The sequence below is a fragment of the Phascolarctos cinereus genome, unplaced genomic scaffold, assembly GCF_003287225.1.
Source record: "Phascolarctos cinereus isolate Bilbo 61053 unplaced genomic scaffold, phaCin_HiC Scaffold_9;HRSCAF=440, whole genome shotgun sequence".
Classification (NCBI taxonomy): Eukaryota; Metazoa; Chordata; class Mammalia; order Diprotodontia; family Phascolarctidae; genus Phascolarctos; species Phascolarctos cinereus.
The window spans coordinates 251,541,468-251,602,612 of NW_027556402.1; the positions used below are offsets into that span (position 1 = coordinate 251,541,468).

Below are 61,145 nucleotides of genomic sequence, written 5' to 3' on the forward strand. Positions count from 1 at the left end.
AGTGGGATACTGAAGTCTCTTGTCACTATTGTGTTACTGTCTACATCTTCTCAAAGCTTAGATAATGTTTCCTTTACGAATTTGCATGCTGAGATATTTGGAACATCTAAGGTTATTATTGATACTGGTTTTTCTTTTATTCCTTTCAGCATAATATAGGTTCCTTGTTTATCCCTTTTTATTTTTTTAATGTTTGTTTTCCCTTTGCCTGATAATATGATGGTAACTTTTCCTCTTTTGGATGCACTTGGTGTCCAGCAATTTTTTTTTCTCCACCCTCTCAGTTTTATTTTTATTTGTATCTTTGTTTTAAAAATTGGTTCCTTGTAAGCACTAGATTGTAGGGCTTTGTTCTTTTACCTGTTCTGTCATTCTTTTTATCTTATTGAATTGTTTAATCCATTCACACTGAAAGTTATGAGATAGGTTTGTATTTTCCTCCATTTATCTCTAAAATTGGGCTTCTTTCAAGTTATGCTTTTTCTCTTCTTCTACTATAAACACAATATTAGCTTCCTTCAGTCACTTCACCTTAATCTTTTTGTTAAGGTAGCCCTATCATCACTGGTTCTCTTCCTGTCACCCCAATTCCCTTTTCTCACTTGTTATCCCTTTTCTTTTAAGGTTTTGTTTATTAGTTCTATCCTGCTTTTACCTGTTTATATATTTTTTTCCTCTCTTTTTTCTCTCAATTAGTCAGGTAGATTCCCCCTTCCTCCCCTCCCCTGCAGCTAGTCTTATTCGTTTTTTTATTTCATTTTTTTCACCTCTTTCCAAAAATGATTCCCCCCCTCATTATCTATCTTCTCTTTCTGCTTTCTCTAAACCAGACTCACAGCATAAGTAGAGCTGCTTGTGGCCACCAAAGGTCTTTAACCAGTGGGGGAGAAATGTAGGATTGTCACTGTGCACTATCTCCTGTTTGCCATGTGACCCACGGCAAGCAACCATTGTTAGTCTGTCTCTAATCTAACCTATCTATGGCTGGAAGTTTAGCCTGTTTTAATTTTGGCCCCTATCTACTGCCAATTTGTGCAGGTCTTCTCTAAACCTTTCTCTGAATTATGATTCCTTTAATCATATGATCTTTCTTTTTTCTCAGTGAAGCTTCCAAGGTCTCCATTCTAGTATCTGCCCTCTAGGTAGTTTCTGCCATTGCCCTGTAGGGCTCATCCCATGGATTTCCCTTTTCCATTGTGCCTCACTCTCAGAATAATGCCTATTATCAAAGATGTCAGAGTGGACATTGCCCTACAAAAAGTACCCTCGACCCCTAATGATCTGTATCTTCCCATAGTGACCTTTTCCCTCCTACATTTGCTTGGAAATCTGTTCCCTGTGTCTATGGTCTTCTACTCTTCCCAGTGCCAGTTTTCTTCAGGGATTGCAACTTCCCCATACCATTTACCAGAACAAGTAGACTTTTCTGGCACCTAACCCCCAGGCATCATTTAATGAAAGGTCTTTATTTCTCTTTAACTATGGGAGTGTTCATTACTGGAACCCTTCCTACTTCTAAAGTATGGCCCTCTTCCTTTCCTCTCCTTTCCAATCTTTTCCTGTTCCTACTACCCCACTTCCCTGTAGGCTATTCTCTTTCTGAGACCCTCAAAGTCATCTTCCCCTTGATGATAACCCTTGATTTGACCCTGTGACATCACTTATTCCTATCTATTCCCCTCATTCCCTCTCCCACTTCATGCATTTCTCATTTTATAATGTAGTCCCAAAAAAAGAAACATTCACCTATAGGTAGGTTATCACCAGGTTTTTTCCATACTGTCTTTGTCTGCCTATTCATTGTTACCTCAATCATATTTTTGTATTCATCCTTGACTCCTTGCATACATTTAGAAAGAATTATCTCACTTTTCTTTCTTTTGTTGTTGCTGCTGCTGGCAGTATTTAATCACTCATCCTACATTTCTTTTTTAATAATATCTTATTTTTCCCAATTACATGTAAAAACAATTTTTAATATTTATTTAAAAATTTTTTGAATTTCAAATTCTCTTCTTCCTTTCCCTTTCTCCTCCCCCCTTTGAGACAGTAAGAAATTTGATATAGGTTATACATGTGCAATCATGCAAAACACATTTCCATATTAGTCTTATGACAGAGAACACAGACCAAAAAACCCCCTAAGTTTTAATGAAGAAATTTAAAAAAAACCCATATGCTTATATCTGCATTCAGAATAGCTCAGTGTTCTTTCTCTTGAGGTGGACAGCATTTTTCATCATAAGTTCTTTGGAATTGTCTTGGATCATTGTGTTGCTGAGAACAGCTAAGTCATTCACAGTTCATCATTGTACAATATTACTGTTACTGTGTAAAATGTTCTTCTGTTTCTGCTTGCTTCATTTTACATCAATTCATTTAAGTCTTTCCATCATCTTGCATTTCTGTTGTTTGGGGGTGTTCAAGAAGGAAACCATCCTCAGTTTTGGTTTTCTTTCTAAAAAATATTTCAAACTTCTTTATTATTGAATTTCCATCTTTTGCCCTTCTACAATTTGAAGCTGGATCTTTATGACACTGTAAAGAGGGAGGGGGCACTGGGGTATAGGAATCAGTTTTAATGTAAGCCTGTGTTGTGTCTGGCATCTGCTAGTGCAGCCTCACTGCCAGTAGTGTTGGAGCTGGGGGAAGGGTGCTAAGTGAGCCTAGGGTCAGTGAGCATCATTTCCTGGGTTTGGGGTTGCTGTTATTTTTTAGGTTTCTTTTGGATTCTGGGTGTCCTAGGCAACAGAAAAGTAAGACTATGGTAAAGACTACCTTTATCACAAAATTTCTGTTTGAGAGGTCTTTAAGATGGGAGAAAATATTGATTCCACATCTTGTTACTCATATGATCTGGAAGTCCTTCAGTAGGTATTTAAAGAATGTTTGTTGGATTGAAGAAAATTATCTTTGCTTCCTGTGAGCATTTGCATCTGACTTCATAAAGCTCTTTGTTTTCATTTCTCCAATGAAATAATTCTGTACTATTGTGCATAAAAGTTCTCCAAGTGTGTCTTTTCCCAGAATTAGAACGTGAGCTTGATGAGTGAGAGCAATTTAATTTAATCCAAATGTGATATTTGACCCATGAGAGAATTGACTCAATTTCCTTATTGTCCTATTTCCTTTCTAAAGGAAATTTCCCTATCTGGCTAATCCTGAACCCAGCTTTTGATACCCAGTTACTCTATGACTGGCTGTTAGATATGACCTGTCCCTGGAATCAAACAGGTAAGGGAGTTTTTCCCCTACTATAATATGTATCAGGTCAGTCTGTGCCCTTGAGGGATGAGGCTTCACATTGTTATAACTATATCCATTCTTTTACTTTCATAGCAAATTTCTATAATCAGGGCAGGTGAGCAGTAGAAGTTTTGTAAGTATAATACTCCATATACTAATTAATGGATTAATGCTGGAACATCTCTGAGTTATTATAATAGGATGCAAGTATGATAAATCTTACAATTTTAGTCTGTATTGTGGTCAAACTAAAATATAGAGATGCCCTCCTCTTAAACGTAGAATGAGACAAAGTAATGAGAAAAAAGATGGTATGTTAAAGTTTTCTAATTAAATGGAGTAGTAAATTTTGAGAAAACATCAGGATTAGACTGTTTTCTCTAAGATCTACAAACCACACCGACCCCATCTTGTGACTCAATTCTGGAGCTAGCTCAGTTTCCTTTCTATTCAATTTTCTGTCTTGCGAGAAAACTTTATTTAATTGTGAGAATACTATATTGCATTGTTTGAACCTTGCCCTGAGTGGCTGGGAAGCTGGACTACCTCTCCCTGTTGCTTAGAGACCTTTAACTAAGGAAATTGGTTAGGCTGAAGAGAAATCCTGTCAGATCCAAAGATTCAAGGAGTTTTCTCACAATTATACATTTTAAGCAACCCATGTGTCTTTTATTTTTTTTTTAATTTAAGCTAGGCAATGGGGTTAAGTGACTTGCCCAGGGTCACACAGTTAGCAAGTGTTATGTGTCTGAGGCTGGATTTGAACTCAGGTCCTCCTGAATCCAGGGCCGGTGCTCTATCCACTGCACCACCTAGCTGCCCTGCAACCCATGTGTCTTACCTGAAAACTGGCCCTATACTAGTTAACCAGTTGTTTTCATGTTCCTTTGATAGAATATAGTCATTTGTAGGGAGTGGACCATCTCTTTTTCTGATTTCAGAGAATTATGCCTTTTCACTCTCCCCTTCCCAACTTGGAAAAGTCTCTAATATTTCCTACAATTAGAAATCAGATCACCTAATGTTGTACCCAGGTTAATTGTTTTCTTTTAATTAATTTGTCATATTTGACAGTTTTTAATGTATAAAAGTTTGTCTCCCCCTGTATTTTGGGTCCAGCCCTAAGCTAAGAAGGTCTGGTCCTAATTAGTTAGGCAATTGGCATGCATTGCTTAATAAATTGATATACTCAAACCTTTGTTTACTTGTCATTTTGATCTTTCACTCACCACAACCAGGACCTAAGATATGGTGCTGAACACATTTAGTAGATATTTTGTGAATGAATGTTGGGACTTGTTTTTTCATTTTTGAGGGGTTTCACTTTTTTTGGGGGGGGGGGGCAATGAGGTTAAGTGACTTCCCCAGGGTCACACAATTAATAAGTGTTATGTGTCTGAGGCCAGATTTGAACTCAGGTCCTCCTGACTACAGGGCTGGTGCTCTATCTGCTGCACAACCTAGCTGCCCCTGAGAGGTTTCACTTTGACTAGTTCTTTCACATCCCTTAATCAATCTACCAATCAGTATATATTTATTAAGTACCTGGTAAGTGCCAAGCCCTATACTAAGACATTTGTCATATGCAACTTTGCACATGGCTCAGGTAGCCATCTGTTCAGCCTAGACTTGTACCTTATGAACTCAGCCTCAAGTTGGTATTAGCTCCGACTTCCTCAAACCGGGGAGAAGATAATGGTCACAACTGCTCAGGAAAGGTCGCTAGTCATAAAGAGAGCCTCAAGAAAGTCTGGGATTTGGTAACGGGCAACTCCCTGCAGCAGAAAAGGAACATCGTTGTTGGAGCATTATGTTCATGTGATCAAAATAGTTTTAATCCATTACTTATTTTGTTTTGTTTTTCCTCATTTGTTGGTTTGTGATGTAATATTCCTTTTAATAGTTACTTATTTGTTGTTAGAATGATTATATGAAGTTCAGTAAAAGAATAATTTTGTTGGGTTTCTTTTCTAGACATTAATATTTATTTCCTGATAATGACTAAAACTAGTGTTATTGTGTAGAGGAGGGCAGTTTTTTTTAAACCATCCTTTCTATGTGAGAAATACCCAGTGTGCCACTATCTCATCTCATCTTATTTATAAAATATTACTTTGTGATTTTTCAAGTAGATCTATCATTTTGTTGTGAAAAGCACAGTTGAAAAAACTAAATTTAGTTGATCTTCATTTTGGATAAAAATGAAGATTGCCTGGAAGTCCCTCATGGACTCTCAGAGACCCAAATGACTAGGAACTGATGGACACTCTCTTAACAAGACTAATGGGAAACCTCAATTTCCTTGTTGCATGTGAAAGGCACCACTCCCCATCTAATTATTCTCAAGAGAAGGACCATAGAACTGATAACAGCTGTGGAGGTGATGTCCTCGTTGGCTATTCTGGATGCTGAAGGGACTAGTTTTTCAAAGATCTTTTAATAAGTGTATTTCTCCGGATGGTCACATAAGAAATACTAGCTATATTGCAGAAGCTAGCAGGGTAATGTGTAATAATCTTCATTCCTTCTCTGCAGTTAGTCTGAAAGGGAAGAATCTGTTAACTTAGAGAGGAGATAGTCTTTTGATAGTCATTAGCACTTCTGCCATAGTAAGGGCGAAAATAACACCCTGGGTAGAAAGCAAAAATTCCACAACTGCCAATTCACATTTTGTCATCTTTTATTTCCTCTCTGCACCACTGCTCGATAGGCTAGGTTGCTCATTTGTTATAAGTGTGAAACCAAGATCGTGGTTTGATAACTTACAAGTCACTGGTTTCTTAAGAGGCAGCATGTACGGATACGTGCTGGCTATCATTTGGATAATGGATCATGTGCTGGATATCATTTAAGATGATGAAAACAAACAAAAAAAATCTGTCTCCAGTAGTGATTCCCTATGTGAACTTGAGTAAGTCACAAATTATCCTTTCAAAAATAAGGAAAATACCTGTGGAATTTACCTTGAAGTGTTAATGTGAAGCTTTAAAGAGATGGTGTGTGAATCTCAAGATCAAATTAAATGCGTGCTATTATAGTAGTAGTAGTAGTAGTAGTTGTAGTTGCAGTTGTTGTAGTAGAGGAGTAATAATAGTAGCAGTAGTAGTAGTACTATCATTTTGTTCTACAAATATGCATCTACCTTTTAATTTTAATTAGTTGCAAATGTGCGATGTGTGCTAGAAGTCACAGGGAGAATTTGGTTGAAAAGCTAAATGTTGCAAAGCAATTAGAATGTATCTCAGTTGCCTAAATACCAGGATTCTGTGCTAAAAGAGAACTGGGGGAGGATTAAGGAGGTTTGGGTTTTATTTTGAAACCTTTCATTTTTCTGTGTTTCCATGTCCCCATCTGTTAAAGGGGATAATCAGATCTGTTCTTGCTACGTCAGAGGCCTTTGGTAATAGTCCAGCGATGCGAATTTCCCAGGGGAAATCTCTTTGAAAGACTGAATATTTTCTTAACATGCAAGCCTTATGCTTCTCATACATTTATCTCCATGGATCACAACATTTATATTCTGAAACCAAGAAGAATGGAGATTTCAAACATAAGGAATTATGTCCTGCAAACCCAATAATTCAATGTGAGTCAGGAGAATGATGTCAAAACTACACAAGGTAATGAGAGCTTGGGCTATATTAAGAGGCAAAGCTTCCAGGAATAAGGAAGAAACAGGCTAGCTCTCTGTCCTCTGCTCTACTCAGATCAGATCTGAGACATTTAGTTTAGTTTTGGGCGCTATAGTATATGAAGGCTATGCACGGGATGAACTGGAAAGGGTCAAGAAAAGGGTAATCAGGATGGTGAAGGGCTTCAAGTTTATTCATATGAAATGAAAAAATAGAAGTGGGAATAACTGTAGAGAAAAGCAAACCAAGGGAAAATGATAATGCCGTCCAAATATTTGAAGGTTTGACAAGTGAAGAAGGATTGGTCTGGCAATGTTTTGCTTCAGAGGGAAGAACCAAAGAAAAGTCATGAAAGTTGCAAAGAGGATGATTTAGATTCGGTATCAAATACAACAAGAGCAATAATAGCAGTAGCAGCCACAAAACTTCCTAACAATCTGTCATAAAAAATGGAATGAGCTGCCAAAAGCACTAGAGGATACCCTGTCACCAAAGGTCTTTGCTCAAAGAGTGGATGGCCACTTGTCAGGTGTGTACTGGACGGATTAGATGGCCGCTCCTTTCTCCTTCAGCTTTCTCTTTCAATTTTAAATTATGTTCTTGCTTCAGCAAGGTGTGTGTGTGTGTGTGTGTGTGTGTGTGTGTGTGTGTGCTCCCGTGCATGCATGCGTGCACATGCATACGCATGTGTGTGTGCATGTGGAGAGAGAGAGAGAATTAAAGAAACTAGCCTGGCAGCAGAGAAGAGCGTATTTATCAGAATTAATTGAATGATTCTATTATTTTGGACAATGGTGAAGTTGCAGTTAGTAATGAGAATTACGTTTTTGCAGTGAGACTGAGCTTGGTTGTTGTACGAGCTTAAATGCAGGTGCCTGAGGTAATTGGGAAAGTAGTTATTTCAGGATTTGTTGCATTTAAGTTTGTGCGGAAAATTCAGCAAGTTTCTGACATCTGGAGATGAGCTTTGATGTGAGGAGCTGAGCATTTATGCTGGAAGAAGGTGTCACAAAAGTGTAGCCATTTGAAGAGTGTGGTAGAAGAGTCACTTAGGAGAGGCAACCTCCATTCATTTTCTTCTGTCTCAATGTGTGTATGTGTATGTATCTGTATCTGCCACAAAAAAAAGAGCACAGACATCACATTTTAAGAAATTGTAAAAGACAGTTGCCCAGATCTCTTAGAATCAGAGAATAAAGTGGAGATAGAATCCACCAGTCACTTCCTGATAGAAACCTCAAAGTGAAAACTCCTAGGAATGTTATAGACAAAATCCAGAGCTTCCAGGTCAAAGGAAAAAATACTACAAGTAGCTACAAAGGAAGACTTGAAGTACCAAGGAGTCATAGTAGGGATCACACATGATTTAGTAGCCACCACTATAAAGGAACGGATCCACTACATAGCTTGGAAAATGGTATTCTGTGAGGCAAAGAGATAAATGTTGACAGTCAGGAATAACTTACTCATAAAAACTGAGCATAATCCTTCAGGGGAAAAATGGATATTTGGTGAAACTGAGGAATTCCAAGCTTTTCTGATTGGGGCAGGGGAACAGAGCTGTATTGAAACTTTTAAGTTCAAATTACAGTTAAGAGAAATGTAAACAGGTAAACATGAACGAACAATGATAAAGGAATAAACACAGATAAACTTTTTACATTCTAATGCGGGGACATGATACATGTTTCCCTTCTGAACCCTTTCATTTTTAAAGGTTATAGGGTGGAGTCTAATTAGAGGAGGTCTAGAAATAGTTCTATTATCTCTTGATGTGCTTAAGACAAGAATAGAAAAAAAAAAGAGAAAGAGGAATGTACTAGGTAGGAGAGGAAAGAAGATTGGGGAAAATTATCTCAGAAAACCAAAGAGTGTATGTAGGTATCTATACAAACAAAGGGGAGAGGCTGAGGGGAGTGACTGATTATGAACATCATCCTTATCTGAACTGCTCAGTGAGGGAAGAACAAACACATAGAATTATGCACACAAATATATTTCACTTAACAGGGAAAGAAGAGGGAAAGGAGAGAAAGAAGGGTGAATTAAGAGAGAGGTTAAATTAAAGAAAGGAATTTTTGTTGTATCATTTCAATCATGTCTGACTTTTCATGATCCCATTTGAGGTTTTCTTTGGCAAAGGTGCTGGAGTAGTTTGCCATGTCTTTCTGTAGCTTATTTTACTGATAATGAAACTGAGGCAAACATGGCTAAGTGACTTGCCTGGGTTCACACAGCTAGAGGACTTGTACTGAAGCATGCTACCAACCTTCTGGTAAAGAGGTGAAGGACTCATTGCACAATGGTACATTTTTTGGATATGGCTAATGTGGAATTTTCCCCCTTGATTATACATGTTTGTAATAGTGGTTTGATTTCTTTTCTTTTGCTCTGATTTGGGGTGGGGGATGAAGGTGAGTGAGAGAAAGAAGATTTTTGCTGATAAAAATGAATATATTTTTAAAAAGGAAGGAATTGGTATCATTTAGAAATTAGAGACCTTGAAATCTATGAAAAACTATCAAAAATGACAGAATTAGGTAAATAATGAAATTATTCAAATGCCATATCACCACTATTCTTTTTTTTAGAACTATATCATGATCATGGTCATTTTTCCCGTGTCACTTGGAAACTAATTGATAATCAAAGAATGCATCACCTTCCCTTGCACAGCCCGGACATTCATCTTCTCCTTCTTTGAGTTTGTCTTTCCTCACACTTGCCAGCTAGGACTTTCCTGCTGTCATCTACCCACCCATACCTTATAAAAATAATAATAACAAACACTTATATAGCATTTACTGTCAAGCACTGTGATAAGTGATTTACATATATTATTATTTCATTTCATCCTTGCAAGGAAGTAGGTGCTATGATTAACCCCATTTTGCCTACATGGAAACATATAAAGAAAGGTTGTGATTTGCTCAGGGTCATACAGCCAGAAAGTGTCTGAGGCTGGATTTGAACATACGTTTTTCTGATACTAGGCCCAGTGATCTATCCACTGCACTACCTAGCAGTAACACAACTGTCTTTACACTACAAAGACTCTATAGTATCTCCAGATGGTAGCTGAATAATGGCTCAGCTCTGGAACCAGCACCTCCCTTCTCAGCATCATCAGTTATTGTCTCAGCTCTAACACAAATGAGACATTTTTGTATTTGAATTTTTTTTTTAACGGAACAGATTTATTTTCGTGGCTCCCCTAGGCATTTTAGTTTTGTTCTTTGTCTCTGTTTCCTCTACTCATGTTGCATTTTCAGTTTTGATAATTTATAGGGCACCAGCAGATATGGCCAACTTCACCATTGTCACAGAATTTCTCCTATTCGAATTTGCTGACATCCGAGAGCTGCAGGTGTTACATGCAATATTCTTTCTCCTCATTTATTTAGCAACATTAATGGCGAATTTTCTCACCATCACTGCAGTAGTCACTGACCAGCACCTCCATGCTCCAATGTACTTTTTTCTAAGCAATTTATCCCTGTTGGACATCTGTTACATCTCAGTAACTCTTCCCAAATTCATTGTTAACACCTTGATGGGCATTCAATCCATTTCTCTCCTCGGATGTACTGTTCAGATCTTCTTCTTTCTCTTCTTTGGATCAACAGAATTTGCTTTCCTCATGACCATGTCCTATGACCGCTTTGTGGCCATCTGCCACCCCCTGCACTATGGGGTCATCATGAAACCAGCCCGGTGCCTTTGGGCAGCACTTGGCTCATGGCTCACTGGCATTATCTATTCTATTCTGCACATAGGAAACATGTTCCGCTCGCCCTTCTCAGGATCCAATGTGATCCACCAGTTTTTCTGTGATATACCACAGGTATTGCAGGTTGCAACGTCAGATGTTTACAATGCTGAATATCTACTCCTTGCCTTAAGTTCATGTTTTCTATTATTGTGTTTTGCCTTTTTAATTATATCATATGCTCGCATCTTCTCCAGTGTGCTCAAGATCCCCTCTGTGGAAGGACGCTACAAAGCCTTATCTACCTGTTCCCCTCACTTGATTGTCCTTCTCTTATTTCTCCTTTCTGCAATCATTGCGGTCCTGGGGCCAACATCGGACAAGACATCGGTTCAGAACCTTCTTATTGCAATGGCCTACACAGTCCTGCCCTCATTCATGAATCCATCATTTACAGCCTGAGAAACCAGAAGATTAAAGTTGCACTGATTAGGATAATCAGAATGGCATTCTTTCTCAGGAAGACTGTGTCTAACCCTAAGGAAATTAAGAAGACAAGGAATGTGTGGCTGGGGTGTTGAATATACAAGAAGGCACAACAGCTAGATTAAAAATGAACCTGTCAGTCATTTTGCCATTTTGATCCGCAAAATGATTGAAAGAATATACCAAAAAAATCAAAGCTAGGACAATTATTGCATAGAAATGAATGACTGAACCATTTAAAAAATCCTTACTATATAATAGGTGATGCTGCCTATAAACTGACTAATCCATCCAACCATGAGCCCATTTTGCCTTAATGCCAGAAGCAGAGACCTGGGGGGAATTTACTGGAAACAATGGATTCCCATCATATGGGGAATGAATGAATAAACTGGCATATTATATAATGGAATGTTATTGGACTCTAAAAATTGAAAGAGAGAATAACAGACACCTGGGATAGCTTGTGTGAGCTGGTATACAGCGAAATGAACAGAACTAGGAGAACCATTTAGCAAAGACTATAGCATTACAGAGGAAAATAATGTGAAAGATGACTGATGCAATGAGTAAGCATGACTCCAAATGACTGATGATGAAGCTCGCGGCCGGCGGCTGCCGATCGAAGCGGCCGTGGCCGCTGTCGATGTGGCCCAAGACGCCCACGTTCACGTTCACGTTCACTCGCTGCCCGGCCGTGGCGTTGTCCGCGCTGCCGGCGCTGCCCGGGAGATCGCCTGGACCCACCCGCAAAGCGGCCCGTAGCAGCGCCGCCCGGGCTCACCCGTTCTGGCCCGGCCTCAGCCCCGCCCGCCCGCCCGCGGCCCCGAGCCGCTGGCTCCGCGCTCAGACCCTCCCAGCCCTGAGTCTGGACATAAAACTTGCACTCAGTCTAAAGGCCTCACCCGAGGACCTAGAAGGCCACGTGTGGCCTGGAGGACCCAGGTTCCCCACCCCTGACTTAGTTGAAACAATGTAGCAAAACTGTAGGAAATAAAATTGTTGTTGTTCAACTATGACTTTTTGTGACCACATTTGGGGTTTTCTTGGCGGAGGTACTGGAATGGTTTGCCATTTACTTCTCCAGCTAATTTTACAGATGAGGAAACTAAGGCAAACCGGATTAAGTGACTTGCCCAAAGTTACATAGCTAATAATTGTCCTAGGCCAGATTTGAAATTAGGAAGATGTCTCCCTGACCCCACTGGCATTGTATCTACTGTACCATCTAGCTGCCCTATAGAGCGATTTTCCTTACTAATTTCTTCAAGTTCTTTGAAATCTTCGATATGCAGATCAGGAGACTCTTAAACATTTTTATTTAACATTCAGTTAGGGGAAAGGAAACGCTCACAGAGTGTCTATGAATGGTTTGGTGAAAGTCAAGACTGAGCCATTACACACCATCACATATTTTTGGTTCTCCAAGCTTCCTCATAGGTTGGCACCAGGCAGAGCAAATTGTATAAGCTTCATGGATTGGGCTACTCTCAACCAGTTCCTCATTACCTAAAATTTACCGAAAAAGATTGGTGGTAAATCTATCTATGTATCCATGTTTCTATCTGTCATCTATTTATATCTATCACGTATCTTTTTTCTCAGCATCCTTTTATTTGTACTTTTTGTTTGTCTTTCACTATTTATTTGCAAATTTATCAAAAATAATTTCCAGAATGATGAAATTTCAGGGATGTAAGGTACCTTAAAGGTTATCTAATACAACCAATACCTGAAAAGTAAATCTTGCTAAAATGTATGGTGAATTTCTGCCCAGGTGACCCATCTCATATAGTCATAACATAAATAGTTATGTAATTTTCCCAACTTCAAGGCTAAATTTGCATCTCCATAGGCTTCTTATATTGTTTCCATGTCAACCTCACAAGCCAATGTAACAAGTCAAATCACTTTTATCTGACAACAATTTAAATACTTGAAGCCAGACACCATTCTTCCTTCTCCTCATCCCTCCCTTTCCTTTTCAGGATTCTGCTCTTAAGGAAACATTCTCACTTCCTTAAATTAATCCTTATCTGTCTTGGATAAGATCTATTCACTATCCTGGTAGCCCTACGCTAGATGCTGTCCAAGTTATCAATATCCTTCTTATACTGGGGCACCCAGAATTTGTCATGGCACTCCAATTGTGGTCTGGACAGGGAAGATTATAGTGGAATTTTCACCTCTAGCTATCCTTTAGCTAAATATACTTTCTCTTTTCTTTTCCTTTCTTTTCTTTATTTTTTCTTCTTCTCATTGCTTCTGTTTTTTCTTAACTCAAATAAACTCCAGTGACTCCCTATTGGCTCCAGGATCAAAGGCAAAATGCTCTGTTTGACATTTAAAGGCTTTCATAACCTACCCCCCCCACTTTTCCAGTCTTCTTATACATTAGTCCCCAACACACACTTTTTACATACACCGGCCTCCTGGATGTTCCACAAATAAGACACTCCATCTATTGAGTCTGGGCATTTTCTTTGGCTGTTCTGCCCTCTCCTCTCCCCCCATGCCCAGAATGCTCTTCCTCTTCCACTACAGTTACTGATCTCCTTGGCTTCCTTTAAATCCCAAATAAAATCCCACCTTCTACAGAAAGCCTTCTCCAACCCTTCTTAATTCTAGTGCCTTCCCTCTGTTAATTATCCCCTACTTATTTCCTGTTAGATTGTAAGCTCCTTGAAGGCAAATACTGTCTTCTTTTTTTTTATATGTATCTTCTGTGCTTACCACAGTGCATGTTACATGGTAATTACTTAATACGTGTGTACTGACTGTTGACTCTGTATTTCCCAATGCAATGTTGAATATTTTCTAGTCTTTGTTTCTGAATTCCTAGATTAAAATGATGGTTCTTCTGCTTTCTAGTCATGTGGTCTTGGTGAAATCATGTAACTTTTATGATTATTATTTTCCTTTTATGTAAAATTATTATGAAAAGATGCCCATCCATACTTGTGTTGAGAGCATGAAATGATGAACATCAAGATGATTTATGATAATAAAATTTTATGCACATTGTTATTTTTTATTATGTTACATAAATAAGATCTTCATGTTAGCTTTTTTTTTTCTTTCAGGAATCATGATTCAGATTTATCGCCTGCAAGCTCTGGATCTTTTTGCAGACTGAAGAAATTAAGAGAACTGGCAGACTGTGCTCTTAATTGGTGGGCATAAATATTCCTCTCACCACAAAGTACAGTTTTAGCTATGGTATAGCCAAAGTGTGTATTGTTACCTTACATTCAAGACATGATTTTGAAGCTACTAGGCTAATTCACTGGTGGGCTGGACCCTGTTCAGGGTCCATATTTGTCATATCTAGTAGCTCTGATAAACTTTAGGCATTGACAAAGCCAAAGTGTGGGGCATTCTATTTTATTACTTGTTCACTTAGGTGATGGGAAGGACAAATGTAAAGAGGCAAAGAAACAATGTTCACAGCCTTGGCTCAGCCCCTGTCAGGGAGAGTAAGCCTTGAAGTCTTTTTCAGTCCAGAGGCTCACAGCATTTCTTCCTTTACTCATAATCAAGAAAGAGAGCTCAGGTTTCTCCTTTGGAATCTTTTGTATAGTCTCTCATTTCTAAGGAATTTTCAGCAGCCAACAAAAAACCTTTCTCCGCCATGTATTAAGTAGACCAGAAACAGACACAAGAAACCTATGCAGTTTCTGAATCTCGGATAGGTCAGTTCAATTACAAACAATCAAACACTTTGAGAAGCCAGTACAAAAAGCCCCCTACCCCCACCTTGCAGTGCTGAGAGCAGATGTAGCCCCGAAACATCCTTTTAAGACTAAACTTCATTTTAGGCAGTTTCTGTGATATCAATAAGCAAATTAAACAGATGCCCATAATTGATCTGCCTTGAAAGAAAGAGCCAATTTCTCTGGGGGAAATAGAATTTCCTTTAGTCTTTCAGGGTTGATGTGAGTCTGGCTTCTCTAATAGTGTTTTTACAAAAGTGCTCTAGATTTGGATTCTGAGGACCAGGATAAAGAAAACCCTGCTTTCAGCATTTTCTAATTGTATATTTTATTTCATTCAGAGCAAGCATGAAACAAGAGCTTAGGAGGATGGCTTGTGGGGTATAGTCCACATGATTTCTGTTGAAAATTTTTGTTGGAATGTCTTTGTGTGCATATAACGTGTGGGCATTTGCACAAGAGATATAGTATCATTCTTTTTTTTTGACATTTGCAACAAAATTAATTGAAAATGCTTGAATGTAAAATTAAAGAAATTACATGAAATTGAATTTGTAACAGAGAACTGATCAACATAAGCACGTCAAATAATAAAAATTTCTAGATACTAATGATGGTTAATAAAGAAAATATACAAATGGTATAACTTCTTATTGTTTGATATAACACAGTTTGAAGATGAGCACCTTTAGGGGAATTAAGGTTCCCTAGTCATTTTATTTTTGAGAGACCTAAATTGGAGCTTTATGGAAGCAGACATAGGAAGCAGCAAATTGGCATAGTCTGTAGACAAATGAGCCTTAAGTCAGGAAGACCTGAATTCAGATCCAGACTCAGATGCTTACTAGCTGAGTGACTATGGAGAGTCATTTAACCTTTGTTTGCCTCAGCTTCCTCAATTGTAAAATGGAGATAACAATAATAATTACCTCTCAAATTGTAAAAATCAAATGCGATAATATTTGTAAAGGATTTAGCTCTGTGCTTGGCATATAATTATGGCTTGCCTATTGAAGGAATTAATTTTTGATCTTATATTTTACATTTAATAATATTCTGTCAAACCTAAAGTCTCTTCTATGAGGTTTGAGTGGAGAAGCTTATGTGTGCTTAAGCTCAGCCTCTCCCTTTCTGAAGAGAGATGTCAAGGATACATTTGCTACTAGTTAAAGAAAAACTGTTTTCAATACTTTCATAAAACATTGTCCTAACATTTGCTGCAAGATTCTGTGAGGTATCCCTGAAAAGTTAGGACAACCTGACCTTGTTCCATCTTTAACAATTAAGGTACTCTTATCAAATTTCCTAGTCACCAGTCAGTTTGCTCTTATCAGGGACCTCAGGATGTAGCTGGGACTCATAAATTTACAAAGCATTTCTTAGAGGTAGAGAGAGGTGGTCCTCATAGCATGTGGGGGCTATGCCCCCTTCCTTTGATGCAGACAATAATGATCTTCCATCTCTGTGATACTGGCCAACTAGATAATTTCTGTTCCATTCTGGTCTTCTATGCTTACAAAAATATAGTGCACCATTAATTTAGGGTCTTTTGGCCAGAGATGGAGCCATTAGATCTATCCTTTATTATCTAATTGCATGCCTCTTATAATAAATGATATCTAGCTCAGAGATTTGCCTCAGTTTATCCTTCTGGTAAATTCCAATTGTGGCACTATCTTAGCTCCCAAGAAGCAAAGAACTTGGCCATTATCAATTGATCACAAAGCAACCTTTACAAACATCTTCATCATCAACCAATAAAATCTTCCTGGGGTGTCTGATTCTACTGGTTGTAGGCAAACAGCTAAATATTTAATATTGTAAATTTCATTTTAATTGTTTAAAATTGAGGTAATGGTAAATAATAATAATTTCTCATCCTAGAAGAATGGCATTGTAGATTTTACCCTGGTCAATTCTAGAACAGGAGTTCTTAAACTGAGGTACATGGCACTTTTAGAGGTCTTTTTGTAGAGTTCATGATGTTTTCAGCATGTTGTCAGATCCCTTCAACAAAGATGAAAATGGCATCAAGGTCAATTACCACACTGACAATAAATTATTTAACTTGAAAAGGTCACAAGCCAAGATTAAAGTAGAGGGAGAGTTAGTAAGTGATTCTCTGTTTGCAGAGAATGTGCTCAATGCAACCTCTGAAGCTGAGGTAAAATAAAATTGGGTAAATGGAAGCTAATGACTCCATGGGACATTAAGAAACAATTGAAGAAAACCAAAAGAATGAAAAAAAAATAGAAGAAACATTTCATTGATAAAAAAACAAAACGAAACAAACAGCTGACCTGGAAAATAGATCCAGGAGAGATAATTTAAGAATTATTGGACTCTATGAAAGCAATGATCAAAAAAGAGCCTAGACATCATGTTTCAAGAAACTAATGAAGAAAACTGCCCTCATATCATAGAACTGGAGGGTAAAATAGAAATGAAAGAATCCACTGACCATTTCCTGAAGGAGATCCCAAAATGAAACCCCCAGAAATATAGCCAAATTCAAGAACTCCCAGGTCAAGGAAAAAAATACTGCAAGTAGCCACAAAGAAACAATTCAAACATCATGAAGTTATAGTCAGGATTACACAGAATTTAGCAGTTTCTACATTAAAGAAATGGAGGGTTTAGAATATGATATTCCCTAAGGCAAAGGATCTAGGATTACCACTAAGAATCACTCATTCAATGAAACTGAATATAATCCTTTAGGGGGAAAATGTATATTCAATGAAATAGAGGGCTTTCAACATTCCTTGTGAAAAGATCAGAGCTGAAAAGAAAATTTGACTTTAAAAATATAAGACTTAAGAGAAGCATAAAAAGGTAAACAAGAAAGAGAAAGCATAAGGGATTCTAGAAGGTTAAACTATTTACATCCCTATATAGGAAGATGATACTTGTGATTCTTAAGAACTTTATCACTATTAGGGCAGTTAGAAGGAATATACATAGACAGAGAGTGCTACTACAAATTTACTTTGATGGGATGACATAAAAAAAAGAAACCAAAGTAAACCAAAACAAAGTTAAGGTGTGAGAAAGAGGATTGTACTTCGAGAAGAGGGAAAGTAGAGGCAGAATGGGGTAAAGTATTTCACATAAAGAGGTTCGAAAGACCTGTTACAGGAGACAGAAAGATGGCTGGGGTAGGAAATGCACTTTCACTGGAATTGGCTCACAGATGGAATAATAGACATATTAAGTTGGGTATAGAAATCTATCTTACCCTATAGGGATGTAGTAAGAAAGGGGAAGACAAGAAAAGGGTAACAGTGATAGAAGGTAGGAGAGATTGAGGGAGGCAGTGGTCAAAAGTAAAACACTTTTGAGAAGGGACAGGGTGAAAGTAGAGTGAGAGCAAAAGTGAGAGTGAGAGAGAGAATGAGTGAGAGAGAGAAGGATAAATGGGAAAAATAGGATGGAGAAATTCAAATTAGCAACCATGATTGTAAATGAGATGAACTCACTCATAAAACAAAAGCAGATAGCAGAGTGGATTAAAAATCATGATCCTATAATATATCCATTACAAGAAACACATTTGAAGCAGAGAGATGCACACACGTTGGTAAAGATAAGGAGATGGAGAAAAATCTATTCTGTTTCAGCTGAAGTATAAAAAAAGCAAAGATAGCAATCATGATCTTAAAACAAAAGCAAAAAATATATCTAACGCAAAGGGAAAAGGAAGCAAAATACATCTTGCCAAAAGTATCATAGACAATAAAGTAATATCAATATTAAACATATATGCACCAAAGGTATAGGATCCAAATTGTTAAAGGAGAAGCTAAATTAATTACAGGAGGAAGTAGACAGTACCATTGTACTAGTAGGGTACCTCAACTTTCTCCTCTCAGAACTAGGTAAACCTAAAAAAGAGATAAACCAGAAAAAAATTAAGGAGATGAATGGAATTTTGTAACAGTTAGATATGATAGACCTCTGGAGAAGTGGTACATGACACTTACACAAAAATGACCATGTATTATTGCATGAAAACCTCATGGTCACATGCAGATAGGCAGAAATGTTATATGCATCCTCTTCAGATCACCATACAATATAAATCACATTAGATAAATAGCCATGGAAAGATAGATTAAAATTAATTGGAAAATAAATAACTGAATCTTAAAGAATGAGTTGGTCAAAGAACAAATAACAGAAGCAATCAATAATTTTGTTAAAGAGAATGATAACAGTGGGATAACCTACCAAAACATGTGGAATGCAGCCAAAGCAGTAGTCAGGAGAGAATTTATATCTCTAAATGTTCACATCAATAAAATAGAAAAAGAGTAGATCAATGAATTGGGCATGCAATTAAAAAGGAATAGAAAAAGCAATAAGAAGATAAAAAAGAAATCAAAGAAATTAGAATAGGCAATGAGGAAACAAAACTATCACTGTTTGCCAATGATATGATGGCATACTTAGAGAATCAAATTTAAAAAAAAAACTAGTTGAAATAATTAACAACTTTAGCAAAGTTGCAGGATATAAAATAAACCCATATAAATCATCAACATTTCTATATATGACCACCAAAGACCAGCAGCAAGAGATAGAAAGAGAAATTACATTGAAAATAACTGTAAGCAATATAAAATACTTGGGAATGTACCTGTCAAGACAAACCCAGGAACTATATGAACACAATTACAAAACAATATTCATACAAATAAAGTTATACCTACATAACTGGGAAAATATCAATTTCTCATGGATAGGCTGAGCCAATATGATAAAATGACAATTCTACCTAAGCTAATTTATTCTGTGTCATAGCAATCAAACTATCGAAAATTATTCTGTAGAGCTAGAAAAAAATAACAAAATTTATCCAGAAACACAAAAGGTCAAGGTATTGAGGGAATTAATTAAAAAAAATGTGAAGGATGGTGGCCTTTCTATTCAGATTTCCAACTGTATTATAAAGTGGTAATCATGAAAACAATCTGGTACTGGCTAAGAAATAAAAGTGGTGGATCAGTGGAATAGATTAGGTACAAAATACATAGTAGTAAATAACTATAGTAATCTAATGTCTGATAAATCAGAGACCCAGACTTTTTGGACAAGAACTAAGTTTTATGACAAACACTACTGGGAAAACTGGAAAACAAGATAGCAGAAACTAGGTATTGACCAGTGTCTTATACTGTATACCAAGATAAGGTCAAGATGATTGCATGATTTAAACATAATTGACGATACCATAAACAAATTAGGAGAGTAAGGAATAGTTTACCTCAGATCTATGGAGAAGAGAAAAATATATGACCAAATGAGATAGACAGCATTACATGATATAAGATGGATAATTTTGATTATGCTAATTTAAAAAGGTTTTGCATAAACAAAACCAGTGTAGCCAAGTTTAGAAGGAAAACAAAAAGGATGGGAAGACATTTTTATAGCAAGTGTCTCTGATAAAGGCTTCATTTTTCAAATATATAGAACACTTAGCCAAATTTGTAAAAAATCAAGTTGTTCCCCAATTGATAAATGGTCAAACTATATGAACAGGCAGTTTTAGAAGATGAAATCAAGGCTATCTATAGTCACATGAAAAAGTTCTCTAAATCATTATTGATTAAAAAAATTTGAATTAAAACAACTTTGAGGTACCACTTCATACCTGTCAGATTGACTCATATAATGGTAATGGGAAATTATAACAGTTGGATAGGATGGGAGAAAGTTGGGACATGTACTGCTAGTAGAGTTGTGAACTGATGTGACAATTTTAAAGAGCAATTTTAAAGTATATCCAAAAGGTTATAAAACTGTGCATACTCTTTGATCTAGCAATGCCACTACTAATTCCATATCCCAAAGAAATGAAAAAAAAAGTAGAGAGGAGGAGAGGACCTATTTGTATAAAAATATTTATGCCAGTTCTTTGTGTCATGGCAAAAAATTGGAAATTGAGGGTATGTCCATCAGTTGGAAAATGTCCGGGCAAGTTGTGATATATAATTGTAAAAAATAAGAGTAGGATGATTTCACAAAAACCTGGAAATACATGAACTGATGCTGAGTGAAGTGAGCAGAACTAGGAGAACATTGTACATAATAATAGAAATATTGCAAGATGATCAACTGTGAATGACTTAGCTATTCTCAAAGATACAATGATTCAAGACAATTTCCAAAGGACTCATGATGAAGAATGCTGTCTACACCCAGAGAAAGAACGAATAGTGTCTGAATCCAGATGAAAGCATACTTTTTTCACTTTCTTTATTACTTTTGTGGGGTTTTTTACTTTCACAACATGACTAGTACTGAAATATGTTTTGCATGATTGCACATGTATGACCTACATTAAATTGCTAACCATCTCAGGGAGAGGGGGCAGAAGAGAGGGAGGAAGAGAATTGGGAACTCAACATTTTTGAAAAATGAGTGTTAAAATTGTTTTTACATGTAATTGGGAAAAATAAAATATTAAAGAAAAGAGATAAAATCTAAAGTCAGTTGTACATCCTCACAGGACCATGATAATTTTTGGACCATTATAGTGTGGTATAACTTAATGGCTCTGGTCTGAAAGGCAAGAACATTATTTTAACTCGTTGAAGCTAATTGAATATTTAAAATGGGTGACAGGCAAGAGAGGACAGCAACTTAGAGAAGATCACATCCTAACAGCCAACATTTCTTCCAGGAAAGAGGAAAAATCTGAGAAGGATTCATCTCTGCCCCTGTCTATCCAGGAGGATGGAGCAGAAAGGAGCAAGAACCAACTGGTGGTGGCCCATCAAAAGACCACCATTTGTTTAGCCCTTCCACAATCATTGGATTTCCAATGCCTTGCTGTTACAACTGTTGTTAAAATGGCTTAACTAAAATAATGGGATGCATGGAAAGCAGTACCGTGAAAACATTATATACATTGCCAAAATTCAAATGCAAATAAAAGTGTCAACAATGCTTTCATAATACTGAAATTGTTCTTGTTCAGTTGTTTTAGTCATGTCTGACTCTATGACCCCATTTGGGGTTTTCTTGGCAAAGATCCTGAAGTGGTTTGTCATTTCCTTCTCTAGCTCATTTTTTCAGATGAGAAAACTGAGGCAAATTAGGCTAAGTTACTTGTCCAGGTTTACACAGATCGTGAGTGTATGAGGCCAGGTTTGAACTCTAGATGAGTCTTCTTGACTCTAGGCCCAGTACTATATCTCTTGTGCCACCTAGCTGCCTCACCACCTAGCCTTTTGGAAAAAGCAAGTCAAGATACTATATTTGGAATTTAAAAAATAGGAAATTTATGTGTATTAATCAATATTTAAAAATATAACAATGAATTCTTTTATTTATTAAATTATAAAATTACACATTAATGTTATGTTGTTGTTATTCAGTCATTTTTCAGTATAGTCATGTAAAAATTAGAATCACTATTTCTAAATCATTATTGATTAGAAAAATGCAATTAAAAAACCAAAAACTCCGAGGTACTATGTCGTGTTTATCAGGTTAACTAATATGACAGAAAAACAAAATAACTAATGCTGGAAGGGATGTAGAAAAACAGGGACACTAATGCACTGTTGATTGAGTTGCGAAGTGGTCCAACCATTCTAGAAAATAATTTGGAGCTATGCTCAAAGGTCTATAAAATTGTGTATAACCCTTGACTCAGCATTCCCACTTCTAGAGCTATTTGACAAAGAATCAAAGAAAAAGGAAAAGGGCCAATATATTAAAATTTTTATAGCAACTCTTTTTGTGATGGCAAAGAATTGGACATTGAGGGAATGCCCATCAATTGGGGAATGGCTGAACAAGTTGTGGTATATGATTGTGATGAATACTATACTGCTCTAAGAAATGATTAGGAAGATGATTTTAGAAAAATGTGGGGAAACTTCTATGAACCGAAGCTGGGTGAGCTGAGCAGAATCAGGAAAATAGGAATTTAAAAAATCGTTTATTTTTAACATTAAAAAACCTGAATTCTAAATTTTCTCTCTTCCTTGTGCCCCTCTCCTGGCCACTGAGAAAACAAGCAATATAATATCAGTATATGTGAAATCATGCAGGACTTATATCCCTATTAGTCATTTCACAAAAGAAGCAAAATAAAGTGAAAGAAATTGACTTCAATTTGCATAAAGAGTTCATTGGTTCTTTCTCTGGAGATGGATAGCGGCTTTCATCATGGGTCCTTTGGAATCATCTTGGATCATTGTATTGATAACAGTAATGAAATGTTTCCTAGTTGATTATGATTGTAATTTTGCTGTTATTATGTACAACGATCTCTTGGTTCTGCTCAGTTTACTTCGCAGCAGTTCATATAAGCCTTCCCATGATTTTCTGAAATCGTTGCCTTCATCATTTCTCATAGCACAATAGTTCTCTGTCACAATCACATGCCACAGCTTATTCAGCCATTCCTCAAGTGATGGGCATCCCCCAATTTCCAATTCTTTGCAAGCACAAAAAGAGCTTCTATAAATATTTTTGTACATATAAGACCTTTTGCTTTTCCTTTAATCTCTTGGGAGTACAGACCTAAAAAAGTAATGTTAAATAATTAAAATTTTTAAAAGTGAATTAGGAATTATGAATAAATTAATTAAACATTTATAAAACAAACTCATTGTGAAATCACATTACCTTGTGAGATTGAATGAAGCACACTACTCATATCTCATTACTGCCTTCTACCCCTCTGATTGGACTCTCTGTCTGGAGGGCAGAATCATGACCTCTCAACCTTCCACTTAATGGGGCAGCTCAACACTGTCTTCTCATTTTCTACCAGCTGTACTGCCTTTGTATTTGTCCCTTATGGCCTTCAGCTAGGTACTGTCTCCCCTTCATCTTCCTCCCTCTCATTTCCTTTACACTTAACACAGTGCCTGGCATATAGTAGGCATTCAATAAATGTTTATGGACTATCGATTGAGAATGTCATGGACTGAGAGAGTCCCAATAGCCTACAGTTTTATGGCTGACATTTTAATGAGACTGAAGGGAGAACATGTTCCCCCATGTTGTTTATACAGAGACTATATCCTATCTAATTATTCTCAAAAGATGGGTCAGAGAATCCATAGCAACCCAGGGTATGAAGATGCTCATCTTGAATACTCTGGAGATTTCACAGGACCTTCTCCAAAAGACACTGGGCAATGTATTTCACTAAGTTCTAGAAGAAATGCATCACTAAAAATCTCCAGAATGCCTACAGGTGCAGAGGTTTAGACTTCAGTAACTGCCCATATCTTTGAGTCTTCCAGGAAGAATTGAATTAATCGTGAGGAAAGAGATAGTCTCCAGATCATGTGTAGAATTATAAGCAGGTGGAGAACATAATGACAGTGACAGCATTCAATGGAAAGTATACACTTCAGAACAAACTCAGGTATTTTCATTATGATGATGGTTACAATTATTTTCCTTTGAGACTACTCAGTTTGCTCAGGTACTTATTGTGTGAACTTAAAATCATGGGGATGATCTCTATATGATTCTTCCTTCCTTCCTTCCTTCTTTCCTTCCTTCTTTCCTTCCTTCCTTCCTTCCTTCCTTCCTTCCTTCCTTCCTTCCTTCCTTCCTTCCTTCCTTCCTTCCTTCCTTTCTTTCTTTCTTTCTTTCTTTCTTTCTTTCTTTCTTTCTTTCTTTCTTTCTTCCTTCCTTCCTTCCTTCTTTTTCTTTCTTTCTTTCTTTCTTTCTTTCTTTCTTTCTTTCTTTCTTTCTTTCTTTCTTTCTTTCTTTCTTTCTTTCTTTCTTTCTTTCTTTCTTTCTTTCTTCTTCTTTCCTTCCTTCCTTCTTTTCTTTCTTCTTTCTTTCTTTCTTTCTTTCTTCCTTTCTTTCTTTCTTTCTTTCTTCTTTCTTTCTTCTTCTTTCTTTCTTCTTTCTTTCTTTCTTTCTTTCTTTCTTTCTTTCTTCTTCCTTTCCTTCTTTTCTTTCTTTCTTTCTTTCTTTCTTTCTTTCTTTCTTTCTTTCTTTCTTTCTTTCTTTCTTTCTTTCTTTCTTTCAGAGGTAGTTTGGCAGCACACTGTGGATAGTCTGGTGGGTTGGAATTGAGTAAGACCTTAGTCCACATTCTTCTTCTGGCTCTTATGAGCTTCCCTCTGAGATTATCTCCAATTCTTCCTGTATATACCATTTGTACCTACTTATTTACTTGTTTTCTCCTCCCCAATGACTGTGAATCCCTTATGGTCAGGGGCTGTCTTTTGCCTTTCTTTGCAACCCTAGTGCTTACCATAGCCCCTGGGACATAGTAGACATTTACTAAATGCTTGTTGACCTTCTGTGACTTGACTACGGGTAAGCCTCAGCCTTGCAGAACCCCCCCCATTAACATGCCTGTAACATGCATAGTATTATCTTTGTAGCTCACAGACTCATTTTGAGGCTCATCAGAGAAGATATATGTAACATACTTTGTGAATCTCAATATTGTTACGGAAAACATCAGTCGTATTTTTTTTCTAATCTATGATGATAGACCCCAGTTCTACTTTCAGTTAATTGCAAATTTGTGTTACTACTCACAAGGAAAATTGGGCAACAGGGTCAATTCCTTGTTGCGCTTTGTCTGTGGCTTAATCTTTATGATGGAGTGTTGCAAAGATAGCTGAAAGATAGCTCTGTTTTTCAATTGTAATTTCTCCTTTGTTTCCTCCTTCCCTTTACCAGTAATTTGTTTTGTTGCAACACAGAGGGGCGCCTTTTGAATAAATCTAATGGAAAGAGAGCTGAATTTGGAAGCAGAAAACAGTTATTCAACCCTGACTTTGTCATTTACAGCCTGGGGAACCTAGAGTCAGTCACTGCATGTCTCTGTTCTTCCTTTCTAAAGAAAGGGCCTGGATAATTGAGCTTTAAGTTTCCTTCCAGTTTTGAGCTTCTACTCATATGATCATATTTGATAGGGACATTCAGAGAGAGATGATGGACTCCACCAAGGGTCTCAGAAATTCCCCAGCTGTTTTCAAAGAAGCTGTATGACCTTCAGTAACTCTTTCAGACAGAGGCCGCTTCTGAATGGATTAAAATAGAGGCTAGATCTTTCAGCTTCTTCTGATTAGAAAATGGGCATTTACATGTACAAGAAATAAAGCAAATGCTACTCATTTCTTAGTCAAAATTTTGTCATGTTGTCCTCTGAGGTTTCTAGGCCTGTAACTTCTTTCTCAGTTTTGGTTATAAAGGGGAAAAGAGAAGCCTGGAGCATAACAATATGTTTTACAATTTACAGTATGTTTGTGTTTTGTTTACATAAGTATGGGTGAGTGTGTTTGTAAATGTGAATGTGTATAGGTGTATGTCTGTTGCAGGTAAATGTATGTAGGAATGCCTATGGGGCAGGAGGGAGATTATGCTAGATTAGTGAATTCAGGGCCACTGAGTTTTGGCAATGCTGTTAAAATGGTTGAACTGTGAGAACAAATGATTGATATTTGGAAGATTGGAAAATTTATTCTAATGTGGAGTTCAGGTTTGGGGGAGAACTTTGGAAAAAGGATGAGGTTTAGAAGAGTATTTATGGTGAAGTGGAAGGGTGATACAGATATATGTATGCATGTGTGCATGCATTCATGCATGCGTGTATGTATGTTTCTCTCTACCACCTCTGTCTCTCTCTCCATAAATACATATATCTACATACATATGGGTATATGAACACTATTTTATGTATAGAAATGTACATTGTATAAATATTTACATATATAAACACACTTTGTGTATGTTGATATGCACATATATGTATATATGTATATCACTCCATCAATATCTCTATTGTTGTCTGTAGCATCCATCTATATATCTGTCTATTCATTTATTTCTTTACCATATGTCCCTACTTACATATATTTGTATATCACTCTCTCTCTCTCTCTCTCTCTCTCTCTCTCTCTCTCATTTCCATCTGTACCTCTAACTCTATCTCTCTCTTACCTATCTGCATTGGTAGATATAATTTTTTTCTCCAGCAGTGCATGTAGAAATAAAATCACAGTGCCATTCCTAATTACTTTTCAAAGTCAATTAGCTCTTGGAGTAGTTCATCCTCATGGTAACTGATCAGAATAATTGGCTTCAAGCTCCGACTTTACTACTTTGTTTTATTTTCTATTACATCTAGAAGTGGAAATGCCATAAATTATCTCTCCTGGTAGATTCTCTGTTCCCTTTCAATAGCATACAGCTGAGTTAATTAGTAAAAGTTATAGCTCTCTTGAAGTGATCATGTATAGTTCAACTGGCATAATTTGAAGTCACAATTATGAAAAATATGGTAATTGGTTATTACTTCAAAAGAAATATCTGGTGTGAATTCGAAAATGCAACCAACTCAGGGCATTAATTATTTGTACTAATCAGATCCTATGTAAACTTCTTGATGGCAAAGTCTGTTTCAGTTTTGCCTTTATATCACCTAGTAGGTGCTTCAGAGATTATTGAATATTAATTTCAAGCTCCTTTAGAACAAAAGACTTCTTTTACTTAACTTTATATTTACCTACCATCTTGCATAGCATCTATCATTCTTAGGAGACAATTAAAGAAAATTTGTTTAATTGAATAGCTCTGGAGAAAGAGAGACAGAGAGACAGACAGACAGAGAGAGACAGACAGACAGAGAAACAGAGAGAGGTAGTAGTATAAATGGATGGAGGGACAGAGAGCAAAGATTTATCAAGTGCTAATTTTTTGCTTTCTAAAGAGGTAGAGGTAGATGGCAGAGGAAAGGCAGGGACTCACCTGAGCTTCCCCAAATCTCCCTCCAAAATCTTTAAAATGATACATCAAATCAAATTCTAGTGTGGCATAACCAACAAAAAGTCAGAGTAAAATAATTTTCTAGTCAAAGACAGCTAAGGAGGTTGGCTTGAAGAGTCTGTTTCAGCAGAGTGGTGGTCAGGCCTATTACAGTGCAGTGCAGGCTGCACTCTGGAGATCCAGGAGTGGCCTATGGGAGTAGCTGCATTGTTCCTAGGTTTTGGGACAAGAACTCACTATTTAACAAAAATTGCTGGGAAAACTGGAAAACATTTGTCTAAAAACCAGGTGTAGAGCAGCATCTCACATTGTAAACCAAGATAAAGTGAAAATGGGCCCATGTTTTAGACATAAAGACTGATATCAAAAGCAAATATTTAACTGACAGATCTATGGATAAGGAGAGAATTTATGACTAAATGAGATAGAGAGCATTATAGGATGCAAAATGAATAATTCTGATTATATTAAATTAAACATTTTGGCTCAACCAAAACAAGTGTGGCCAAGATTAGAAGGAAAGCAGGAAACTGGGGTGGGGGGGCAGAATTTACAGCAAGTTTCTCTGTTACAGGCCTCATTTCTAAAATATATAGAGAACTGAGTCAAATTTATAAGAATACAAGTCATTCCCAATTGATAAATGGTCACTCTTGATTAGAGAAAACAACTCTGAGGTACCAACTCACATATGTCAGACTGGCTAACATGACAGGAAAGGAAAATGGTAAATGTTGATGGGGTTATGGAAAAATTGTAACCCTAATGCACTGTTGGTGGAGTTGTGAACTATTCCTACCATTCTGGAGAATAATTTGGAATTATGCCCAAAGATTTATAAATTCACGAATACTCTTTGGCCCAGCGATACTACTGCTAAGTCTATATCCTAAAAAGTTCTAAAATTAAAGGAAAAGGAAATATATAAAATAATATTTATAGCAGCTCTTTTTCTGGTATAAAAGAACTGGAAATTCATGGGATGACCATTAACTAGGGAATGGCTAAACAAATTGTGGTATGTGATTGTTATGTGATACTCTTGTATATAAGAAATAATGAGCAGGATGGTTTCAGATAAAACTTATATAAACTGCTGCAAAGTAAAGTCAGCAGAACCAGGAGAACACTGTACACAGTAATAAAAGTAGTATAAGATGTTCAGCTGTGAATGACTTAGCTATTTTCAGCAATTCAATGATCCAAGACTTATAATGAAAAATGGTACCTACCTGAAGAGAAAGACCTGATGGAGTCCAAATGTAGATTAAACCCTACTGTTTTTTTTCTACTTCGTTTATATCTCTTATTGTTTTCTGTATTTTATTTTGTTTGCATTTTCTTTTGCAAGACGTCTAATACAAAAATAAGTTTTTGATGACTGTAGATGTATTATCTCTATCACATTGCTTGCCTTTTGAAGGAAGAGGCCAGGGAGGGACAGAAGGAGTGAGGTAATTTAAACTCAAAATTAAAAAAAATATATATTAAGAATTTTTGTTACACATAATTGGATAAAAATTACTAAAATTATCACTTGCAAAAAAAAAAAAAGAGCTAGAGTTACAAATACAATTAATCCAGATGTCTCCAGGATATGTCATTGTAATAGAGGAAGCCAGGACAGAAAGGGAACTGGAAGAGGAAGTAGGTATAGCTTACACAGGGGGAGTGATGCTGGTAAAGAGCTAATGAAGTGTAAGCAGTGAGTTGACCTTGTAGTGAAGTCAACATGGCTGGGGTCCCTCATTAAATGGTTATCCCTTCCCTCCCCATGACCTTTTATCTCAGATATTAAAACAATTTAGTTTTGCAATCTCAAATGTACTCATCTATTATCATTTTTATGATATTTTTCATGTAATTTGTTATGTGAATTATATCTGTGAATATGACTTAATTAACTATTAGATTGCGTTCTCCTTAAGAGTAGATAGAAGAGTTTATTCTTAATGGTGTATTCCAGGTCCCATGAAACACAGGAAATGCAGATCTTGCACACTATATTCTTCCTACTGATTTACTGGTGGCCTGAGGTGGGGAATCTTCTCAGCATTGCTGTTATTATTACTCTCTCACATTTTTGCTCTCATATATGTTTTTCTTTTCCTCAGCAAAATATGCTTGCCAAATATCTGCCATAACTTAATCATGCTTCATAAATTCATCATAAACTCCTTGACTGTCCTTCAATCCCTCTCCTTTCTTAGCTTCACAGCTGAGGTCTTTTTCCCTTCTCTTCTTTGAAGTGACAAAGTTTGCTTTGCTAAGGGCCATGTCCTATGACTGTTTTGTGGCCATCTGTCAGCCCTTACACTACGGCATCACCATGATGCAGTATGCTGTCTTCGGGCAGCAGTTGTCCCATCATTTACAGTCTGAGGAATCAGAAAGTCAAAGCCAAGAAATATGTCTTTGGACTGTTATATACATGTAATGACACAAGATGTAGCCTAAAATGTGTAGGTATAGCACCAAAACAATCCTCCCCAGAAAAGCACCACTTGGACACAATGTTCCATTGAATAGAGTAAAACAATCATTTATTTTTACCCATTCTATAAGTGGTTATTGTTTGTAGCATATTATGATGACATTGGCCCATTGGCTTTTTTTAAACTTTATTAAATTATTTTGATTTATCAACAATCACTTCCATAAGCTTTTGAGTTTTGAAATTTTTCTTCCCCTCCTTCTTTACCTCCCTTCCCAAGATGGCATGCAATCTGGTATAGGCTATACATGTACATTCCTATTAAACATATTTTCACATTTGTAATGTGGTAAGTAAGAATTAGAACCAATAGAAGGAACCAACAGAAAGAGGAAACAGAACACAACAGAAGAAAAAGAAATAGCAAATAATATGCTTTGATCTTCATTCAAACTCCATTTGGATATGAATAGCATTTTCCATCCCAAGGCCTTTGGAGATGTCTTAGATCCTTGTGTTGCTGGGAAGGGTTAAGTTTATCAATATTAGTCATTGCACAACGTGGCTGTTACTGTGTACAACATTCTTCTGGTTCTGTTCACCTCACTTAGCATCAGACCATACAATTCTTTCCAGGTTTTTCTGAAGTCTATTGTCTTATAGCACAATACTATTCCATTACATTCATATACCACAACTTGTTCAGCTATTCCCCAACTGATGGGCATCCTCTCAATTTCCAGTTCTTTGCTACCACAAAAAGAGCTGCTATGCATATTTTTGTACATGTGAGTCCTTTTCACATTTGTATGATGTCTTTGGGATATATAGCCCTAGAAGTGCTATTGCTGGATCAAAGGGTATGCACATTTTTATAGCCCTTTGGGCACAGTTCCAAATTGCTCTCCAAAATAGTTGGATCATTTCACAACTCCACCAACAATGCATTAGTGTTACAATTTTCCCATATCTTCTCCAACATTTATTATTTTCCCATTTTGTCATGTTGGCCAATCTGATAGGTGTGATGTGGTATCTCAGAGTTGTTTTGATTGGCATTTCTCTAATCAATAACGATTTAGGGCATTTTTTCATATGACTATAGATGGCTTTAATTTCTTCATCTGACAACTGCCTGTTCATATCCTTTGACCATTTATCAATTGGGAATGACTTGTATTCCTATAAATTTGAATTAATTCTCTATATATTTTAGAAATGAGGCCCTTATCAGAGACAATGGTTGTAAAATTTCTTTCCCAATTTTCTACCTTCCTTGTAATCTTAGTTGCATCAGCTTTGTTTGTACAAAAACTTTTCAATTTAATGAATACAGTAACTTTAAATGGAATTTCTCTTTCTATCTCTTGTTGTTGGGCTTTGTTGCTTACATATAGAAATGTCGATGATTTGTGTGGGTTTATTTTATAGCCTGAAACTTTGCTAAAGTTGTCTATTTTTTCAAGTAATTTTTTACTTGATTCTCTAGGATTCTCTAAATATATCATTATGTCATCTGCAAAGACTGATAGCTTTGTTTTGTTTTGCCTATTCTAATACCTTCAGTTTCTTTTTCTTCTCTTATTGCTAAAGCCAACATTTCCAGTACGATATTGAACAACAGTGGTGATAATGGGCATCCTTGTTTCACTTCCCAATCTTACTGGAAATGCTTCTAGCTTGTCCCCATTACACATGATGCTTGCTGAAGGTTTTAGGTAGATGCTATTCTCCATTTACAAATGAATTCTATCAAACATTTAGAGAACACTAATTCTGATACTATATAGACTATTCGGGAAAATAGGTGAAGAAGAAGTCTTACCAAATTCTTTTTATGATACAAATATTGTGCTGAGAAGAGTCAAAACAGAGAAAGCAAATTATGGAACAATTTCCTTAATGAATATAGATGCAAAAATTTTAAATAAAATATTAGCGAATAGATTATGGCAACTTATCACAAGAATAATACACTATGACCAGGTAGGATTTATACCAGGAATGCAGGGCTGGTTCAATATCAGGAAAACTATCAGCATAATTGATCATATGAACACCAAAACTAACAGAAACCACATGATCATCTCAATAGATGCAGAACAAGCTTTTGACAAGATACAATAGCCATTCCTATTAAAAACACTAGAGAGCAGAGGGACAAATGCTGCCCGTTGACTTAAAGCAACTTTATCACAGAAGAATGTATGCAACACTAATTCATTCCCTGAGCAACAATGCATAAGTTTAGCCAAAAGCTACTCTCAGGATGGTTGCGTTGTCTCTCTACCAATGCCTGTCATGCCTTCACACTATCATGTCTTTGCTTCTACTCATCATTTGATTGCTGTGTCCTTCCCCTATCTATAGAACGTTAAGTATTCATAGGCGACTGTACAGGCAGTCCTGGGTTTGATTTCCACAAAAATACTCATTTTCACCTGGGCAAGAAAGGCTTAATCTCTTTTGGTCTAAGTTTCCACATTTTTAAATCAGACAGTTGGACATGATGATCACTATGGTCCAAAGCATTTTATCTCAGTTAATTTTCCCCAAAGCAGTAACTCAGGCTGAATTCACACTCCACCCAGAAAACGCTACAAATGAGGTTGTGGAGAAAAGACCAGTGTCTCAGTCAAAACCATTTATTAACCACATATTATGTGACGAGTTCTGTGCTGGCCCTTAGGGATAAAAAGAAAGACCAAAGAGAGTCCCTGTTCCCAAGGAACTTACAGTTTAATGGGGAAAATAATAGACATAGATAGGTAGATAAGTAGATAGATAGATAGGTAGACAGACAGATAGATAGATAGATGATAGATAGATAGATAGATAGATAGATAGGTAGGTAGGTAGATAGGTAGGTAGATAGGGAGATAGGGAGGTAGAGAGGTAGATAGATAATAAATAGATAGAGAGGTAGATAGATAATAGACAGATAGATACATACAGAAGTAGAGAGGTAGATAGATAATAGATAGATAGATAGATAGAGAGGTAGATAGATAATAGATAGAGAGGCAGATAGAAATAGATAGATAGAGAGGTAGATAGATAGATAGATAGAGTATCCTCTCCTCCAAAAAATAATAAAATTCCTAAATTCAAGAAGCTTACATTCTAGGAAGACAAAATATCAAGAAGAGCTAGAAATGGGGTCATCATATCTTGTTCCATCATTCCCCAATTCATGGGGTCTAAAGAGTTAATGCAGTGAGCAGCATGACTGTGACACCCTCAAAAATCAGAATCTTGCCCAATAACTCACCCATCAAGAGAATAGGATTCAGAGGAGCATTGCCCCAAGGTTGGTGGGCAAGGAAGCTGGTGAGAAGGTACAGTGGACTAGAGAGACAGCTAAGTAGAGTCAAATGGGCAACATGACTAGAACTTTCTTAACAAATTATGCTTTGAAATAAGCAAGTAATCTTGGCTAAGTTATTAAATCCCTCAGTGCATTAGAAAACTCCATGTGTGTATATATATATATTTATATGTAATTTATATATGTTCTATCAATGCAAGCTTACAACTTCTCTGCAACATATATATATATATTATATGTGTGTGTATCTATCTATCTATCTATCTATCTATCTATCTATCTATCTATCTATCTATCATCTATCTATCTATCCATATATATGTGGCAAAGAAGTTGTAGGTTTGTACTGATTGAATGACTTTTTTCAGTTTAAAGTTCTCTATCCCAATGAAATTGAAGACCCTTTCCTCATGGCTACCACTACAAGGCAATTGTTTTTGTTGAGTTGTGTCAGACTTTTTATGATCCCATTAGGGGTTGTCTTGGCAAAGATAATGGAGTGATTTGCCATTTGTTTCTTCAGCTAATTTTTTAGATGAAAAAACTGAGGCAAAGAAGGTTAAGTGACTTTTCTAGGTTCACACAAATAGTAAATGTATGGATTCAGATTTGAACTAAGAAAGATGAGTCTTCTTGCCTCCAGGTTCAGTATTGTATCTCCTGTGCCACCTAGCCACCCAGACACCTAGCTCTCTGGAAAGGCAAGGCAAGGTAATATATTTGGAACTACAAATAATGGAAAATTCAAATGTATCAATAACTCTTAAATAAGAAACTATTGAATTGTTTTGTTTATTAATTTATAAAATGACACATTAATATTACTTTGTTGTTGTCATTCTGTCATTTTTCAATATTGTCACGTGGAAAAAAATTGTAAATCACTATTGATTAGAGGAATGTGTTAAAAACCAAAAACTTTGAGGTACCATGCCATGTTCATCTAACTAGCATGACAGAAAAGCAAAATAATAAATATTGGAAGAAATGTGGAAAAAGAGAGACACTAATGTATTGTTGGTTAAGTTGTGAACTGGTCCAGCCACCCTAGAAAACAATTTGGAGCTATGCGCAAAGTTTCTAAAACTGTTTATAAATCTTTGACTCAGCAATACCGCTTCTAGGGCTATTTCAAAATGCATCAAAGAAAAAGGAAGTGGACCAATATACATAAAATTTATAGCACCTTTTTTGTGATGGTAAAAGAATTAGAAATTGAGGGGATACCCATCAAATGTGGAATGGCTAAACAAGCTGTGGTATATGATCGTGATGGAATACTATTATGCTATAAGAAACGATTAGGGGGATGATTTCAGAAAAAAAAAACAAACTTGTGGAGATATATGAACTGATGCAGAGTAAGCTGAGCAGAATCAGAAACACAGGGGAATTAAAAATATATATTATTTATTTATTTTTAACATAAAAAAAATTGAGTTCTCTATTCTCTCCCTCCCATACCTTCCCTGGCTACCAAGAAAGCAAGCTACAGCTACATGATATCTACTATAAATATGAAATCATGTAAGATGTATATACATATTAGACATTTCACAAAAAGGAATATGAGTAAGAAAGTGAGAAAATTATATTTCAATTTGCACTTGGAGTTCATTAGTTCTTTCTCTGGAGGTAGATAGCATCTTTCCTCATGAATCCTTTGGTATTGTCTTGGATCATTGTATTGAGCAGAGTAACTAAGTGTTTCACAATTGATCATCATTACAATATTGGTGTTCCTATATACAATGATCTCTAGGTTCTGTTCACTTCACTTCGCAGCAGTTCATATAAATCTTCCCATGTTTTTCTGAAACCATTGCCCTCTTCATTTCTCATAGCATGATAGTTCTCCATCACAATCATATACCACAGCTTGTTCAGCCATTCCTCAAGTTATGGTCATCTTTAATTTCTAATTCTTTGTCACCTCAGAAAGAGCTTCTAAAATATTTTTGTACATATAAACCTTTTTCCTTTTTCTTTATTCTCTTCGGGGTACAGACCTACAAGAAAGGCATGTTAATACAATTTTAAAAAGTGAATTAGGAATTATGAATAAATGAATTAAACATTTATAAAACAAACTCATTGTGAAATCACATTATCCTCTAAGATTAAATCAAACATGCTACTCATATTTTATTATTACCCTCCACCCCTCTGATTGCACCTTCTGACTGAAAGGCAGAGTCTTGACTTCTAAACCTTCTATTTAATGGGGGATCCCAACATAGTCTTCTCATTTCCTACCAGCTGCACTGCCTTTGTACTTCTCGCTCATGGCCTTTTGCTAGATGCTGTTTTCCCTTCATCTTTCTCTCCGCATTTCCTTTATACTTAATGTAGTGATTTGCATATGGTAGGCATTAGATAAATATTTATTGACTATTGACTAAAAATCTCATGGATTGAGACAGTCCCAATATCTTATAGTTTCATGGCTGACATTTTAATGATACTGAAGGGAGAACATTTTTCCCAATATTGTTTATACAAGAGACTATATACTAATTATGCTCAAAGGATGGGTCAGAAATCCATAGCAAGCCAGATAATGATGATGATTATTTTGAATACTCTAGTGATTTCATAGCACCTTCTCCAAATGACACTAGGAAATATATTTGCACTGAGTTTTATAAGAAAAGAATCACCAAAAATCTCCCTAGTGCCTGCAGGTTCAGAAGTTTAGACTTTAGTACTTGGCCGTATTTTTGAGTCTGCCGGTGAGAATGGAATTGTGAGGAAAGAAATAGTCTCCAGATTATGTGTAGAATTGTAAGCAGGTGGGGAACCAAATGATAATAACAGCATATACTGGAAAATATATCCTTCAGAACAAAGAACTCAGGTATTTTCATTATGATGACGATTATGATTATTTTCCTTCGTGACTAGTTAGTTTGCTCAGGTGCTGAATGTGTGAACTCAAAATCATGGAGATGATCCCTGTGTAAGTGATTCTTTTTTCATGGAGGCATCACACTGTGGATAATCTGGTGGATTAGAATTAAGTAAGACCTTAGTCCACATTCTTTTTCTGGCTCTTATGAGCTTCTCTCTGTGATTATCTCCAATTCTCCCTGTATATGCCATTTGTACCTGCTTATTTACTTGCTTTCTCCTCTCCATTTCCTGTAAGTTCATAGAGGTCAGGGGTTGTATTTTGCCTTTTTTGTAACCTCAGTGCTTACCACAGTGTCTGGGACATAGTAGCCATTTACTAAAGGCTTGTTAACTTACTGTGACTTGACTATGGGCAAGCCTCAGCCTCGCAGAACCCGCCATTATCATGCCTGTAACATGTGCATAGTATTATCTTTGTAGCTCCCAGACTCATTCTGAAGCTCATCAGAGATGTTATATCTAACATACTTTGTGAATCTCAAGTGTTATGTACATGAGTCCTATTCATTGTTCTGATCTGTGATGATAGACCCCAGTTCTACTTTCAATTAATTGTACATTTGTGTTACTGACCACAAGAAGAGTTGGACAAGAGGGTCAATTCCTTGCTGCATTTTGTCTGTAGCTCAATCTTTATAATGGAGTACTGTAAGGTTAACTGAAGGGCACAGGATCTGTGTGTCAGCTCTAAGTTCACCTGTTAGATTCCGCCATCCCCTCATCTGTAATTTAACTCTGTGGCAACAAAGAGGGGTTGGCCTTTTGAATAAATTCAATGAAGGGAGTGCTGAATTGGGAAGCAGAAGATGGTTATTCCACCTTGACTTTGTTAAGGGGAACCTAGAGTCAGTCACTGCATGTCTCTGTTCTTCTTCTGTAAAGGAAGGGCCTGATAATTGAACTCTAAGCTTCCTTTCAGTTTTGAATTTCTGCTCCTATGACCACAGGTGAAAGAAACATTCTGAAAGAGAGATGATGCACTTCACTGAGGGTTTCAACAATTCCCCAGCTGTTTTCAAAGAAGGTGTATGACCTTCAGTAACTCTTTCAGGTGGAGGCCACTTTTGAATGGATTGAAAAACATAGTAAATCTCCTAGCTTCTTCTGCCTGGAAAGTGGACATTTAAGTAACTTGCCCACAGTCACACAGCTAGCGAGTGTTATGTGTCTGAGGCTGGATTTGAACTCATGTGCTCCTGAATCCAGGGCCAGTGCTCTATCCACTGTGCCACCAGCTGCCCCTCCACAACTCTATTTCTTACCCAGTACCAAGCAATTTTAATGATTGCTGTTTTGTAATGCAATTTAAGATTAGGTACAGTTAGGCCATCTTCCCTTGCATTTCTTTTTATTAGTTACCTTGATATTCTGGACTTTTTGTTCTTCTGATGAATTTTGTTGCTTTTTTTCTAGCTGCATAAAATAATTTTTTGGTAGTTTGATTGGTATGGCACTGAATAAGTAAATTACTTTAGGCAGCATTGTCATTTTTATTATATTAGCTCAGTCTACCCATGAACAACTGACATTTTTCCAATTATTTAGATGTGACTTTATTTGTGTGAAAAGTGTTTTGTAATTGTGTTCATATAGTTCCTGGTTTTGTTTTGACTCCCAAATATTTTATAATGTCTACTGTAACTTTAAATGGAATTTCTTTATCTGTGTTAGTAATATATAGAAATGCTGATGATTTGTGTTGGTTTATTTTATATCCTGCAACTTTTCTAAATTTGTTTATTATTTCAAGTAATTTTTTATTTGATTCTCTAGGATTCTCTAGATATACCATCGTATCATCTACAAAGAGTGATAGCTTTCCTTCTTCTTTGCTATTCTAATTCCTTCAATTTTCTTTTCTTCTCTAATTGCTACAACTAATATTTCTAGCACAATATTGAATAACAGTGATGATAAAGGACATCTTTGTTTCACCCCCAATCTTATTGGAAAGGCTTCTAGCTCATCTCTATTACATATAACACTTGCTGATGGTTTTTGATAGATGCTATCATTTTAAGGAAGATTCCATTTATTCCTACGCTCTCTAGCATTTTTAATAGGAATGGGTTTCTAATTTGTCAAATACTTTTTTTGCATCTATTGAGATAACCATATGATTTATATTAGTTTTGTTGCTGATATGGTCAACTATACTGGTAGTTTCCCCAATATTGAACTAGCTGTACATTCCTGGTATAAATCCTACCTGGTCATAGTGCATTAATCTTAAAATAAATTCTTATGGTTTCTGCTAATATTTTATTTAAAAATTTTGCATCTATATTCATTAGAGAAATTGGTCTACAATTTTCTTTCTCTGTTTTGACTCTTCCTGGTTTAGGTATCAGCACCATATTTGTGTCACAAAAAGAATTTAGTAGGACTCCTTCTTCATCTATTTTCCTAAATAGTTTATATAGTATTGGAATTAGTTGTTCTTTAAATGTTTGATAGAATTCACTTGTAAATCTGTCTGGCCCTGGATATTTTTTCTTATGTAGTTCATGGATGGCTTGTTCAATTTCTTTTTCTGAAATGGGGTTGTTTAAGTATTTTATTTCCTCTACCATCAATCTGGGCAATTTACATTTTTGTAAATATTCATCCATTTTACTAAGATTTTCAAATTTATTGGCATACAGTTGGGCAAAATAGTTCCTAATTATTGTTTTGATTTCCTCTTCATTGGTGGTGAATTCACCCTTTTCATTTTTGATGCTAGTAATTTGGTTTTTTTCTTTCTTTTTTTAATCAAATTAACCAAAGGTTTATCATTTTTATTTTATAAAACCAGCTCTTAGTTTTATTTGTTAGTTCAATAGTTTTCTTAATTTCAATTTTATTAATCTCTCATTTTGTTTTCAGAATTTGTAATTTGGTATTTAACTGAGGATTTTCAATTTCTTATTTATCTACCTTTTTTAGTTGCATGCCCAATTCATTGATCTCTTTTTTCTCTATTTTATTCATATAAACATTTAGACGTATAAAACTTCCCCTAAGGTCTGCTTTCACTGCATCCCTGACCAACTGCTTCCTTGTAAACTCAGAATCAGAGCTCTTATAATGACTGGCAAGTGAAAAAAGGCTGGACTGCAGAGATGGGTTGAGCAAAGGGAACAAGCAAAATACGATGAGCGTTTTGGAAGAGATGACATTTCTACTTTACCATATTCCTTTCAGTTTAAGCCTATGACATGAATCTTAAGACATATATACATACATATATACACACATACAAATATACATATGCATACACATATGCATACATATACATATGCACACACATATATACCTATACATACCTACATATATGTGTATATACATACACATACATACATACATAGATATAGATATAGATATAGATATAGATATAGATATAGATATAGATATAGATATAGATATAGATATAGATATAGATATAGATATAGATGATATAGATATAGATATAGATGTACTTTGAATAGGGGACAGAGTGATCAATCAGCTGGGTAGGACTATATGGAGTGCTGGGCCTGAAGTCAGAAAGACTCAATTTTTTGAGTTGAAATCTTGCCTCAGATCCTTACTGTCTTTGTGACCCTGGGCCGGTCACTTAACCCCTTTGCCTCAGTTCCTCATGTTTAAAATGAACTGGAGAAGGAAATGGCAAAACCGCTCAGAGTCTTTGCCAGGAAAAACCCAATTTGGTTCATGGAGACTTGGACATAACTGAAAAATGACTTAACAACAAACAGAGTAATCTGTTTCATGACTTTTTTTTACTGGTTTCATTACATTTTGTATTTTTATTTTTTTTTAATGAGAGAAACTGCATTTAGAGTCCAAATAATTGGTTTTAAGTTCTGACTTTACTACTAATGGTCTTGGTTACTTTGTACAAAACACTGAATCAGTTTGGGCCTTGATTTACCATCCTGTGGAATAATACTATCAATAAAATTAACTCAATTTATATAATGTTTGAGTATTTTCAAACCACTTTTCTTTTCTTTTTTCTTTTTTTTTGGAGGGGTATAGAACAACTTTATTTTTTTAAAAATTTTCTTAATTTATTTTGATTTATCAACAATCACTTCCATATGCTTTTGAGTTGAAAATTTTTCTCCCCCTTCCTTTCCCCCCACCCTCCCGAAGACAGCGCACAATCTGATATAGGCTTTACATTTACATACCCATGAAACGTATTTTCACATTAGTGAAGTTGCAAGTAAAAATTAAAACCAATAGGAGGAACCATCAGAAAGATGAAACAAAACTCAACAAAAGGTAAAAATAAGTGATAGTGATTCGACTTCCATAGTTCTTTCTTTGGATGTGGACAGCATTTTCCATCCCAAGGCCTCTGGAGATGTCTTAGATCCTTGTAATGCTGAGAAGGGTTCAGTTTAACAATATTAGTCATTGCATAACATGGCTGTTATTGTGTAGAAAGTCCTCTTGGTTCTGCTCACTTCACTCAGCATCAGACCATATACATCTTTCCAGGTCAAACCACTTTTCTGAAAACAACACTATGGAATATACAATAAATGTGTTAATCTTTCCTTCATCCTCATCTTTCTCTCATTCTCTCTTTCCATCCAGATCTATAGAAAGATAAATATAAACATATTGCTATAATTCTATAGATTTATGGATGTGCATATACAAATACATGTATGTATACGTGTATATAAATGTATGTGTGTGTGTGTGCACACATCCATGAAATTCATTTCCATCCTTAGTGGTGATAGCCTTCTTTGTTACCTTTGCAGTGGTACCATTCATGTTCCTAATGTTAATGATGTATAACTTCTTCTGCTCATTTTATAGAGCAAAGTATTTAAAACTCTGTGCAGAACTGTTGAATGCATCTTCTGCTCACCATTTCTACTACAAGCTCTGCCTTCATCTGGTTTTGGCTTTAAGAAGGAGTGTGACTTTTCTTTTGTCAGGTTTAATGGGACAGAATAGTTTTCAAGTTTCATCTGAATAGGTACTTTAATTCATTCTTCTTTTCCCCACTGCTTCTGCTACTCATAGTGTTATTTGATTTTAGTTAAATTACAGCTCACCAGCAGGGATGGGCAACTTCTCAGTCATCACAGAATTCCTCCTCATGGAGTTTTCCAGCAGGCGGGAGCTGCAGGTCTTACATACTCTGCTGTTCCTGCTGATTTACCTGGCTGCCCTGATGGGAAATCTTCTCACCATTGCTGCAATTATTACTGAGCCACACCTTCACTGTCCCATGTATTTTTTCCTGAGCAACTTATCGCTCCTGGATATCTGCACCATCTCAGTCACGCTTCCTAAATTCATTGTGAATTCCTTGTCTGGCACTCAGTCCCTGTCCCTCCTTGACTGCGCTGCTCAGATCTTCTTCTTTCTTGTTTTTTCAGCAACAGAGTTTGCTTTGCTTGTGGCCATGTCCTATGACCGGTTCGTGGCCATCTGCCACCCCCTACACTATGGCATCGTCATGACGCCAGCACGTTGTGTCTGGGCAGCAGCTGGCTCTTGGCTCAGTGGACTTATTTATTCAGCTGTACACACTGGGAACCTGTTCCGCCTGCCCTTCTCAGGATCCAAGGTGATCCACCAGTTTTTCTGTGATATCCCTCATGTCTTAAAAGTCTCAGCCTCTGATGTGTTTCATACTGAGTTTGAATTAGTGGTAGCAAGTTCATGTCTTTTGCTATGCTGCTTTACCTTTTTAATTGTATCATATGCTCGCATCTTCTCCAGTGTGCTCAGGATTCCTCTATGGAAGGACGGCACAAGGCCATTTCAACCTGCTCCCCTCAATTGGTGATTCTCATGTTGTTTCTCATTTCTGTAATGATTGCAGTGCTCAAGGACACATCAGACACCTCACCTATTGAAAACCTTTTAATTGCAATGGCCTATACAATACTTCCTCCACTGATGAACCCTATCATCTACAGCCTGAGGAACCAGAAGGTCACAGCTGCCATGGGCAAGATGATCAAGAAGATTTTTTCCTCCCATCCTTGAAAACATAAAAAAGCCTAAGAACTTATATTTGGGCTGTTCTATCAGCAAGGTGATACATGAGGTAGCCTAATATGGGGAGAAATGGTACCAAAACAATACTTCCCATTAATATGGCTGCTTAGATGAAATGTTACATGGGATGGAATGAACCTGTCATTTATTGAACGTAACATAGACCTATCTTACGTGTGGTTATTGTCCGTAGTTGCATTATCATAACACCAGCCCTTTGTCTTTGGGCAACAGTGCCAACTGAAAAAGAAATGGAGCACTCATTGACCCCCAGAACAATAGTAGATAAGCTTAACCAAAAGCAGCCATCAGTATGGTTGAGTTGTTTCTCCCCACAATATGAATTTTACCTCCTCTCTTTCACAGTTTCGCTTCTACTTATCTTCCTGATGGCAATGGTCTTCTCCTTCTTTGCATGTTGAAGAAGTATTCATCCTTCCAAATTTATATGTGTGTATATATGCATACATAAACACATATGCACAGATATGTATATGTGTGACACACACATGTACTTGCATGATCTAGTTCCCTGAGTGGGACTTACACTCTTTGTTCTTAAGTTTGCTTATTTGTGAGATAAGGATGTCGGGCTTGATGACCATTATAGTCCCTTCATTTCAAATTTGATGCTATAATTTTGCACAAAAGTTTTCCTCATCCCTCAAGTTGGAATTAATCTTCATTATGCCTATTTTTATACGTTATTTCTCTTTTTTATGTGCTTATTACATTTTGTCTTCTATTAGATCTAGAATTATAAGTGCCTTATCTCTCCTGGGGGATTCTCTGTTCCCTTTCTAATAGCATATAGTTAGGTCAACTGATAAAAACAGTGATGCTCTTGAAGTGATCACATACATTTCAATTGAAACTGTTTGATGTTACAATTCTGTAAAATATGGCTCTAGACCAAGGGGAATATTTGGTGTGAAATTGAAAACTGCAACCACCTTAGGGAATTATTTATTTGTACTGATTAAGACCTAGCTAACTCTTTGATAGCAAAGACTTTCATTTTTGCCTTTGTATCCCTATCACAGTTTTTTTTTTGCACACAGCAAGTGTTTCATAAAGTACTGTATATTAACTTCAAGCTTCTTGAAAACAGAAGCTTTCTTTTATTTAACTTTGTATTTACTTACCACCTAGCATAGCATCTCTTTTTTAGGAGACAATTAATGAAAATTTGCTAAATGAAAAGCTGGAGGAGAGAGAGAGAGAGAGAGAGAGAGAGAGAGAGAGAGAGAGAGAGAGAGAGAGAGAGAGAGAGAGAGAGAGAAATAGATGGATGAATTATTGGACACAGAAAAAGCATTTATCAAGTGGTCACTTTTCTGCCTTCTAAAGAGCTAGTGATAGTAAAGTAAAGGCAGGAAATCACCTGAGCTCCTGCCAATTTCCCCTTCAAACAACTTTAAAATGATGCATAAAATTGAATTCTAGAAGGGCATAACCGATAAAAGGTCAAGGGAAGGGAATTTTCCAGCCCAAGACACCTTAGGAGTTGGCAGGAAATTTCTGTTTCACTAGAGTGATGGTCAGGCCTGGAGTGCAGTGCAGTGTGGGCTGCATGCTGCAAAGCCAGCAGTGAGCTATGGGAGTGGCTACATTATTCTCAGGTTTTGAGACAATAATTCACTTTTTAACAAAAATTCCTGGGAAAAATTGGTCAGCATTTGGCAAGAAACTAGGTATAGAGTAACATCTCATGTCATATACCAAGATGAAGTAAAAATGGGTACATGATCTAGATATAAAAGGTGATATCGTAAGCAAATTATGGAAGCATGGCATATTTTACCTGTCAGATCTATGGATAAGGAAATAATTTATGAGCAAATGAGGTAGAGAGCATTATAGGATGTTAAATGAATAATTTTAATTTTATTTATTTTTTTTAAATTGCTTAATCAAAGCCAATGTCACCATGATTAGAAGCAAAGCAGGAAACTAGGTAAAAAATTACAGCAAGAGTCGCTGTTAAAGACCTCATTTCTCAAATCTGTAGAGAAATGAGTCAAATTTATAAGAATAGAAGTCATTCCCCAGTTGGCAAATGGTCACTATTGATTAGAGAAAACAACTCTGAGGAATCATTTCACATTTATCAGGTTTACTAACATGACAGAAAAGGAAAATGATAAATGTTGAAGTGGTTATGGAAACATTGGGACACTAATGCACTGTGGGTGGAGTTGTGAACTAGTCTTACCATGCTGAAGAGTAATTTGGAGCTATGTCCAAAGGGCTATAAAACTTTGTATTCTCTTTGTCCCAGCATTGTGCTATAAGAAGTGTTGAGCAGGATAGTTTCAGAAAAACCTGTGAAAACTTATATGAACTGCTGCGAAGTGAAGTGAGCAGAAGCAGAACATTGTACACAGTAATAGTAATCTAGTAAGATGATCCAGTGTGAATGACTTACTATTTTCAGCAACTCATTGACTAATAATTATGAGGAAAAGTGCTGTCTTCCTGCAGAGCTAGAAATGATAGAGTACAAATGCAGATTAAACCCTACATTTTTTACTTCCTTTATTTCTCTTGTTTTGTTTCATTTTTTTTTTGTGGAAAATTTTGGGCTTTCTTTTGCAACATGGCTAATATGGAAATAAATATTGCATTAATGTACATTTGTAACTTATATCAAATTGCTTTTTCAAGGAGTGGCTGAGGAGTGATGGAGAGAGTGAGGGGATTTCAACACAAAAATTTTTTTAAAATGCTAAAAATTATTATTACAATTAATTTGAAAGAAAGGTTGTGGCTGAGTTTTGTATGATGGGGTGATCCTAAAATACAAAATTGGGTATGAAAAGGCAAAAAGGAGCAATTATCTTGTAAAAATGGGGCATTAAAGGAAAAATTAAGACAGAAGAAATAGATGGGGGTGGAGGACTGATAATGTTGGAACCTTATTTTCTTCTGGGTTGAAGAGGAAACAAAGCATACATCTGAAGAGGTTTAGAAAACTTATAAACTTCTAGAGAAGCAAGAAAATCGGGTGATAAGGTGAGAAGTGGACTTTCAAAAAAATCTTATTCTATTGGGAGGGTAGGAGGAGAATTTAAGGGAGAGAATTTTAAATGGTTGGGTAAAATAAGGAATAAGAGGGTAAGGGGGAAAGATAAGGCAACAGGGATAAGATAAAAAGAGAGGCTGAGAAGGAACATAGCGAGTAAAAATGAGATGGAGAGAAATTCACAAAGAGCAATGAGAACTTTGTCAAATCTCTAAGAATACAAGTCATTCCACAATTGATAGTCAAAGGAAGCAGTTTTCCAATGAAAAAAATCAAAACAATTTATAGTCATATAAAATACTCTAAATATTATTGATTAGAAAAATACAGATTAAAACAACCTTGAGATATCATTTCATCTCTACCAGATTGGCTAAAATAATGGAAGTGGAAAGTGACAAATCTTGAAGAAGATGTGGAAAAATTGGGAAACTAATTCATGGTTTGTAGAATTGTCAAATGGTTCACCATTTTGGAGAACTATCTGGCATTATGCCCAAGAGTTATTAAAATACCTATACTCTTTGGTCATAATAAGAGAACAATGTATACAGTAACAACAATACTGTTTTAAGAATGACTTTGAATGAATAAGTTTTTTTTTTCTATTGTAAATACCCAAATTAACTATAAAGGGCATATGAAGAAAGATGCTATCTGTATCCAGAGATAAAACTGTTAAAATGAAGTATGTATAAAATAATTACACACACACATCCATACACACTCACTTTTTTGTGTCTAAAGGTAACCATATATGAGGTGAGGGGTAGGGAAGAAAAAAAGAAAAAATATATGAAAATTTTGTTGTATATTTGAAAGAAATAGCAAGTTGTACATTGTAGATTTGCAGCTTCATGTACAATAGCCATTTTTTTTATTGTACTATTATAGAAATACTTGTTTTATTTCAGAAATTAAAAATAAAATAAAAATGCATATTAAACTTAAAATTTTATTGCATGTAATTGAAAAAAAACATAAAAATTATCACTTGAAAAAAATAAAGATCTAGAGTTACAAACACAATCAATCCAGCCAACTCCAGGAAATTTCATTCTAATAAAAGAAGCCAAAACATAAAGGAAACTGAAAGGGGAGGTGTCTACAAAGGGCAATGATGCTGGTAAGGAGCCAATGAAGTCCATGGAAATAGCTGAGCAGGTAGTGAAGTCAGCATTGCTGGGGTCCTTCATTAAATGGTTGTCTCTTTCCTCCACATGGCCTTTTCTCTCAGACATTAAAAGAACTTAGTTTTGCAATCTCAAAAGCACCAATCCATTATTTTTCATGGTATTTATCATTCAATTTATCATGTAAGTCATATCTGAGAATATGACTTAAGCAGCTATTAGATTGCATGCTACATAAAGGTAGAGAGGAGAGCTTAATCTTAGCTTAATGGTTTATTCCCGGTCACATGACATACAAGAGATGCACATCTTGCATGCTGTGTTATTTCTGCTGATTTACCTGGCAGCCCTGATGGGGAATATTTTAACCATTGTTTCATTTGTTACTACCCCACACCTTAACTCTCCTATGTAGTTTTTTTTTCTCTAAGAAACTTACCTCAGGGGAATATGTGCAAAATCTCAGTCATGCTTCATAAATTCATTGTAAACTCCTTGACTAGCAGTCGACTCATCTCCATTCTTGGCTGCACTGCTCAGGCGTTCTTTCTCTATTTTGTAGCAACAGAGTTTGACTGGTAGTGACGATGTCCTATGACTGCTTTGTGGCCATCTATCTCCCTTTACACCTTGGCATCACCATGATACCACAATGCCAGTACATTGTCTTTGAGCAGCAGTTGGCATATCATCCATAACCAGAGGAACCAGAAGGTGACAGTTGCCATTGCCAAGATAATTCAGAGGACATTTTTCCAAAGAAAGAAATGTCCATCCTTAAAAACATAAAAAAGCTAAGAAAAGATCTTTGGATTATTATTTGTGCATGATGACACAAGAGGTTGCCTAAAATGAGTAGATATAGCCCCAAAATAATGGTCCCTAGAAAAGCATTTCCTTGGACATAAGGTTATACTGAACGGAATGAAGGAATGAATCAATCATACATATATACATTTTTTTAGGGGGGGTTAGGTAATGGGGTTAAGTGACTTGTCCAGGGTCACACAGCTAGTAAGTGTCAAATGTCTGAGGCTGGATTTGAACTCAGGTACTCCTGACTCCAGGGCTGGTACTCTACCCACTGCACCACCTAGCTGCCCCCAACAACCACATATTTTTAACATAATGCAGACGCATCCTAAAAGTGGTTATTATTTACAGTGGAATTATGACACCAGCTCATTGACTTAGGGCAACAGTACCATCAGAAGAATGTACGGAACACAAATTAATTCCCTGAGTAACAATAAATAAGTTTAGCCAAAAGCTTCTATCAGGATTATCGTGTTGTTTCTCTACCAACACATATGGTGCCTTTACACTTTCATGTCTTTGCTTTCACTCATCATTATGATGGCCATGTCTTTCCCCTATCTATGCAATCTTAACAATTCATAGACCACTGTACAGGCAGTCTTGGGTTCAAATCCTGAATAATATTTATATTTCCCTGGGCAAGTAAAAGTGGCTTAATCTCTTTTGACCTAAGATTTCATATTTTTAAATGAGAAAGTTAGACATGATGACCTCTAAAGTCTAAAGCATCTCACGTCAGTCTATTTTCCCCAAAGCAGTAAGTCAGCCTGAATTCACACTCTGCCCAAAAAGGCTACACAAATGGTTTCAGTACATTTACGTGAAGGGAAGGTTAGTCTGTCACTCAATAATCATTTATTAAACACATGTCATGTCACAAGTTTGATGCTAGCCCTGGGGATTAAAAGTAAGGCCAAAGACAGTCCTTGTTCTCAAGGAACTCAAAGTCCAGTGAGGAAGACAATAGACATAGGTAGGTAGATAGATAGATAGATAGATAGATAGATAGATAGATAGATAGAGTACTCTCTCCTCAAAAAGAATAATAAAGTTCCTAAACTCAAGAATCTTACATTCTAAAAGAAGAAGAAAAAGTATCAAGGACATGTAGAAATAGGTCACCATATCTTGTTCAGCCATTCTCCAATTCATGGGGCCTGAAGGGGAAAAGAAGTGAGTAGCATGGCTGAAACACCCTCAAAAATCATAATACTGCCCAATGACTCACCAATAAAAAGAATAGGATTTAGAGAAGTATTAACCCAAGGGAGGTGGGCAAGAAACCTGGTGGGACGGTACAGTAGACTAGAGAGACAGCTAAGTAGAGTCAAGTGGGTAGTATGACTAGAAGTTCCTCAAGAAATAGTGCCTTGAAAAAAGTACTGGATATTATAAAGGAAAATGAATTAAAATTACCTGATGAAAAATAGAATCTTACAAACTCCTCAGAGATTATGTAATTAACAACATGACCCTTCAGATATTTTAAAGAAGAATTCTGTAATTCGTTTAGGTCAGGACTCGTAGCTGTTAATGAAAAGCATAAAAACACAAAAAGTAAAAGAGGAACATAAGTAAATGTATAATCAAAGTCTACTTTCTTCAAGGCAGTTACTCAGCCTGAATTCATACTCTGCCCAGAAAAGGCTACAAATGGAGTACAAAGAAGAACCCCCCCCTAAAGAATCAGAGACTTGACAATGCTAGATTTAGACCAAAATCTAGGGAAGTAAAAGAAATTTGGTAGAGAAAGTACAAAAGATAAGAATATTAAATAGATCTATACGTAACAAAATGATTGGCCTTAAAAATGGGATAGACAGAAGTAACAAGAATCATAATTCCCTGAGAAGGTAGAAAAAAAAAACCAACAAAGACCAATGTAGTTCAACATATAACTGTATATCAACTGAGGATCAACTACTGTCCCTGGTGAGCATCAGTGAAAATATTTAAGTTTTTTTCTTTTCTTTTCTTTTCTTTTTATTATTCTGGTATGACCTGTTCTTTTTTTTTTCTTTTATTTGTTTTTAGGCAATTGGGGTTAAGTGACTTGCCCAGGGTCACACATCTAGTAAGTGTCAAGTGTTTGGTCTGAGGTTGGATTTGAACTCAGGTACTCCTGACTTCAGGGCTGGTGTTCTATCCATTGCGCCACCTAGCTGCCCCGAAAATATTTTAAATAAAATGCTACGAACTTGACTACAATACCGCATTAGAAAGTTCACAGACTATGACTATATCGGTTTTATACCTGGAAGGCAGGTTTAGTTCAACAAAAAGAAACCTATAAATATTGTTAATAATATAAGAAATGAAATCTTAAGAGGCCCTCAGAAAATCTTCAGAACCTGAGGTTTGCTCTGAGTGAAGTGTAAACATCTCTAGGCTGACTCCACTGAATCAGCAAATAGCGCGCCCTGTGGGAAGCCGACTCGACTAAGAAATTTCATCTTAGCTTTCATCTCATTCATTGCCTCAAGAAATTTCACCTTGGGAACTTTTACCTCACAAATTTTCATCTAGGGAACACTAGACTGCTGAGTGGAGGAAGGACCCCTTGCTGCTTCGGGAAGGCAGGCCTAGCCGTGCTGACCAGATGTGATCCATAGCTGTGAGCGAGGAAGAGAAAATGCAAGCCCAGTAAGAGTGGTAATGGAGGGAGCACGATCATTTTCAGGACAGCATGACTGGGTTCCTAACTGTGGCTTAAGGAAAGAGGACAGTAGTCTCTGAGGTTGAACCCTGTGATGGAATTCAAAAAAAAAAAACAGTAAGGAAGATCTGAGGCCTTGCGGAATGTTACCAAAAACATGGGATTAAAACTTGATAATAATATTAAGCTGCTAAAAATAAAATAAGACAAATTCAAAATAAAAATGAGTAAGCAAAGGAAAAAAGAACCCTACCATTGATAGCTACTTCGGTGTAAAAGAAGATCTAGGTTCATAGTGAGGTTGAAAAGGCCATTCTTACCTCAAAGAATAATGTCTAATGGTCACAAGCCCAAAAAGAATTCTTGGAAGAACTTAAAAAGAATTCAAAAGTCACATAAGAGAGAATGAGGAAAAATTAGGGAAAAAAGCAACCCAAAAAAATTATGAAAAATTGGAAAAAAGAGATACAAAATCTTAAGGAAGAAAATAAGTCCTTGAAAACTGGAATTGGGCAAATAGAATCAAACGACATTATAAGACACCAAGAAATAATAAAACTGAAAAAATAGAAAAGAATCAGAAACATCTCATTAGAAAAACAGCTCATCTGGAGAACAGATCAAATAGAGACAATTTAAGAATTGTCAGACTACTTGAAAGTTAGGGGGGAAAATAATTTGGATGTAATATTATAAGAAATTTTTAAGGAAAATTGCCATGAAATTCTCGAACAGGAGGGTAAAGTAGAAATAGAAAGAAATCTACCATTTACCACCTGAAAGAGATTCCAAGAAGAACACTTAAAATAACATCATAGGTAAATTTCAAAAGTCCCAGGTTAAGAAGAAAATATTTCAAGCAAGAAGAAAAAAAAATTAAATACTATAGGAAAACAGCCAAGATTTCTCAAAACCTAACAGCTTCTACATTGAAAGACTGCAGGTCTTGGAACATTATATTTCAAAGAGCAAAGGAGCTGGATTGCATCAAAGAATAGCTTATCCAGCAAAGTGTAGCATAATTCTGAATGGAAAAAAAAGGATATTCAATGAACTGGAAGACTTTCAGGTATTTGTAACAAAAAGATCAGAATGTAACGGAAAATTTGAAATAAAATATCCAGAAGAAATATAAGGAAAAAATGAAAGACGAATTATAAGGCACTAAGCTAAACAGTTTACTTAGGATGTATGAAAATATCAGTATTCTTACAATAGTCATCATTAAGGTAGTTTGAAAGAAAGGTTAGGGATGAGTTGTGTATGAGGGGTGATTCTACAAAACAAAATTGGGTAGGAGAAGCACAAAAGGAGCAATTTTCTCAGAAAAAAGGGGCATGACAAGTATCCAGGACAACTCCAGGGGACTCATGATAAATAATCCACATCCAGAAGAAGAACTGTGGAGTCTGAAGAGCAGATCAAGGCACATTGGTGTATTAATTGCTCTCTCTTTTACACATTGTTTGTTTGTTTCTTCTTTCTTGTGGTTTCTCCTATTGGTTCTGGTTCTTCTTTGCAGCATGACTAATGTGAAAGTAGGATCAACATGGATGCATATGTGGAGCCTGTGTTGGGTTGCATGCTGTCTTGGGGTGGGGGGAGGGAGATGTGGGGAGAGGGTTTGGAACTCAAGGTCTTGTGGAGGTGAATGTTGAGGACTGGAAATGAGTGAGTAAATTTATAAAAAAAAAAGCAAAAAAGGAAAAAAGTGGTATGAAAGAATTAATAAAGAAGAGGTGGTGGTGGAGGGCTGGCAGTGTTGGAACCTGACTCTCATATGGGTTGAAGAGAAAACAACATATGTACCTGGAGAAGTTTAGAAGTTTTGAACTTCTAGAGAAATGAGAAAACTGGGTGACAGGGTGAGGGAGGGACTTTTAGAGAGGTGGATAAGTAAGTAATAAGAGGGTAAACAGAGAAGATAAGGTAACAGGGATAGGGTAAAAAGAGAACCCAAGAAAGAAAATAATGAATAAAAATAAGATGGAGGGAAATTCACAAATAGTAATTTTAGCTTTGAATGTTAATGGGATAAACTCAACCATAAGACAGAAGTGTATAGAAGAATGGATTAAAGATAAGAATCTGACAATGTGTTGTTTACAAGAAATACGTTTAAGAATGAGAGATACACACAAAGTTAAAATAGAGAACAGGGGTAGAATTTATTATGCTTCAGCTGATGTAAAAAGTCAAGAGTAACAATTATGATCTTAGACAATGTTACAGTTAAGATAGATTTATAAAAGAGACAGAGTAACTATATTTTGCTAAAAGGTACCATAGACAATGAAGCAATATGAATACTAAAACTATATGCACCAAATTCAACAGCATCTAAATTTTTAAAAGAACGGTTAAATGAATTATAGGTGGAGATAGATAATAGTACTATAATAGTAGGGGACATTAATCTACCCCTCTCAGAACTAGATAAATCTAACAAAAATAAATAGGAAAGAAATTAAGAAAATGAATAGAATTTCAGATAAGCTAGATATAATAGATATTGGGAGAGAACTAATTGGAAATAAAAAGGAAAACACCTTTTTCTCAGTCGTTCATGATATATTTACAAAGATTTGCCATATATCAGTACATAAAAATGCTGTAGCTAAAAGCAGAAACACAAAAACATTAAAAATATTCTTTTCAGATAATAATGCAATAAAATTGTAAGGGACCAAGAAACCTAGATTGAAAACTAATTGGAGATTAAACAATCTAATCTTAAAGAATGAATAGGTTAAAGAAGAGATCATAGAAATAATCAACAGAATCATTAAAGAGAATGACAATGATGAGACATCATCTAAAAACCTATACAAAACAGCAAAAACAGTCATTGGAGGAAAACATATGCCTCTAAATACTTACATCAATAAAATAGAGAAAGAACAGACTAAAGAATTGGATATGCAATAAAAAACTAGAAAAAGAACAAATTAAAAATCCCCAATTAAACGCAGAATTAGAAATCCTAAAAATTAAAGGTGAGATTAATAAAATTGTGAGTGAAATACATTGAATTAATAAATAAAATTAGGCATAGGTTTTATGAAAAAAATTCAATATCTAATTGTTTAATTTGATTAAAAATGAGAGAAGAAAACCAAATCATTTGTATCAAAAATAAAATGGGTGACTATGCCACTAATTAATATGAAATTAAAACAATTATAAGGAGTTATTTTGCCCAATTATATACCAATAAATTTTACAATTTAAGTGAAATGGAAGAATATTTACAAAACTATAAATTGCTTAAATTATCAGAAGATGCAATGGAATATCTAAATAGACCTATTTTAGAAAAATAAATTGAACAGGTTATAAATGTACTTCCTAAGAGAAAAGCACCAGATTTACAAGTGAATTCTCTCAAACATTTAAAGATCATCTAATTCCAATAATAAATAATTTATTTGGAATAATAGGCAAAGAAAATATCCTACCAAGCTCCTTTTGTGAAAGAAATATGATATTGATTCCTAAACCAGGAAGAGTAAAAATAGAAAAAGAATATTATAGATCAATTAATTTCAATAAAGAATATGTATGCAAAAATCCTAAATAAAAAACTAGCTAAAAGATCACAACAATGTGTTACAAAGATTATACAATATGGTCAAGTGGGATGTATATCAGGGATGCAAAAATGGTTTAACATAAGAAAAACTATTAACATAATTGATTACATAAATAATAAAGGCAAAAACCCGTACAATTATATCATACAGAAAAAGCTTTTGATGAAATACAACAGTCATTTTTATTAAAAGCACTTGTAAGTATTGGTATAAATGGATTTTTCCTTAACCTGATAAACATTTAGCTAAAATCACTGACAAACATTATTTGTAGTGGGGATAAATTAGAAGCTTTCCCAGTAAGATCAGGTGTGAAACAAGGATGCCCACTGTCACCAATATTATTCAATACTGTATTGGAAATTCTAGCACTGGCAATAACAGAAGAAAAAAAGTAAAAGGAATCAGAATAAGGAACGAGGTAATAGAACTTTCTCTTTTTGTAGATGATATGATGATACACTTGGAAAATCCCAAAGACTCAGCTAAAAAGTTAGTTGAACAATTAATAATTTTAGCAAAGCAGCAGGACAGTAAGTAAATCCACATGAATCGTCAGTATTCCTATATGCCACACATAAAAACTCTTCAAGAAGAGATAGTACAAAATACCCCATTTAAAATAACTCTAGACAGCATAAAATACCTAAGAATACACCTGCCAATACAAATCCAGGAGCTACATAATAAAATAATGAAAAGCTTTTTATGCAAATAAAATCAGATTTACATAACTGGAGAAATATGAATTATTCATGGGTAGGCAAGAGCAATATAATAAAAATGACAATTTTACCCAATTCACCTAATTTACATATTCATATTTAAATTACATATTCAATGCCACCCCAATAAATTACCACTTTTTATTAAATTGGAAAAATGATAACAAAATTCTTTTGGGAAAACAAAAAGTCAAGGATATCCAAGGAAATGATGAAAAAAAAAGTAAAGGAAAGATGATTAGCAGTACCAGATCTTACAAAATGTTATAAGGCAGTAATTACCCAAACTATCTGGTACTGGCTAAGAAATAGAAAGATACATCAACGGAATAGAGTAAACATACAATTTACACCTGTAAATAAACCTAATAATCTTATATTTGACAAGTGTAAAGACTTAAGATTTTGGATTAAGAATTCATTATTTGGTAAAACTTGTTGGGAAAACTGGAAAGCAGTATGGCAGAAACTGGGCATAGACCAATAGCTTTTTTTTTTTTATTTGATTAAGCAATTGGGGTTAAGTGACTTGCCCAGAGTCACACAGCTAGTGAGTATTATGTGTCTGAGACCAGATTTGAACTCAGGTCCTCCTGAATCCAGGGCCAGTGCTCTATCCACTGCACTACCTAGCTGCCCCCCATAGACCAATATCTTACACCATTTACCAAGACAAAGTCAAAATGGATACATGACCTATGGCATGTCTCCCCTACAAAAGGAGATATCATAAGAAAATTAGAAGAACATGGAACGTATTTCTTATTAGACCTATAGACTGATGAGCAATTTATCAATAAACAGGACATAGAGAGCAGAATGAGGTGTAAAATGGATAATTTTGATTACATTAAATTAAAAAGGTTTTGTACAAATAAAACAAATGTTGCCAGTATCAGAAAGATAGAAGAAAATTGAGAAAAGACATTTTATAGACAGTTTATCAGATAAAATCTCATATCAAAATATGCAAAGAACTTTGTCAAATCTCTAAGAATATCAATCTTTCCCCAGTTGAAAAAAGGTCAAAAGTATGAACAGGCCATTTTCAAATGAAGAAATCAAAACAATTTATGGTCATATGAAAAAATGTTCTAAATAATTATTAATTAGAAATGCAAATTAATACAACCTTGCAATATCATTTTACATCTGTCAGACTGGTTAGAATGATTCAAGTGAAAAGCGACAAATGTTGTAGGGGAGATGGAAAAATTGTGACACTAACTCATTGTTGGTGGAATTGTGAACTAATCCAACCATTTGGAGAGCTTTATCGTGCCCCCAAAGCTGGTATGATATCTATGCCTTTTGACCGAACAATAACACTATGTGGTCTGTTTCCAAAGGTGATTAAGGAAAAAGAAAAAGAACTTACATGTTCTAAAATGTTTATACCAGCTCTGTTTGTGGTGGCAAAGAAATGGAAATTATAGGGATGTCCATCAGTTGGGGAATGACTGAAGAAGTTGTGGTTTATGGGGGTAGCTAGGTGGCGCATTGGTTAGAGCTCCAGCCTTGGAGTCAGGAGGACCTGAGTTCAAATCTGGCCTCAGACACTTGACACTTACTAGCTGTGTGACCCTGGGCAAGTCACTTAACCCCAATTGCCTCACCAAAAAAAAAAAAATTGTGGCTTATGGTAGTGATGGAATACTGTTGTGCCATAAGAAATGAGGCGCTCAATGATCTTAAAAAACATGGAAAGACTTACTTGAAATAATGAAGAGCAAAATGAGTAGAACCAAGAGAACATTGTATACTGCAATAGCAATATTGTTTTTAAAATGACTTTGAGTGAAAAAGTTATTTTCACTATTATAAATATCCAGATTAACTACAAAAGGCATAGGAAGCAAGATACTCTCTGCATCCAGAGAAAGAACTGATAAACAGAAGTATGTATAGAATAATTTTATATATCTCTATATCTATCTGTATCTATATACCCATAAACTTATTTGAGTGTAATTGTAACTATCTTTAGTGCAGGGTATGGGGGAGGGTAGAAAAAAGAAAGAAATTTACATGATAATTTTGTTGTATATTTGAAAGGAATAGAAAGTTGTATTTAGTAGATTTTCAATTTCATGTACAATCATCTTTTTATTGTATTGCATTATGTTATGGAAATGCTTGTTTTATTGCATAAATATGTATTGATATAAAAAATAAAAAGGAAAATAATATAAGGGATGAAAATCATGACTCTACAAATATATGCTAAAAGGCTTTTGACAGATTCCACCATATTTTTCTATTAAAAATCTGGTAATTTATTCCCTCTCCACCACTGACCACTACTTTTAGTTCCATAACCCTTAACCATATTCTCCAATTTGTTTGATATGCCATTTCTGAATGACTAATTTGCTTAGTTAATAAAGTGGGTGTCTTGGGTTTCATTACTGCATCTGGCATTGCCCTTTAGAGATTCATCATGGCATGACAGATGAATTAAGTAAAATACAGCATAAATCCTTCCTCTAGGATATAGTAGCTATGTAACTGACAACTAGTCATTTAACTTCTCTTAGCTTCAATTTCTCATCCATAATACGGGTATAGTACCTGCAGCATCTCACAGGGTTTGAGCTGTGAACACGTTATTTGTAAAATATTTTGAAAAATAGTGCCAGCTAAATCTTAGTTATTATTATTTTTCTATCCTACACAAAGAGATATCACCTCTAGCGCAGGCAACTTCAGATGTGCAGATTGTGATAAAATGTATGAATTTTTATCAAAGCTGGATAAGAGCTTCTCTCCCTCTCTCCAAGTTATTGGTAAGTACTCAGTGAAATGAATTCCTTTGGAGAAAGTCTAACTTATTATAAATATGTTTTTTGTCAATAAAATTATTGCTGTTATAAATATTATCATTATAATTAATACACCCACTATCATTGCTATTTAACAGGCAGCATGACAGTAGTTAGAGAAATGACCTTGTAGGAAGAAAGACCTAGATTCAAATCCAGATGCTGACAGAAATTTTTTTTCTGCCTCTAGCCAAATCACTTAACTTCCCAGTGCTGGGGGCCACTAAAACTATTCTTAGTTGATATCACTGAAGTTGAAAGAGAGATTTTTCTCTCCTGGTATATTTCTACTTTGATAAAATCACAGGTCTCATTAAATATTAAAATTAGAGAAGGCATATACTATATCAATTATATACATAGATACACATATAAATACACACAACACACACCCATATATGTATGTATATTTTAAGAGCAAGATAATAATTTCCAATGTAAATGACAAAGGAAAATCAGATATTCTTATATTCTTACTGTTTTTAATGCCTTGGACTTTCAACTCTTTGGCTTGAATACACATATCTCATGTCACCAAAAATTATATACTCCCAAAATAAGGAAAATAGTAATTAAATAAACCGAGTTATTAAGGTAAGACAGGAAAAAGACTATCCTAGCAGTATATCTGAATATATATGTAGTGATTATTGTTACTTAGAGGAATTAATATGTCAATATTGATTAATTAAATTAATAAAGCCAGGGTAATTAACCTAGATTTGAAGTAGCAAGATTGTAAATCTACTAGAAACAAAAGTCTTCAAAACAAATCCTTAGAGATTATCAATGCACAGCAGAGTACAATGATATATACTCTCAAAACCATTTGTAATCAGTGATGATTTTTTTACTACAAAAAATAATGACAATAATTCATAAGAATATAGCTCCTTAAAGTTTGCAAAGATTTCTTTGTTTTTCTTTCAGACAGTATCCTCTATTCTAATTATTCTCATAGAAAAACTTAAAGGATTTAAAGCAACTAGTTATGGCCATACCTTTGAGTAGATCCTAAGGAAAGAGTGCTGAGATGAAGAACTGGCTTTGCCACACACTATCTGTGCCAGCCCAAGGAAGTCCTGTCCCTCTCTGGCCTGCCTCTGTAGTTAAGGGAACTGGGCACATGACCTCTAAAATCCCATGCAGTTCTGAGTCTATTACCCTGTGATTCAATTCAAAAGATCCCTCCAAATAGTTAGAAATTCACTTCCTCCAGGACCTCAGCAATTTTTAATTATGTATTAATGAACTTCTGACCATTCAGTAGCAAAGGTAGAGAACCTGTGTCCTGCAGGCCACATGTGGCCCTCTATGTCCTCAAGTGCCTGAATCCAAACTTCACAGAACAAATCCCCTTAACAAAATGATTGATTCTGTAAAACTTGGACTCAGTCAAAAGTCTGCAATTAAGGACCTAGAAGGCCATATGTGTCCTCAAGGCCCCAGTTTCCCCACCCCTGCTACTGAATGGCAGAAGCTCATTAATACATAATGAGGTTTTACACAGGTCCCACCTTTCAAGAGTCTGAAATCAACATTAGAGTTTTGATATCCTAGCAAATGGAAATGCATGTATACATGGAATAGACCGGGGTGGGGAACGTGTGGTCCTAAGGCTACAGGTGGCCCTCTAGGTGCTCAAGTACTTTGACTGAATCCAAACTTCATAGAACAAATCACCTTAATAATAGGATTTATTCTGTAAAACTTGGACTCAAAAGGTCGCATCCAAAGACTCACATATGGACACAAGGTGGTGAGTTCCGCACCACTAGACATTGGCAAGGTGTCTAAAGCGTCACTGAAAACTAAAATTTCAGGGGCAGCTAGGTGGCACAGTGGATAGAGCGCCGGCCCTGGATTCAGGAGGACCTGAGCTCAAAACCGGCCTCAGACACATAACACTTATTGGCTGTGTGACCCTGGGCAAGTCGATTAACCCCCTTGCCTAGCCAAGGGAAAAAAAAAAACCCAAAACTAAAATTTCAGTCAGCCTCGGTGTCTGACAATATAAACTATCCAATAAATGGTCTACGTGTTGATCTATTATCTCTGATCTATCTGTATGTATGTATGTAGATATGTTTTACGTTGGGATATGCTGGTATCTTGTAAAAGAGAATCAATCTAGGCGTGTGCGCGTGTGTGTGTATGTGTGTGTGTGTGTATAGTACAAGTCAGGAGTGAAGGTCCTGTTGAGTAAGTCAATTACAGGAGGCTCAGTTTGTACAGGGGGTAGATGCTTTCAATTTATGGACTGAATGTGGTTGCAGTAGAACGGTTAAGTCATAACCTTGACTTTTAAAATGCTCTCATCGTGTTTCTAACATGGTGAGTAAGAAGAGATTGAAGTTTGTGGACTTTCTGTGTAACAAAGTACTTCTGTGCTCTGCTTTTAGAGTTTGGTGTCCTCTGCTCATATTGTTTCAAGATGAATTACAGGTCCCAGGAAGACATGAACAATTGTACATCATCATGGAATTCTTCCTTATGGATTTTTCCAGCACCCGAGAGCTGCAGGTCTTACATGCTATTTTTTCTTGTTGATATGTATTGCAACCCTGATGGGGAATCTCCTCACTATAGCTGCCATTGTCACTGACCCACACCTTCATTCTCCAATGTATTTTTTCTAAGCAACTTATCCCTGTTGGATCTTGGCTGCATCTCAGTCACTCTTCCCAAATTCATTGTGAATTCCTTGACAGGCAATCAATCCATTTCGCTCCATGGCTGTGCTGCTCAGATTTTTTCTTCATCTTCTTTGCTGCTACCGAATTTGCTTTGCTTGTGGCTATGTCCTATGACCGCTTTGTGGCCATCTGCCACCCTTTGCACTATGGGGTCACCATGACACCACTCTGCTGTCTTCGGGTAGCTGGTGTTCATGGTTGGTGGACTCCTCTATTCAGCTCTCCATACTGGGAACATGTTCCGTTTGCCTTTCTCAGGATCCAATATGATCCTTCAGTTTTTTTGGGATATCCCTCATGTCTTAAAAGTCTCATCTTCTGAAGTCCGTGATACTGAGTATATTCTCCTTGCCACAAGTTCAACTTTAGTTTTATTCTGCTTTGGTTTTTTAATCATATCCTATACTTATATCTTCTCCACTGTATTTAGAATGCCCTCTGTGGAAGGACGCTAAAAAGTCTTGTCTACCTGTTCACCACAATTAATTATCCTCTTCTTATTCCTTCTTGCTGGCATGATCACAGTCTTGGGTCCTATATCAGACACTTCACCAGTCCAGAATCTTCTGATTTCTATGACCTACACAATATTGCCTCCATTTATGAACCCTATTATTTATAGTCTGAGGAACATGAAAATAAAGGTTGCACTGGGCAGAATAATGAAAACAACCTCTTTTTTTTTCCTGGGAAGGAAATGTCCATCTTTGAAAAAAATTAAAAAGTAAGAGTATGTAAGAATGAGATATTGCATGCACAGGGTAACAAAACCACTAGCCTAAAAGTGAAATTAATAGTTAATGTTTTGTCGACCAATAATAAATAAAGGCCCCAAACATTCAGCTTGGACGATTGTTTCATTTCAACAAAGGAATCATTCATTAACTTTTTTCTTTATTGTTTGGATACAGCCCAAGGCACCGTATAAAGGTACGTCTTGATTTAATACTTCATTTGGCCATAGATCTTGTACAAAGGTGTGAAATCAGTACATGAGTTAAAGGAAGATGGATTTTTCCCAAGGACAACAAAATTTCATTGCATAATCCTGAATGATAAAAGGATTCTCTTCCAAGACCACACTTTGACTTCTCACCTACATGTTGTTATAGCTACTCTTTTACACGTCAGAATTGACTGTTACCACTCTTAGAGGTTTAAAATGCACTTCTATTTCAAAATTTGCCACCTTCATGGGACCTTACATGATCCCCATTGAAAATATTTTTCATTAATGCATTTGCTAATACTTTATTTGCATTTCAGTTTTGTGCTTGTGTGGTAGGGTTTGGGAGTTCGAGGGATCCTTAATGAATTTATTTCCCCTAGAGAAGCTGGCAACATTAGGGAATGTGAGGGACCATTACCAGAGGCAATATGTCTTAATCAAAATGCAAAGTTAGGTTTATACTTTGTTACTCCTTCTGTT

At 35.9% G+C, this 61,145-nt stretch overlaps 1 protein-coding gene and 2 pseudogenes across 1 annotated transcript; all 3 read left to right on the forward strand.

The window, feature by feature from the left end:
* Positions 1-10,179: 10,179 nt before the first annotated feature.
* On the forward strand, positions 10,180-11,049 carry LOC110200741 (olfactory receptor 14I1-like). The gene has a single exon (XM_020976155.1). It carries the CDS (start codon positions 10,180-10,182, stop codon positions 11,047-11,049), a length of 870 nt encoding a protein of 289 aa, XP_020831814.1.
* Positions 11,050-41,300: 30,251 nt separating this feature from the next.
* Positions 41,301-42,235, forward strand: LOC110200740 (olfactory receptor 14I1-like; annotated as a pseudogene).
* A 17,116-nt stretch (positions 42,236-59,351) lies between these two features.
* Positions 59,352-60,322, forward strand: LOC110200739 (olfactory receptor 14I1-like; annotated as a pseudogene).
* The last annotated feature ends 823 nt before the right edge of the window (positions 60,323-61,145 follow it).

Bases quoted from the DNA above. Each gene is read 5' to 3' on its own strand.
- LOC110200741 (XM_020976155.1), top strand. From the start codon at position 10,180: ATGGCCAACTTCACCATTGTCACAGAATTTCTCCTATTCGAATTTGCT.